Consider the following 72,089-nt stretch of genomic DNA (forward strand, 5'->3'; position numbering starts at 1 on the left):
AATGCTGATCATTTGCATTACAGACTATGTGGGATGAGTTATTTGTGCTTGCAGCCAAATGTGCAGGTCGATCTTCCACGAAAAGGACACCAGTACCCTGTGCATGCATAATAATTAGCCATGTGCATGATGCGGTGAGAATGAAAACAAACCTTGAAGGAGTCAGACCCCCACAAATACAGGAGAATCTATTAAATAAAAATAATAACAACGAAAGATGTATTACTATTTACAAGCCATTTCTATCTTTTTGAAAGAATATGAAGTGCAAAGCTTCAGCACAGACAGTTTAGAGAACTTTCAGTGCTACTTCAAAAATAGAACGAGCCATTAGCTTCAATCATGACATGCCACTCTGAATTTTCTGCCTTTAAAAGACCTACATATATTTTTTGAGTTTTGACTACGATTTTGGCATTTCTACGTTGTTTTGAAATTTATATGATTGCACGTCTCTGACTGCATTCTTTCTTTTTCGATTTCATGGAGGCATGGTGGTACAGTGGTTGGCACTGCTGCTGCCCAGCACAGGTTGCCTTTTTAGCCACAATAATGAAACATATACAGCATAAATAATGAGTTATCTCTGCTTGTGAAGTTGTAATGTATTATAATAAACAGTTATGATTTTAAAATGTTAATTGTGTCAATTTCAAGTATCCAAAAGTGATTGGCTAGACCGCTGCATAGAGTAGGTCCACCTGCTTTTTTTAGTTGCAGCTGACGTCTTTGAATTGCCAGCCATCGACGGGGTTTGTGAGCAGCAGTGAAGATGGTTTTATTTACATTATCAAATACTAGACAGTAAAACAGTTAAATGCCATTACACAAATGCAAGTTGTTACCAGAACCAAGATGCTAAAACCATAACTCAAGTTGATACAAGTAAATGGAATGCTAGGAGTCGTTAACCAGAAAGTTTGTCCAAGGTTTTTCAACAATGACCAGGTCGATCTTCGAGTGCCATGTCAGCATAACAGAAGGAGATGCGTGGCCTATGAATGCATAATAATTAGCCACATGCAGATAAAAAACAAACCTTGAAGCAGCCTGACATCTACCCCCAAAATACAGGAGACCTCACCCTCAGGGACACTTTAAAGATGACTGCGCCATTATAATCCTGTCAAACCAAGTTCACTTAGTCCTTCCCCGTTGACTTTAATGCAGTTTGCCAAGTTCAGCAAATATCTCAAACATTTCTGTGATTTCGGTGAACTCAGCAACGTTCATTTAAGAACAATGGCGACTGGAAGGATGAAGTGTAAAAATGGGATCCGATAGTTGTATTTGTCATCTTTAGATTTCTTTATTTTCATAGGTGTACAAGTAATTTTTATAGGTAAAGTTTGCAAGTCTGTTTTATACAGTTGCATAGTCTGGGTGAATGGAAACTGTTAGATGTCAATTCAGCCTGAAATTAATTAGATGTTTCAATGTGACTTCCCAAATGTATCAGGTGTCCCTGCTCCTTCAGTTTAATTCACAATTTCAGTTTCATTTATTATTTATTTTATATTAATATAAACCCCCATTAGTTGAATTGAATTAGTAGATTCTAACTATTTCTAGCTTCTCTAACTAAACATTATATTACATTGTATTACGGATTTTTCAAATGTTTGCTTTTGGTTCGTAGCGTGAATTGTTGCAATGTTACTTTTCTTGGTTGTTTATTAAATTATGGATTTTTCAAATGTTCATTTTTTTCCCTGTGCTTAAAACACATTAAAAAAAGTGTTTACAGTGAGCGGTTCGCAAGGCTGTAGTGTGAACTCCGGCAAGGTTAGTTTTCTCTGTTCAAGGTTTTCTCAGTGTTATTTAATGTTTTTACATTTGGTTTACTATTACACTGTGCATTCTATGGTATAATTAACTATTTTTGTGCTTAAAAATCTTTCAAAAAATATATGTACATGTAAGAGCCATTTTCCTAGTTCTATAAAATGTATGAATATTTATTAGATGATATTGCATAGAATATGGGAGGTTCCTATAACCCCCGTGAATAGAATTGAGTTGGTATTTTCCTGTCATTTCTTAACTGTTACGAGTTAACAATGTTCTCCAGTTAGTGATTAGCCTCGCCTTGTGTAAGGTATAGAGGCATACGGTTTTTTAACCGTGTCTTTGTTCTTGCTCGCGTTCGTGCTTATGCACGCGACTTTGCTTAAGCGCATGTCTAAGCGGCAACGGCCTACGGACCTTTTGAGTGTGAAGTAACTCGTAAAATAAAAGATTTAAATGTTGAACCGTATGTTAAGGCATACAGAAGAAGAAGTTAAGAACCTTTAAGTATAGAAATAACCAAAGCTTATTAAGAAAAGCCAAGTTTTTAGAAGATACATTTTTCCCTTTTTTTTGGCCTTTATTCTATGTGTGTAACTATTTTTCTTTTTATTCTTGTATGGATTATTTGCTTTTAACTTTCACTAAATATTTTAAAAACGAACTTTTGGACTGTGAGATTTCTTTGTCACGCGTCTTACCCGTGCCTGACTTCGCCTTATGCAAAGGCGGCTACAGTACATACAGCTTGTATGGTCTGGAACGGATTAATTGTATTTACATACAATCCTATGGGGGAAATTACTTTGGGTCACGACCAAATCGGGTTGCAACCAGAGCTTTGGAACGAATTACGGTTGTGACCCGAGGTTCCACTGTAAGATGAAAGACAAAGCACTTAATTGAATGTGCTGCACCATACATTTAAAGCGTACAGAAGAAGAAGTAAAGCATCTTTAAGTTTAGAAACAGCTAATGTTTTACAAGAAAAGCTAAGTTTAGTGAAGAGACATTTTTGCCTTTCATTCTATGTGTGTAACAAAATTTCTTCTTTATTCTTGTGTGGATTGTTTGCTTTGAATTTTCACAAAAACGAACTTTTGGACTAAGAGATTTCTTTCGCAACACATTTTACCAGTGCTTGAACTCGCCTTACACTCCTGCGGCTACAGACAGCAAAATTAACAAGAAACACACAAAAATACTTTTAACCTAAGCCATCAGAAAACTCTACCAATACACAAGACTGTTTTAATGTGTCCAGAAATTTGGACAGATGAGTGCAGCACCGATTCAAATAGTGTTTTGGTATACTTATGCCACCTCAAGAGATTTCCAGCCAGGAGGCAATAAGCAGTGGGGCCATTGTCTTCGAATGTAATTTAAATATCAGCACTGGGGAAATGCAACAAAAATAATAAAAATTATAAATGCAGTTTTGCATGTCATGCCTAATGCAGAATGCAATGCAAAATAAAAGTGAAAATACTCCAAAAGTAACAAAAAATGCTAACACAGCAGCCGACTTCTCCTTGCCGTCAGTGGTCTTTTGGTAGACGTGTGTCTCCCAAATGTGTCAATGCAGTTTTACAAGTATTTATAGAGCTAAATAAATATGTGTCATTAATGCATTATTATTAAGATGCAGATTTTTCTTCAGGATCAAGAGTAACTGGTGCACAAACCTGTTTTTTAATGGGAGCACCACACCAGCCCGCCGGGGTTGAGGGACTGTGCCCACCTTTCATGCCATCCTAAAAGTAAGAACATAAAACAATTGACAAATGAGAGGAGACCACTCATCCCATAAGCTCATCTGTTTAGCTCATAGCTAATCTGTCCAAGTATCTCCAAGACAACACCACTAATTTCAACCTTTCCAAACAGATTTCAACTAGGACTCTTTCCTTAGCCAACCTCAAATAATGTGGCATGGCCTCCACCAAGAAAGTCAAACCTACCAGGTTGTGGAGCTCTTGAATTTGCTCCTTCTACTCCTCGAAGCTCTGTCTGGTATTTTATCACAGCCTCTTGGCCCCTTCTTTACATCATCAATGTCTTTCTGTCTGTCTAACAATATGAAGTGCTTTAAACATTTCCTACTTGATTTCCTTCAGATATTCAAACTGACCAATGTGACCCCAATCCCCCAGAGGCTTTTGCTGCTGTCTCATCTACAGTGGATATTTTTTTAATTAATGAAGCTCCTTGAATTGTTTCATCCACTTCATCAGGACACTTGCTGAGCCCAATTTTACTGATTACTAAGATTTCAGCAGTTCATGTCTCAGTGGTCTCCTTGTTTTAAGTTACCAGCAGATAACAAGAAGATCTGAATGCTTCTAGCAGATTTCTGACAAGGACCAAATTTCAGGAGCACTTTGTACTTCAACTAGCTTGGGCTACACCGGTTGCCTACTGAACACTTGATGATGTTGAAAACTCTATTACTTACTTACAAATCTATTTTTAAAGAGTCTGTTGTAAGACTTATATTAATATGCCATAGTCTGGAGATATGGTAACACCACACTGCATAGCCACATTAATTAATCGGTGACTTATGAATGTCATGTTATGTAAGGACAATGTCCTAGTACTCCATGCTTGCATGTTACCAAATATACAATTCACGGCGCCGCATCCGAGTGGCAGCCTTTCCAGCAGCTCCGTATATGACTTTATCTTTTTACCTTTTTATCTCTATTTTTCTCTATTTCACTGATCACTTCTACCACTTTCTTTTATGTGGAATTGCTCCCTGGACACTTTTTACTACATGACATGGATTTTTACACTCCGAGAATCGCCTATTCAAGTAGTCAGCTTAAAGCACTGAGAAGAAATGCTTATGCCAGTGTGGTTCCTTATTTACCTGACGAGGTAAGAAGACGATATCGGGCAGCGAGCGGTGCAAAGATAAAAGATAAGATTAAATTGAGACAACTTGAGAGAAAATGGCGTTATAAACCTTCGGTGCCTTCTGTGATCCTGGGAAATGTGAACTCACTACCAAATAAGATCTACGAACTGGCTGTGCTGGTGAAAAATGTCAGAACCTACAGAGAATGCAGCTTGCTGTGTTTTAGTGAAACGTGGCTAACGGCTGCCATCCCAGATGTTAACGTGGAGCTACCACGGATTAGCACAGTTAGAGCGGACAGAGACGCAAGTACCTGCGGAAAGAAGAAAGGAGGAGGACTCGCTCTCTATGTCAATACAAAGTGGTGCAACTCAGGACATGTAAACGTTAAAATCTCCAATTGCTGCAGGGACATCAACTGTTGGCCGTAAGTCTGCGCCCTATTACTTGCCCAGAGAGTTTGGACACGTGATTGCTGTTATTGTTTACATCCCCCCTCAAGCGAACGCGGAGATGGCAAGTGACATCATCCATTCCGCAGTTGCTAAGTTACAAACGCAGCACCCTGAGGCACTTGTGCTAATCGCTGGAGACTTTAACCATGTAACGCTGGACAAAACATTACCTGCCTTCTCCCAGTATGTGGATTGTAACACTCGGGAAACAGGACTATCGACCTACTGTATGCAACGTTAAAGACACATACAGCGCCACCCGCTGCCTGCGCTTGGGAAAGCAGATCATAACCTGGTTCTGCTTCAGCCTCAATACAAACCAAGAGTGAGGGCGCTACCTACAACTATACGCTCATTCAGGAAGTGGTCCCCTGAGGCAGAGCAGGCTCTGAGAGACTGCTTTGGAACTACAGACTGGGATATATTGCTGGATCACATAGTGAGAACATTGAAGAGGCTGTTGAATGCACAACTGATTACATCAACTTCTGTATGGACATTGTAGTTCCAGTAAGAACAGTATGCTGCTATGCTAACAACAAGCCATGGGTTACAAGTGACATCAAGGGCCTTTTGAACCAGAAGAAAAGGGCTTTTAAAGGTGGTGATCAGCATGAGCTCAAGCGTGCAGAAGGAACTCGAGTCCAGCTCAGGGCGAAAGAGCAGTACAGGAGAAAGCTGGAGCAGAAGTTGCAGAACAACAGCATGAAGGAAGTGTGGGATGGGATGAAGATTATCACTGGCTGCAGCTCAAGCGGGTGCCGCCATCGAGACAGACGTGGAGAGAGCAAACCAAATGAACAACTTCTTTAATAGGTTTGATCACAGTAACCCACTCTCACCTCGGAGTACTGCATCCTCCAACATCCTTCTGCTGATACCAGCATAGGTGAGACATCCCCACCCACAATTACAGCAGCCCAGGTGAGCAGAGAGCTGAAAAGACTTTGTGCCAGCAAAGCAGTGGGTCCAGATGGTGTATCACCACGACTGCTGAAGGCCTGTGTGTTGGAACTGGGGAGTCCTCTACAGCATCTTCAACCTGAGCCTGGAACAGGGAGAGTCCCAAGGCTTTGGAAAACATCTTGTATCACCCTGTCCCAAAGGTATCACGTCCTAGTGAGCTGAATGACTTCCGGCCTGTTGCTCTGACGTCACATCTGATGAAGACCATGGAGCGGCTGCTGCTTCACCACCTGAGGCCACAGGTCCGCCACGCCCTCGACCCTCTGCAGTTTGCATACCAGGAGAAGGTGGGAGCGAGGATGCCATCATCTATATGCTACACGATCCCTCTCCCACCTGGACAGAGGCAGTGGTGCTGTAAGAATTATGTTTCTGGACTTCTCTAGCGCCTTCAACACCATCCAACCTCTGCTCCTTTGGGACAAGCTGACAGAGATGGGAGTAGACTCACACCTGGTGGTATGGAACGTAGACTATCTTACAGACAGATCTCAATATATGCGTCTTGGGAACTGCAGGTCTGACATTGTGTTCAGCAATACAGGGCGCCGCAGGGGACTGTACTTTCTCCGGTCCTGTTCAATCTATATACATCAGACTTCCAATATGACTCGAGTCCTGCCACGTGCAAAAGTTGCTGATGACACTGCTATTGTGGGCTGCATCAGGAGTGGGCAGGAGGAGGAGTACAGAAAGTTAATCAAAGACTTTGTTAAATGGTGCGACTCAAACCACTTACACCTTAACACCAGCAAGACCAAGGAGCTGGTGGTGGATTTTAGGAGGCCTAGGCCCCTCATGGACCCTGTGATCATCAGAGGTGACTGTGTGCAGAGGGTGCAGACCTATAAATATCTGGGAGTGCAGCTGGATGACAAATTGGACTGGACTGCCAATACTGATGCTCTATGTAAGAAAGGTCAGAGCAGACTATACTTTCTGAGAAGGTTGGCATCCTTCAACATCTGCAGTAAGATGCTGCAGATGTTCTACCAGACAGTTGTGGCGAGTGCCCTCTTCTACGCGGTGGTGTGCTGGGGTGGCAGCATAAAGATGAAAGATGCCTTACGCCTGGACAAACTTGTTAAGAAGGCAGGCTCTATTGTAGGATTAAAGTTGGACAGTTTAACATCTGTGGCAGAGTGACGGGCATTAAGCAAACTCCTGTCAATCATGAAGAATCCACTGCATCCACTTAACAGGATCATCTCCAGGCAGAGGAGTAGCTTCAGTGACAGACTTTTGTCACTGTCCTGCTCCACTGACAGACTGAGGAGATCGTTCCTCCCCCACACTATGCGACTTTTCAGTTCCACCCGGGGGAGTAAATGCTAACATTAATTTTATTTTATTTTTTTTTCATTTTTATTACTATTTAATTTAATATTGTTTCTTTGTATCAGTATACTGCTGCTGGATTATGTGAATTTCCCCTTGGGATTAATAAAGTATCTATCTATCTATCTATCTATCTATCTATCTATCTATCTATCTATCTATCTATCTATCTATCTATCTATCTATCTATCTATCTATCTATCTATCTATCTATCTATCTATCTATCTATCTATCTATCTATCTATCTATCTATCTATCTATCTATCTATCTATCTACATGCATCTGAAGCCACCGAAGGTTATCAACAGAAGACACAGTCATTGAATTCACATGTCCCAAAGGTGCCTCATCTCCACGTTTAATTCTGGGGCTTTGGTCCAGTGGAAGTTAACCCCCTCAGAGGTTCACATTGATTTCTTTAGTTAAGGTACTGAGACTATTGTAAAGTGTTTAGAGGTCTGGTGGTTTGTGGACTCTTGCAAGAAGATCAGGATGTTCAGTGTGTTGTGTCCAAATGAATGAAGACTTCTCTACTGTTCTCCTGCTCTGCTTATTTATTTATTTATTTATTTATTACTGTCCATTCTGTGTTGTTTCCACAGTCTCTGTCCACTGAGAGTTCATATTAACTTTGGTGAGAAGCAGCCTTCAAAGGAGACACCCTGACATTCATCTCAGAAAATCTAAAAATGAGTGACCACGGCTTGAGTAAGAGGTTTGTTAAACTGTTCTCCAGGAAAAGAAGATCTGATCAAGAGATTGCTGCTCTGTCTGGTGAGAAAAACCTGTAAATTTTCTTTTTTGAATTTAAAAACCTTTTTTCAAAACTGCTCTGAAGCCACACACTTCACATAAAAACAACACTTTGTCTGCTTTTTGTTTGTTTAAATTGTTTTTTGTATGATTTGCTTTGTGGATGTCTAGTGGATGGACTGCTTGCTCATATCACACACTATATATGAATCTTATTTCTATTGTTTAATTTTTGTGACTTCACATTTGCTCCTAGAATTTGGATTTTGATTGCCACTTTTCCAGTTGTTTCCTGTTAGAAGGTAGTGTTTGCTGAGTGCTGACTTAGAGGAGTTAGTGTGGACATTGACTGGTGAAATACATTTTTCATGTTTGTTGAATTAAAATTACTGTATCCATTCAAGTTTAAAGGGGAGAAGTAATAAATAAAATAAGTGCTTGGACAGGAGCGGTGCAGAGAAACAGCACAGTAAGTAGGAGATGGCAGAAGCACACAACCAAACTGATAAATGAACACAAAATCAGTGGTAAATACTAGCAGTCAGCAGATGGGAGTTGAGAGTGTTTGAGGTGATGTAAATGTTTCTGTTTCTGCTGGCAAACTCGGAATACTAAGAACCATCTAAAAACTTAAGGTGAAATAAACTCAGCTGATAAGTGAAATAAACATAGCAGGAGGTGAAATATTGATTTCTTTACTTACTTACAGTATTTACTTATCTACCTATCTATACATTTATTTAAAAGAAATTATGTAAAAAGACAAATTTCTCATTGGGGATAAATAAAGTTCTATCTATCTATCCACTGTTTTTGCTTTTTAATACTAGCCGGTCTTTGACAGTTTCTCCTTCTAGTGAGCTTTTTACTTTTTTGAGATTTTGTGCTTGGGAACTCAATCCTGGTTATTTTCACTTACCCAAATGGCATGTTATTCCTTTCTGGTCTGCTCACTCTTGGAGAGGTCTCTCTTCAGCTTCAAACTTGGTGAGCCAAGTGCCCTGTATCTACTTTAGTCCCTTCAAAAGTACAAAGTTTATACATTTAAAGGCAAAGCAAAATTTAATAAAATATACTAATAACAGTAAAAAGTCTTGTTTCAAAGTCAGAAAGCTTAAACAATACTTTTCAAAAAAGATATGTAAGCTAAACAGGAGGAGCACCAAAGAAAATATCTAAGCAGGACAGCAAGAGAAGAAAAGAGGGAGAAAGAGAGACAGACAGCTCATCTTCTCACTCACACACCCTCGGACAGTCCATTCTTTATGCCAAATAGCCCACGTAGGGTTCCACACATAGGATTGGCTAACTAATTTGATGATGGACAGCTTGTTCCAGAGACTTTGATCAAAGAAGACAGTTGATCTTGTCAAAGGTGTCCATGTATACCACATCCAGTAACTTTGGTAGTATGTATTCCCATCCGCCATGTGTGTTATAGACTTGTAATTGTAACTGGAGATTGTAATCCCAGTTATACACTAAAATAACATAAAAGGTAAAATCAATAAAATACACAAAATGGACACAATGTCTCACAGCTTTGCTTAATATAAAAAACTGTGGGTAAATGCAGTTCACCATTCACCTGAAGCTAAGCTTGCTTGGGCTCAGCCAGGACTTGGATGGTAGACCATCTGGGAAAAGCTTGGGTTACTTATAGAAGAGGTGTTGGTGGCGCACACAGGGGTTGCTTACCCTGTAGTCTGTGTGTGGATCCCAATGCCTCACTGCACTGATGGACACACTGCGTTGTAAATCGTCACTATCCTTTGGATGAGACGTAAAATCCAAGTTCTGACTCTGTGGTCATTAAAGAACCTTTGGCATCTTTTGTAAAGAGTAGAGTGTTTTCTAATGTCCTCACTAAAAGGCATATTATGGTGAGGTCATTCTGACCCCCTAATCATCCATATCTATCTTTTGCTAGCTGTCTTTTGCACCCCTTTACCACCGAAGACCTAATGTGTTGTAAGTATATCGGTGCAAAATGGCTGCGGTTAATCATCCAGGTGGATGCTGCACACTGGTGTTGGTTAAAGTTACCCCCATGTAAAGCACTTTGATTTACTTGAAAAGAGCTAAATAAATACAATGTCTTCTTCTTTCCTTCTACCATTAGTTGCCTGAGCAAAACATGCAACATAAAGCAGTCTACAATAGTTTTTAAGTAAAACTTCTGCAGTCTCAAAATTGTGATTTTGTTTCTCCAGGACAGGAGACGAAACCCTTGTTGAACCAGTAGAAGGAGACAGTAAAGTGAAGGGTCATATGTGGGTAGAGTTTGTTGGGGTCGTTGACAATGGCTTTCAACCCATGTATAAAGATGTTCTGTCAAATCATTTTATGTTTCATTCATTTTAGTTAAAATGTCAGTCAGCCTGACCTCAAGTGGGGATAACATGTAGAAGTGAAGAAGCATTTTGAGAAGGAAACAGAGAAAGAAGCATTAGTAAGGGCTGGTCCAGGTCTGTGGCTGAGGTCAAACTGGTGCTCGATAATTCTAGAATAACAGAGTCATGAGTTTGGATTAAATCTGATTGGAAATGCTAGAAGCACCGGGTATGTTGATAGTGCTTTAGTTACTATGTGTCATCACTACTGCATTGAAAAAAGGGATAGTGACTCAGGAGTTCCAGAAGTGACTCTACTCTGTTAGCCCCTGAGCAGATCCTTTAACCTGTCATTGCTCTGTCTTGGGTATGACGTTAATCTGCATTCAGCCCTGTAAGTAAGCCCTCCAATCTGCAGAGAAAAACCTGGTGGTTGGTGGCAGAATTGGCACTCCAGCCACCATAAAAAACCTCACACTGTTTCTCTCCGTCTGAACTAGTGTGGTGCTGAGGTGTTACCCGTTGCATGGCTACACTCGGGTCCTAATCTGGGATCCTGAGTTGGTTTGCCATGTGGTGGGTGCGGCAATGCGCTGTATCAGCCCGTGCCCCTAACCTCTCTCTCTCTCTCTCATGTTCTACTTAAAGACAGAAGGTGGTGTCACACCAGAGAAAAGAGTCAGAAAACCAGAAGAAATGCAATCTCTTGCTACAGAGCTTAATTAAAAAGATATAAAACATTAGTTCTTGTACAATCAACAAATGGTTGATCACAATAAACTTTGATGGCTGCTGTTCATGCATACTTACTAAGTGAATTGAGGCCAGCTAGCGATCATGTCAGACTGACCTGTGACCCCCCCGAGCTTCCACTATTCCTGCAGTTCTTCATTTTTGTCTTTTCTAATTCCAATTCAGGTTTGACGCAGAACTTTCCTAAAGTTATAACAACATTCTCTTATGAGGATCTCCTCAAGATCACAGAATACTACAAGCCCTACCTGACCTACGTGATTGAATACGACATCACAAGTATCCTGCAGAACCTGGTCACCAAGAACATGCTCACCAACGATGAGGCCAAGGTAGTCAGGTCTCCCTTTTAGGATGTGAAACAGAAAACTGAGCAGAGATGGTGAGCTCAAGAGGATTGTCCAAAATGGCCTGTCCATCCATAAGAGAGCTTACTGTTGTTATGTGGTCATCAAACCAGATTGACTGAACTGAGTCTTCTCCTCTAGTGGTCATCTCTAAACTGACCCTCTGGTCACTCACTTGTCTTTCAGACATTCAAAGCCAAAGAAAAATGTGAGGGTCAAGCAGGTGTGGAGACCTTCATCAGTGACATAATGAAGAAGGACAAAGCATTACTGGTGAGCCTGTGGGAGGCACTGGCTGAAGAACTTGTGAGATTTCCATCACCAAATATGACAAATATACTGAAGGAGGTGACAGAATGGGGTGAGTTAATGGAGCCTTACCTGAAAGAGAACCATTGAATGTGTGGACACAGGGAAGGGAAATGGACTGAGGGTCACAAAAACACAAAACACAATGGGCCTATTGACACACTGCTGTCAGGTCCACCACTGACATGGAGATGCCTACTTGATAACTGTTAACACCAAAACTCCCTTTAGTTCCTCTGATTTAACCTTTATGTAACTATGTAAATTTGTTTTTTGTATACACAGTCAAATTTCAGAAAATTAAGAACACTTGTCACAGTTTTACACAAACACTTCCCAAATAACTTGTACACAAATTCAAAAACGCTTATTATGATTTTCTTATGCACAAACTGCCACAACATGTCTTATAAAAGCAGCAGCCTCTAGCAACGACTCCAAACAACATGTGTTACAATACAAACAACTCTTTATACTTCATGTAACATCACTTACACAAAACACAACACATAATACAAACTCCTACCACAACAACCTTCTGTATTACATCAAACTCCAGTTCCAGAATGTGCAGTGGATCAAACAAGAAGAACAATCAGCAAAGACATCCAGATGCTAAATGCACAATCAAATGGCAGATGAATCCAAATGAGGAAAAAAAAACCTGACCATTCTTGTGAGCTCCCACTGGCAGATCATTTTGATCCGTGAGGTCAATAAGGCTCCAAACACTTTCCCACAGATGTGTATTCCTTTGACCAACTGCTGGTATATTCACTCTACTTAGTCAGTTCCTAATATTCAGCTATGGCTATTGACACATAACTTGGCTTACTTGTTGTGCTGGAAGCCTCCCTTCTCTTGTCTTCCTCCTCACTGTGTAGCAGCGTTCCTTTTTAAACACAATATCTAATCACAGCATCCTCTACCAAGGTCCTGAGGTGCCATAAGGACGGAGTGCAGTCTTGCAGCATATATACATAGAACCTCTCAGGGTGCTAGTAGTCTAAACATATATTACAGCAAGTGGAGCTGATAAAGAAAGGTATACACAATACACTGGACTAATTAGATTTGTTAAATCTATTAAAAAATTTCAAAGGGGTAAGTTGATCCATCATACTTATATATAAACTAGGATGCCACTTAATTGTCATCTATCATGTTCACCCCTTTGACATGGCTATCGCTCCTCCCTTATTCACTTCATAAACTGACAGCTTACATGGATGTTCAGTAATAATATTTTTGTTCTTCTTTAGCAGGAAGTCACAGATTCCATTGTTTCTGCCATATCTGATCTTAGCACCCCCTTCAGGTCCATGTGTGTAAACACTAGGATTGCATCTTCATTTTCACTTTCCTAAATCTTTCTGGGATTAACATGTTTATTTCCCCCTCTGGTTTTCAGCCATCTTGTTTTATAGAGGTTTCACCATCAAATTCACATGAAGCTTATCATTCCGATGTGGCCTCAGTAAACAGTTCTTGTGTTCTCTAATATCACACCTTGTTCTTTCTTCAGCACAATAGAAACAAAATGTCTGCTGTGCCTAATGCTCTCTAGTCAGTCACCTCCCGTGCCTTCTTTCTTGAACAATTAATTTCAGGCATTACAACATGGACACACATTACTGGTCCGCTCCAAACAAAGTCCACATTAGCAGCAGTCTTTTAGTTTTTTATGTTGTTTTTTTGGTGGATACCTCGCAGTACAATTACTTATACTTGTTTTGTGTTAATCTACTCCATCAAATGCTGTGATTGTCTTCTCTGTTTCTTGTTGTCTCTGCAGGACCAGACCTCTTGAAGGTCATTCAGGCCAGTCTCCAGCCTTTTCCAATTCATACTCATATTGAAGGTAACTCACTGGTCTCCTGTTTCTAGTTATTAGTTTGGCTATTGTTCTACTCTTCAATTTCCTCACTTGTTCTCATTTTGACTTTCAGGCCTACATAGGACACACAGAGATAGTGTGTATGAATCCACAAGAACTCTTGAGGATCAGGTTTCTCTTGGAGATCCACGGACCAGGGGTGTGGTCTTTGAGACTCGATACACAGAGCTGATAGTCATTGGTCAGTACAAAAAGACCTACAGTGAGACTCACCATGAACTTGTGAAGATGGGGAAGACTCATGCAGAGCTGGTGGAAGGGAGAACAAAGGCAAAATGTGAACGAATCTGGACTGAGCAGATTTTTAGGAGGAGTCCAGGAAGTGAGACTGCCCCACAAATTGTAGTGGTCAGTGGAGTGGCTGGAATTGGGAAGACCACTATGGTGCAGAAGATCATGTTTGATTGGGCCAGAGGCACTCAGTACCAGAGGTTTTCATTTGTATTCTTGTTTAAATTCAGGGAGCTCAACCTACTAGACACGGAAACAGAGCCCCAGATGCCTCTGACTAGGCTGATTGTAAGACACTATAAATATCTCAGTGACCCAAAAGTAAGAGAAATCCTGCAGAAACCTGAGTCTCTCCTCTTTATTCTTGATGGTCTTGATGAGTACAAACACAAATTGGACTTCACACAGAGGCAGGTCTGCTCAAACCCAGATGACTACTTTCCTGTCCACATCCTGGTCACAAGCCTTGTCAAAAGGACATTACTGAAGGGCTGTTCAGTCCTTATAACAACCAGACCAACAGCCTTGGAGGCCCTGGAGATGGAAAAAATTGATCGGTTTGCAGAGATCCTGGGGTTCTTCCCTGAACAAAGGCTGATGTACTTTAAGAAGTTCTTTGGTGATACTGATCAGGGCTCTGAGGCTTTTCAGTATGTTGAGGAGAACGCCATCCTGTACACCATGTGCTTCAACCCCTCATACTGCTGGATTATCTGTTCTGTACTGAAAAACCACTTTATGACACCTGAAGATGAGCGAGGAGCTGCCCCCAGAACTGTCACTGATCTTTTTGTGATGTTCCTCCACAACATCCTCACCAATCACAGGCGAGAAGCCAAAGACCAGCGGGGGATTCTGATCAAACTAGGAAACATGGCTTATTATGGGGTCTCCAACAAGACTCTTTTGTTTTATGACAAGTTTGAGATGTCCACCTTTGGTCTACAGTCAGTCTTATCTTCTCAGTTCCTCTCAGGTTTCCTCAAAGAAATCCTACAAAGAGAGAGCACTCTGGAGCACACAACATACACATTCTACCACCTCACCCTGCAGGAGTTCATAGCCGCCTGCTCCTTCTACCTTGATCCATCAGGGGGCATCGGGGAGCTGCTTGTGAAGCTGGACTCATGTAAAGATGGTCGGTTTGAGATTCTCACTCGATTCCTGGCAGGACTGGCCAGGCCTTCTGTGTTTAAAACACTGGGGGGAATCCTGGGAGAGTTTGAGAGGAAGACGGCAAAGTGTATGCTGCAGTGGGTTAAGCAGAAAGCTGAATTGGTGCTACAGGGTAAAGATAAAAGTGAAGCTCTGCGAGTGTGTCAGTGGCTGTATGAGACTCAGAATAACAGATTAATCAGAGACTGCATTGGGAAGGATTTAATGATGGACTTCAGTGACACGACTTTATCTCCTCTGGACTGTGCTGTGCTGGGCTCTGTCATCAGCTGCTGTGGAGAACTTGAGGAGCTTGACTTGTCAGACACAGTGCTCACCCGAGAGTGTATCAGTAGACTGGCATCAGGACTCATCTGCTGTAGGCATATCAAGTGAGTAATAAATTAATTTAGGTTAATTGTTTGTAAACAGAGCAGAGTTTAATTCAAGTCTTTAAATCTGCCTTGCTCTGAACTCATTAGATCTTCTAAGGCCTGCCCCCACCTTACAGAAAGTGATGTCACTGCTGTGATGTGTCACATGGGCGTGTCGCTCTATCAGCTGTTCCTCACTTCACAGTGGCACAGTAAGACTTCACTCAGTCTGAGCCGAAAGTTTGTCTGAGTTTGAGTCCTACAGTAATTGCTTACATCATTCTTTAAAATTTACAAATGTATAGAGTTCTTCAGAAAGATTGATACAAAGTTTGTTTCATTTTTCTTAACACTAGAATTACCAGAGCCTACGAAAAAACTCGTAGATCCGTCCCACCTTAAATCGCTACTTAAATCCGTCCGCACCTCTCCCAGCGTCTTTTGTCCTGTTAATGTGCAGATTAAGAGCAGCAAGCAGCTGGTGTTCTGACGATTTGTCCTACTTTGTCGAAGTATCCTACCTACATTAAACATATAACGTTATACCATGTCATCATTTAACATGTTGTATTTAGAAGTCGTCTATCAAATTTATGGTAATGTTAACATTTCTCAATTTATTCTATATGCATCATTTAATGCCCGAAAGAGACACAGCCTGATGCAAAGATTTCACAAGACGGTCATTACTCGTGCATTGATACAATGGCCTGTACAAGATTAAAAGTCACACATGCAAAATATACAACTTATAAAATGTTGACAGTAAATACCTATGCAGTAAACTGTAATAAATGCATTAATGTAGTAAGGCTAAGAGAAACATACATAAAGTTGCGGAATTTTGGTCTGCGCATGCGTAGTATCAATGAGTAGATCATTTCAATGGGTAGGATGTTTCGTTAGAACACCGGCTATTCCATCCCCCACCGTCGCAGAACATGCACGAACTTCTCCCAGCTCATGCCTTGATTGATTATCTGGGAGTGAAATGGAGTTTTAGAGTGGAAATAATAGATTGTTTTTTGGAACACATGCATTTCATGTGTGTTCCATTTCTACAGTAATCTGTGTAAACACATTGTTAAAATAGAAACTTTTTCATATTTTAGTAATAAATGTTACAAAATGTAGGCATAAACTATAGAATATATAAAGCCTGATTTCCAAAGATCAAATAAACACTTTTACAAAAGGTTCAAGAATGATACAACATCTCCCGTGAGTAGCCTTCCTGCCGTGCCTCAGAGACCTGAATTCAATTCCCAGCTGAGGAGAAAGAGTTGTTTCGTTTTTTTTTAACCCTTGTAATAAGTATAGACGAGAGGCGTGGAAAGGTTTGGGGCAGCCACCCGTTTAATGCGGTTTCCTGGCTGCAAAAGTATTTGAGGCATTGTAAATCAAGTTTATACAACAGAGTCCAAAACAGAACTGCCTGCCAGAGCAAAGGCAGTGGGCTTTATAGTACAGAGGGTGGAAGTGATGTCGTCCTCTGGGCCGGAACTGGAAGTGACATCATCCTTGGGGCCGGAAGTGACCTCCTCCTTGGGGCCGGAACCGGAAGTGATGTGTCCTTCCTGGAAATAGCGGCTCCTGGTGGGATTTCCCGGGTAAGAACTCAGAAAGAGTGTCAGTGTACCCCGCTCCCCCCTGGGCAGATGTATAATCAGTATTTTCTAAGCCCTTCAGCTGCCCCCCATGCACACGTGTGTGACACCCTCAAACGGACATAAAATCTCCTCAGCTGGGAATCGAACTCAGGTCTCTGAGACACGGCAGGAAGGCTACTCACGGGAGATGTTGTATCATTATTGAACCTTTTGTGAAAGTGTTTATTTGATCTTTGGAAATCAGGCTTTATATATTCTATAGTTTATGCCTACATTTTGTAACATTTATTACTAAAATATGAAAAAGTCACTCCCAGATAATCAATCAAGGCATGAGCTGATAGAAGTTTGTGCATGTTTTGCGACTTGGGTTGGGGGTTTGGGGGTTTGGAGGGGGAGGGGGAATAGCCGGCTGCTTACTGCTCTTAATCTGCACATTAACAGGACAAAAGACGCTGGTAGAGTGGTGAGGACGGATTTAAGAAGCAATTTAAGGTGGGACGGATCTACGAGTGTTTTCGTAGGCTCTGGTAATTCTAATGTTAAGGGTGATCCTAGTGGTTATTGTCAGGATCAGGGTGTGACCATGAGGACTTTGGCCTTTGTGATGACTCAGATAATGCTTTGTATGACCTTCTTGAGCAAACAGAAGATTTAATAAAGAAATAAATTGTTCTGCTGAGAGGTCAGCACCATTGATAACCGTAATGTGATTAGAAGATAAGGTGAACAATAAAATGGACACTGGTCAGAGTCATGGTGGACAAACAGACATGAATGCTATTAAAAACAAAGCAATAAAACAATAGTAATGGGTAAATATGGTTAATACAACTTAACTTTTAATCAGCCATATAATCAGACCAATGAAAACACTTTAGTAGTCAGAGGCTGTGAAATAAGAAAATCATTAATTAAAAGAACATATGCTAATATTTAGACCAATTAACAACTGCACAGTCAGCGATGCCTTCTTTAACAAAATAAAATTCACAAACACCTCTTATAGAAGATATTAAAGATGATAAAAAAAGCAGAGTGACGCCATGTCTTATAAGCACAGAACCTCTCAGTGAGGTCACAGAGCAGCCTCAACATGTCACCTGCGTGTCCATCAGAATAGACAATCAGAGCTGGACAAGTCACCGGTGCTCCAGACCATGGCTGATCCTTCTTCATGGGCAGAGTGGCCTCTCTAAATCCCCCTATATTTACATGACTGACACAATGGCTCTCTGCCCTCATGACAGTGTGTAAGTCATTGATTCAGTACCTAAACTAAAGTTTTCCTGGATTGATATAATAGAGTGTAGCACCTTTACATTTTACGTTTACATTCATTCAGCAGATGCTTTAATCCAAAGCAACTTCCAAAAGAGCCTTTACTGAGGAAAAACTGTAAGGAGCCACTCCTGCAGGAAGTCCGAGAATCTTCTCCATAACTGAGACTTTTTGATGAGATCTAGACCTGGAGATACTAATGATTTACATGGAGGAGCCCTCTGCCTGTCTTTCTGCCTGTCAATCCTTATGTACTTACTTATCTATCTTCATGTTTACAATCTATACTCCTGTCTTGTCACCTCTGGATTTTGTTCAGCTGTGTCCTCAGCTCTCTCTGCTCTACAATCCTCCCTAACTGGTCTGTGGCTGAGTGATAACATGGAGGACTGAGGAGTGGATCAACTGTGTGAGAGGCTGTGAAGTGACAATTATCAATTTGAGACACTTGACAGGAATCCCTGAGGTTCTCAGTGATCAAACATTCACAGATATTTGTATGTTTTTACTTCTACAGTTCTATCCAATACTCAGCTTATATCAGACACAGGAGGACTATGTAAGTGCAATCTGATTACATTTATGTGGACAAGAAGAAAATCTCAAAAGCCTCTAATGCTCAAGCTCCTCCCAGTTTACATAATTAGCATATAGTCACACCCCCACATACCTTTTAAGGACAGAACCACAACAAACCAGAAAACAATGAAAAAAATATAAATAGCAAAATAATGAAAAAAGACAGAAACAGAAGTTAAACCTGGTAACACCAATTAGGTGTTGTGACGGATGGCCAGGGCCCTTTCACCTCCATAACAGAAGGACCAGAGTTTCCCTCAGATCATTAGATGTCAGCCCCCCTGGGTTGCAGCAGTGCCTTGGATTTACACAGGGCTCCATGGTAGATGTAGTATGTCACTGTTGTCCTTGGGTGCCACCAGGGGGTGCTGTAGGGACTGTGGAGCCCCACTATATCAGGCTTCCACCACACGCTGGAGTACTTCTGGATTATGCTATTGGGCCACCTGAAGTGCTCTCAGGTGTGAGATAAAAGGGACCACCTTACTTCACTCAGAGTCAGAAGGAACAGGGACAAAGCTTGCTGGAGGAGGAGAGGAAGTGGAAGGAGAGTGAGAGAAAGAGAGAGACATGGAGAAGAAAAGGCAAAGAAGAGCTGTGTGCTTTATTTGTGCTTAGTGTTTTTTGTACTGTGCATTGGTGGGAAACGGTTGGAACGGTTGGAAACGATTTTAGTCTTCAGCAGAGAAGACTGCACAGGAACCTCACTAAAATCTTTAGAGTTCTCAAAGGCATAGATAAAGATGATTCAGCAGATTCTTTCATTTAAACAGAGAATGATAACTTATTACTTTGTTTGATGGTTCAAATTAATTTTGGAAACAGGTTGAATCTGATATAATTGTGTACTAGTATCTACCCTGAATCTTCAAAATTAAAATCGATTAATTCATTAGACAGATGCATCCAAACAGTCAGCCATGCATGAACTCAGCTACGTGCAAACTGCTGACTTGAAAATGTTTACAATGCCGGACGTCTGTGAATTAATCAGCTCATGATGGCAGGTGATTGGAGTCATCACCAGTGAATCTGTCTGCAAGACTCTCATAAAAATATACACTTGAGGTGTGACATCACAGAAAACGATTAGCAAATTGGTAGGCATTTTACATTGCTCTGAAAAGATTGAATGTGCAACAAATACATTATAAAAGTGGTCATTGTATTGCAGTAAGTATACAGTTTTATTACGGTAGCTCTTTATTTAATCTTCCAGCCAACTATTTTATAGTTATTGACGGGAACAGCAGAATTGTAATTGTATCACATATTCCCATAAAATGTAAATGTATAAATTAGATTGAGGTCCATGAATGAAACTGAGTAGCCTAATGTAATCACTAAATTCAGTGAAATTGATGTATAATGATTATCTTTAAACATTTACCCATGATTCCTGTTTGCTATATCCTTGCTAATATATTGTAGTAGTTCCTTCAAAACAGGTTCAGAAAAAAGTATGCGAGACAAAGAAGTGATTGTGGAACAATTTACTCAAAGAGTGTAGGAAGAATCCACAAATATAAAATAACAACAAAGAAAACTGAACAGGAACTATTTACAATGACCTATAAACCTCATCGAATGTGAACCTGAGAGATGCTTTAAAATAAAACTCCTGTTCTGTACACAGAATACCCCCTCCCACACTCGTAGTCCACAATTATATGACACTCCTTCCCTCGTCCACCATACTGCCCAGAAACCTCTGCCTCCATTTCCAGCTCCTTTGTTCAGAGTACAACCCCTTTTGTTCCTTCTAGTGTCAATGATTTCCCTCCCCACAGGACTCAGCAGTCTCTCAGTCGTCAGGCTTCACCCCTGTCAGGATGCTACAATATACAAAGAGCACAATATCATCATCCAATTAATGCACTTTTGTAACTTTTTTTGTAAAATATCAGGGATAAATGTAAAGAATGCAATTTTCAAGTCATAAATAGTGGTGAACAATCGAGGACGATATTTGTAAAGTTTAATCGAAGTTTTAAAGTGAGCCTGTTTGAGAGATGCTTATACATTGAATGAAATGAGACTTTGTAATGCATTCACAGTCTAAATTTGCAGTCCTCTTGCTATGTTGATTGCTTAATTGTATTTTTCCATGTACACCTCTGTTTTATCTTGGTAGAGTAATATATATATTGCTCTACTGTCCCCTATTGTATTATTAATATGTAGCCTTAGAATACCTAATCTCACAGACTTACCACTGTATATAACTTATCCCCACCTTCCCTTCTATATCTATAACCTCAGGCAATTAGATGTAGTAAAAAGACAAGCAGGAGTTAAGTTATCTAAAAGTCTTCATCCTCACAGGTTAGCAAGAGAGATGCTTCTTCATCATATGTGAGTCAGTCAGAGAAATGCTTCTTCATATGTGGGTCAGAGAGAGAATGTGGTTGAGCAAGTACATTTATAGATGTTCTCTCCAATTCCTAGAACCAATAGGACATCATGGTACTTAAAGGCCTCTGAGACAAGCCAATTCCAAACAGCCATATCTCAGACCAATGGGAGAAATAGTACATTTAACACCTCAACCCCCCCCCAAGACCATATGTTAAGCTAACCTGGCTTTGTGTGGGAGATCAAACTGGTTTAAGACACATCCCCCCAAATCCTGTCATAAAATTACAAAGAGACAGTCGTAAAAAGGGTTGGGGGAAGGCAAACATGAATACCTCTCACCACTTGGTTTGCCTAAATTATAAATAAAGACATACAAAACATTTATCAAGTTATATGTAAAATCTCACATCACAACACCTCTCCTATACTTCAACAGTTTGAGGATTAATATTATTTTGTTTTTGTTATTAGTGTTGTAATTGTTATATATATATTAGCCTGTACAAAAGTCTGAGTTTGCTGTCTGTTGCACTATCATGCACTCAGCATGTGTTAGTTTTGAGCCTTAAATCCTGTACTTCCAGAGTCTGCATGTTGCCTCATGTGTTTCATTCTTTGTTGACCTTGCTGTAAATTACATACTTTGTTTTTCGTTCCTTTAGAAATTTAACACAGTGAGGCTGGAACTTGATTGCAATGTTCACATGTTGGATGTTGCCCTGGAAACATTTTGGACAATTTTAAGCGAGACAGATGTGCTCGATATATAACTTTGAGTTGAATAATTGTATGCTTTATGCATTTAGAGCTCAAGTGAATTTTCTGCATTGCTACCTTCCACTCCTTTTCTGAGATGTTGAGTGAGAGATCCTTTTCCCACTGTTCTCTTGGATCTTTAAAAGGAAGGGACTTTAAAATGTTTATTATATTACAGAAATGTTGTCTGAGTCTTCAAGACTGATCAATATCTCTAGAAATAGGTGGGAGACAAGGAAAATTGGGCAGATTTTGTTTAGCAAAGTTTCTAATTTGGAGATAGTGGAAAAATTTTGTTGATGGGAGACCAAATTTGGAGTGTAATTGTTCATAGGATGCAAAGACATTATTTTTATACAAAACATTAAAGACTGTGTAGTTTGAGAGGGTGGAAAAAGGTGGTTATCATGTAGAGGTGCCACAGATAAAATATTCTCTAACTTAAAGCTCTTCCTACATTGTTTCCATATTCTGAAAGGATGAAGGACATTGGGTTGTTAGTATACTGACGATACTTTGTATTTACTGGGTGGTTTCCCTTTTTTAGTTTCACATCTCTTACGCAACTTTATTGAATACACTGACATTAGCTGCATATTGTTTTTTTAGTTTAAGGCATCTGATTGTAATCAACCTGTAACCATATAATGGTGCACGGAATGACCAAACTATTCCAAATACCATAGCTGCTTTAGCATTGTTACTGTCAGTGCACCAGTGAGTATTTTAATCCACTGTATCTGAGTGTGGAAACACAGCTGTTAGGAAAGAGAATTATCGGGATACAGCATCAAGCATATGCTGCCTCAGCGATGCGCACAGTCTATTTGGTCTTCTCCCATTTGGCAAATGGTTCAGAGCCTTTCTTGCATGAACCTCACGGTTCAGAAACAGTTTCATCCGAAGAGCTATAAGCACACTCAATCATTCCATCAAGTGCTCCTTGTAGAACAATTCCTCATTGTAAACTTGCATTACAGTTATAATACTGCACAACCTCAGCCACCTATGCTTTCATACTTTATATTTTCCATTGATTTTTTAATTGTATTATTATTATTATTATTATTATTATTATTATTATTATTATTAATGTTTTTGTTTTTATTATTTTACCATTTAATAGGAAAATAAATTATAGGGGATTTGCATAAGAAATCTCATTTTACCATACAATAACAGTAAAGGAATTCAATTCAATTCAGTGTACTACACAGGTCATAAAATGAATTATTACAAATAGCATATATACTTATGTCTTTGTTTTTTTGTCAGTGTGGCTTTGACATTGTGGACCGTAAGGTGCATACTAATTCAGTGCGAGCAGGAACACTCAATAAAACTGAATAAAAAAAATTCAAATGACAATGAGATACGAAGAAAGCAGATTCACCAGCGTTTGTTTGTCAGCTTTTATCCCTCCAGATCAGAGATCACATCTATAGTTATTCCCAGTTTCAGATAAAAACTAATAGCATCAGATCTGGAGTGCAGGGTGGGTGTTGTATTGTGATCGTGACTGAGAGAATAAAAGTGAAAAAAAAAGCTAACTTTTACAAGTACTCTAAATTTACACTGGCTGTTACAGACTCAAATTAAATGCATGTTTTTATTGTATATTATTAATAAGAGCAGTTCACTACTCTAAACGGAAAATTAGCGAAGGAGAGGTTGCAAATACAGCTGCACCACGAAAACTGTCCTTGCACTTTTTATGACAGTGTTTAATTGATATTTGGACTTCAGCCTTCACACATTATACAGTTCATGACTACATTTTGCCATTTATTACTAAAACATGAAAAATGCTTCTGTTTTAACAATGTGTTATTACATAGATTGTCGTAGACACGGAACACACATCCAATTATTTACACTATACAAATCTAGGTAGCTCACTCCCAGATAGTCAAGTCTGGAACTGGGAGAACTTCTTGTCCTTTCTGCGGTGGTAGGGGGGATGTTATAGCAGGCTGCTTGCTGCTTGTGCTTCTTGACACATTTACAAGACAAAGATGCTGACGGAGAGGTGCAAAGGGATTTAAGGTTTGCTAGGTTTACGAGTTTTTTCATAGGCTTTGGTAATTGTAGTGTTATAATGGAGTAACGGGGTTTAATAGGTTCAGTCTGGGTGAGATGTGCTATATTATTTCTAATCATTAATTTTGTGTTTAAAAAATATAGCAAAAGCCTCACAAGTTTCACTTGAAGTTTTTTAGAGGCATTCCATTGAATGACCTGGGTTTAGAAGATTGATCAATTGTGGAGAATACAACTCTGGGATTACTGGCATTGTTATTCATAATTTTAGAGAAATAGCACCACTTCTCAAAATGGACTATGTTGCTGTATTCTGTTATTTTAGCCTTCAATATCTCATAGTGGACAATCAGTTTAGTTTTTCTCCATTTATGCTCAGCTCTCCAGAATGTTTTCTTTAGATCAGGCACTCTTTGGGTCTTCCATGGTGTAACAGTGCTTCAAAATTTTTTAACTGTCTTTTCAGGAGCAACTAAGTCAGCGGCAGCTTTCACTTTAGTATTAAAATTTTCCACCTTACTATTTACATTATCCTCAGTATTGTAGTAAGCACTACAAACAGACTGGTTGCTTAAAATGTTTGTAAACTTTGAGGCTGCAGATGAATCAAAGAAGCGTTTAACAATATGCTTCTCATTAATTTTTTCTGTCATTATTTCTATATTAAATAATAAGAGAAAATGGTCCGATAAACTAATATCTATGATCTGTCTCACATCAACTTTTATTCCTTTAGTAATCACTAAGTCCAAAGTGTGCCCTGCTTTGTGTGTTGGCTGACTAATGGCTGGCTGAAATCAAAACGAGTACAGGAGATTAAGTGAGTCTCCTGTAATAATACTATCTAGGCATTTAGGCCTGTTAGGTGAGAGAATACTTTCTTCCTCTTTAGTTCATGATTAAGACCTTTGACATTTCAGCTCACAAATTTTAATGTTTGGTCATAGAGGCATTGCTTCTGATCTTTTGTTGTAATTTTACAGTCTTAAATTAAGGTTGTACATTATTACAAATGACAGCTTTAACCTTATTTTCCAATACTGCAAGGGGGTTATGGCCTCCCCCAAATCCCCAGCTTCCCACATGATTGACACAAAACCGTTACTAGAAATTCTGAGTGCCAACAGTGAAACATACTGTAAATGGAGACATATTTACCAAACTGGCTTTATCTGGCCTTGTATTTCCTCCAATAAATTAGAGCACCTTCTTGTCAGTGGTGTGGCATCCACTCTCACCTCCACATCTGATCATCTTTAAAGCCAGGAAAGACTTTATCAGGCAGACATTTGTAGAAGACCTTAAGTAGCAGGCCTTTGTGATTCATACATTTTTGCTCACTTGCTCAGATGTTCTGCCATCTTTTTAACAAGGAGACAAAGTCACTCTTTTCTTGGACCAAAGGCACAAATAACTTTATTAATATTGTCCCAGTAGACCCAATATGGAAGATAAAGTGCTGATTTTTGAAATTGACAAAGCTGTTCTTTCTAACAGACCTAAACTTGTATCTTTGGTCATTTGTCCTCCATTCAATCTGCTTGTGACCATACCTCTCTACTCCACTATCTTGGTACCTGACTGTATGTGTCTCTCCCCCTCACATATTAACAGTCCTGTCTCTTTAAAATTTTAAGCAGAGGTCTCTAAACACCCTGTAATGTCACACATTATCCCTACATGGTGGGATTTAAAGATGCTGCTTGATTCTTTCTCTTAATTACACAAATAATCGTTTCATCTTTAATTATTATCCCTTGTTGTGAGGTCTGATTGGAAAATATAAACCCTGTTGACATTTTTAATCCGTCTGGACTGAGTTTATTCTAAGATTTTTCACATAACCTCCTTTTATTTCCACTTTCAAATCCATTCTGTCTATAAATCAATTGGCATCTTCACTTCTCCTCTGACATCTTCATCCCCCTTCTCTCCCTTTCTTCTCCTCCTTCTCTCCTTCACAATTCCTTATCAGTCTCTCTCCATTTTTCATATTTAATTGCATTGGTTTCTCCTCCATTGTGATTCTAGATTGTCTTGTGTTAAATTACCCTTCAAAAACAAAGCAGTCACTACACTCATCCCCAAACTGTCCACAGATTGCACCTTACCAGATCTTTCTAGACACTCTGACAGCTTTCTGACCTATAGCCACTTTTGTGATCCTTGAGCTCTTCTCCTACTGTCCTACATTACACCCCGCTCTTCTGTCTATCCGACCCTTTTCTCCTTATAAAATTTATCCTCTCACATTTTTATTTTGTTTGATGTGTCCAGTTGGCCATTGAACTGGCATTAGCTAAAGTGCTTCTGTTTGATTACAATCACCGCCAAATCTCCTTAATCTTCATGGTTAGCCAAACCTCAGTGAGTGAACACCTTCTGCTTCTCCTCCATTATTCAGTTTATCAAATTTTTGAGGTGTTAAGTTTGCACCATCAGAATATCTATAGTAAAAAAAGTTTATTTGTTAAAAGGCATATTAGTGACATCCATATAGAAACACAAATGGACTGTGTGAGACAATTGAGTTTCATGTAGATTCACATCTGCGAAATTCAAAATTATTTGCATGAAAATCTAAACAAAGGCACAGCAGCCTCACTGACTTAAGCATATAATTCTGACTGCACATTTCTAGCACAAGGAGCCCTTCATCAATGGCCGTGCACATTGTACTCCACCTGGGGACATCACAATATTTTACGATACTCAATACCAGCTCAATACCACAGTTTTTTTTTTTTAATTAAAAGTACTTCCATTATTCAAGTGAAAAATATTGTTCCTTTTTATGTACTAAAATATAAAATATACAAATACAAACTATAACAACAATGCTACAATACTGGTATAGCCTTTAAGTAGTTACTTAGCTATCCTTTCAGTAAATTAGTATTGGAGTTTGTTAATATAAAAATACAACACAGTTCTTGAACATTAATGTGTGCTGCCATAAGGATTCAACCATGTGCGTGTTATAATCTGAAAGGATTTCAGAACCGGGTTTATAAAGAATGACATCAGCAGGAGTTATCTTGACATCTGTGCACTTTTATGTTTATTCTGATATTTTCTCTACAGTATGTGAAGACTACTGCTTAAAATCAATACTAATACAAAACCAATAAAATCAATAGAAATTCAAACATTATTATATCTGAACTGTTGAATCAGGTATTGCCAAAATAATTTTAATTTTTTTCATTTAAAAACTCTTTAAAGCATGTGCCTTTAATATCTCGTTTGATAGATAGATAGATAGATAGATAGATAGATAGATAGATAGATAGATAGATAGATAGATAGATAGATAGATAGATAGATAGATAGATAGATGTGTATTTGTCCCCATAGGTAAATTATAGCAAATTTTCAATAGAATCCCTCAGTTAGATTTGTAACATTTCCAGTTGTATGTTTTATATTTGCATTATTTGCTGGTTAAAAACTTATGAAGGAGTAACTATTATCAAATGAGGCCAATACATTCAAATTTCAAATGTCACAGACTCCGGGTGCTTTAGTTTTCCAAATCTCTTTCTCCGTTTTTCACATTTGTCCAAACTTCAAGGCTTCCTGTGTGACATCATACCTGTCAGTTCTCCACGACTCCATTATTCAAGAACTCCTGTCAGTCAGGCTTTCTTGTGCTCTTTTCAGAGTGTCTTACTTTAGATGAGTGATCAGACGTTGTTATTGTTTAGCCTGTGTTCAAATCCAGAAACAGAACATGAACTGGACTGATGCTGTCTTGTAGTCAATTCATCTAATAAACTGTTCAAATATGCCAGCTGACAATCAAATATCCAAGCAGATATGTGAATATTCTGACATACACTATATGGCCATTAAGGAAACCTGTCACACTATCCCTGTGCTCTCATGGTCACTCTTGTCACTCCATGATTCTCTTTTGTTTTTAAATACAAACGTCAACTGAAATCTGCAAAGCTGAACAAGAGAAGGTGGAGCAGAAAAGCTACAGGATGCCTTTGAACGTCTTTAAAACTGACACAGCAATACCCACAAGCACACTGAGATGGTCACTTCATGTATTAGTGTGTGGTCAAGCAGGAATTAGCACAAGGGCAAGCCCGGGTTCAAACCTAAACTTACACAACTGGGCCAAGACAAAGAACTGGAAGTGAATAGAAGAACGCTGAGCATGGCCTGAAGAAAAGAAGGAAGTAAGGAAGAGGAAGAGCTGAGAGAAATTTGAGGGACTTGTGTGCTGGTGACTACCCAGTTTTTGGCATGTCGACTTTCCATCACATTATAAAGGTGATTAGCCTAATGTCCCTGAGGCTGACCGGCTCTTCTAAATGTGACAGTGACACACAGTAAGGTCTCTTTGTTATAAAGTGTGTCACTGAGTCTTCCATTGCGTAGACATCTTAACATTCAGCACAAATACAACGTCACTGAAGACAAGAAAAAAGATGATAACTTTCACAGTGCCCACTCAGTTCTCGGCCAGCACACTGGACACTTACACCAGTTACAGAGGTGGAGTGATCTGCATGGCCCTTGTGTCAAAGACCTTGACCTGCAGCCCCCCAAAATATTATAGTTGCATTTAAAAGGCATCTCTGAACACTGGATTGAGAGCACAGACAATCAATTGTAGTTTAAAACAACTTGCCATTAAATGTCAAAAAGTACAATCATTACTAAATAATATACTTTATAAAGACTAAAAGTATTAGCATTTAAAAATCCTTTAAAAGTACAATTCTAATCATAATCTCCTCAAATGCAGTAACGACAGTAAATGTCATTTGTTAGTTCACACCACTGTGAAGGAATGAAAGTCTGATGCTCCCTGTGTCCTGCGGTCTTCTCCATTTAATCCCAGTGTTCTTTTATTAAAATTCTTCTCTAAATATGTCTCACTCTGGGAGGAATACCAGTAGCTCATATCTATTTTGTTTTTATTCTCTGCTTGCTTCTCTCTGATTATTTATTTCATTCACAAGTGCTTCAGTATGGACGGATGCCATGATCAGCAGAGTCAGTGAGGTTTTAGTCTTTGTCACAGCAGGCGTGAAGTTTTTTTTGCTTATTTTTTTCTCTATCTGTCTGCTCACATGCCCTCACTTCTCTCTCTTCTTCTCCACAGCCTGTCCTCATGTCGTCTCACCTCCACATGCTGCTCAGCTCTCTCCTCAGCTCTTTCTTCTCCACACTCACGACTGAGTGAACTGAACCTGAGCAGCAACAACATAGAGTATTCAGGAGTGGATCAGCTGTGTGAGGGTCTGAGGAGTGAAAACTGTAAATTAGAGAAACTGAAGTAAGTGAACAACAAGTGTACGAGTGTGTGTGTGTGTGTTTGTGTGTGAGAGAGAGAGTGTGTGAAAGTGTGAGTGTTTATTTGTTGAATTTTATTTCTGTTCCAGACCCACAATACAAATGCTGTGTTTAATCAGAACAGACTGCACACATAGAAACCTAACTACAAAAGAATGAAAAATTACACACATTACAAAATAAATAAAATGATCATATAGGAAATACTTGAAATTGAACAAAGAAGACATAAAATAGGAGCTTGAACAAAGAATACAGAACATAAACAAGCCAGACCATGACATGTGTTCCTCAACAGATCACTGATGTGATTAGAGGTCCAAATCCCAGGCCTCACAAATCCTTCTTTTGCCATTTCAACCCCACACTTCTCAGTCAGGATCTTCCTAACTGCCAGCATTCAATCAAATATCCAAGCAGAGATGTGAATATTGTGACACACACTATACGGCTATTAAAGAAACCTGCTGCACTACCCCTGTACTCCCCTGGTCACTCCTCACATATCTCTCTTTTTTTTAAATACAAATATAAACTGAAATCTGCAAAGTTGATCAAGAGAAGGTTAACCAGAGGAGCAACAGGATGGCTTTGAATGTCTTTAAAACTGACACAGCAATACCCACAAGCACACTGAGATGGTCATTTCATATATTAGTGTGAGGTCAGGCAGGAATTAGCACAAAGACAAACCTGGTTTAAAACCTAAATGTACACAGCTGGGCCAAGACAAAGAACTGGAAGCGAATACAGCAAGGCTGATCACAGCCTGGAGAAAAGAAGGAAGTGAGGACAAGGGGAAGAGCTGAGACAAAGTTGAGGAATAAGTTTGTGAAAATGGCTTTGTGGACAAGTGACCTTCAACTTACCAAATAAAAGACAAAATGTTCGCTTGTTCAGCAAGCCACGGCCTGACAGACCATTTGGACCAGTTCAGTTGCCATGGAGCAAGATAGCATTGCTTTCATGAAGCTGCTCATTTGACTTCTGCTACTTCATACCCACCTTCATCTGCTTAGGTTCAAGTGTCCATCACTACTAGGGTGGTCTGCAGCATTTTCAGGCACAAAATCCTAAAAGGCCGTAAGTCCAGAGCTCATCTCCTCTGTGAAGCCAGATGTCTCCTGTATTTTTGGACATTTTTAATCAGTCTCTGGACTAGCTCTGTTCCTGCCTGCTTCAAAATCTCTACCAACTTCCAAAATTCCCAGATCTTAATAAGCACAGACGAGTAGACTTGATGCCTGTAGTAATGAGGACCTTTCGAGCACCTCAGCCTGTCTGACTTACAAAAAATGTCGCACAAGGTGTCCTTGACTATTGAGATAATAGGTCTATGAATGATATGGTGGATTGGGACTGGAACTTTACAGATTGACATCATGACCACCCTGGACATTCATGGAGATGTGGGGGTTTAAGCTCAGCCCTTAATGCCATCAAACCAGAAAGTGACCAGCTTCATCTGTCCTACTCAGAAAGGGAATGGATGTCAGACTTTATGCAGGTCAGAAACAAATGTGAGCATATGGACAAACACACGTCTGATCCCTGACCCTCAGCACTGGTGCACCACAAGGCCTTAGGCTCTCTACATGTGTGAAATGCCAAAAAGTAATCAGGGGTTTCCATTAGCTGAACACTGAATTACACTGTGGAGTAGATAAGGAATGAACAATTGAGGAGGAAATCTTGTCTGATATGCATATTATGTAGACAAACAAGTTGACACATGGATATGCACACTGAAAACCCAAAGCCACACCACCTTGTACTTCTGACCAGAATCACACAGATGGACACTTGTCATGACACGTACACACTTAGACACTGTGCGTGCCAGACCAAAGAAATCCCTCTAAAGTCCATCCATATCCTGTAGAGGTCTGCATTTCAAGTCCCTCCCAAGGTATGATGCTCTCAGCATGTCACCCATCAATTTGATCAAATCACTTAAATTGAATGAGTAGACAAAAAGTCTGACAGGAGATGGGAATGCACAGCAGTGGTCAGCAGTCATAGGGTCACTGTTAAGTTCAATCAAACAAAATGACCTCAGACCACCTCTATGTCCAATGGACATGACTTTGGGATAGTGATCATTCATTAAAACAGCGTTTCTCAACCTTTAAGTATTTGCAACCCGAGTTTTCATAACAGTTTTAATCGCCCTACGTTTTTTAAAGGAACCCACTAATACCAATTTGTTCTTTTTTAATTAATGATATATCATAGATACATAGTTTATTATACCTACTTAACTTTTATCGACATTTATCTAACTCTATATTTCTTTTTTTAGTATCAGAATGTAGTTTAAGTTAATTTGTTTTGGTTTCAATAGATGTATTTTTCATATTTTTGATTCTTGTTTTTTTTTTTTGACATCTTCGCACCCTGCTTTTTATTACTTCGTGCCCCCCTAGGGGAGTCTGACCCACAGGTTGAGAACCACTGCATTACAAGCTCATTCTCCTGCATAGAGAAGTCACAGAGAACCTGACAGAGTGTCCTCATCATCTCGTGCGTCTGACATTAGGAGAGTCTATAGGACAAGAAGTTGAGTATCGTGACCAGTAGTAACCCGCATATGTAACAGGTGTCTTTGGATGTTGTCCTACAAATTACACAACGTGTCAGCATGTCCTGAGTCCAGAATGACAAACAGAAATTCAAATTTGTCACCTCCTCTCCATTATCATCTTTGACAAGTCTATTTGGACACTCGAGTGCAGGATGCTGTGATTCTTGTTTCTTTGATGTTCTTGTCCAATATTAACTTCCACATGTCAGTTTAAACTATACCTTACTAGTCAATATAGAATGCAAGCAGGAGAAACGGTCAGGTATATAGCACCTTACTTCAAGAGACTTGCAGTGGTTTCAGGTTCAAACTGCATTTCAGTGAAAAAGTCAAAATGTGTAAAGCTGTTGAACCTTTGTATTGTCTGTCTGTCCCCTTCATGCCCTCACTTCTCTCTTTTAATCTCCACAGCCTGTCTCATTGTGGTCTCACCTCGAGATGTTGCTCAGCTCTCTCCTCAGTTCTTTCTTCTCCACACTCACAACTGACTGAATTGAACCTGAGTAACAACAAGATGGAGGATTCAAGAGTGGATGAACTGTGTGAGGGGCTGAGGAGTGAAAACTGCAAATTACAGACACTGAAGTAAGTGAACAGCAAGAGAATGAGTGTGAGCGTGAGTGTGTGTGTGTGTAATTATTGAATTTTATTTCTTGTCACTTTATGACTCTGACTGTTCCACATCCACAATGCAAACGCTGTTTTTCAACAGGACAGACTGCAGTGTTGCAGGTGGACGGACAGATGGGTGTGAGGTGGACACAGCTGAGATTGCTCATTAATAGTTAAAATCTTAAAGACAGCATTGTAATCCTGAGCCCAAACCCCACATTGTCCACTCTCATCATCCTTTCATGTCCAGTCTTTTGTTTTACTTCCTGTCCAATAATCCCACACCGTCCATTTTTTATTTCAATCTCATTCTTGTCCTTGTCCTCTGTTGTCTCTTCTCTCCATCACACACCTCTGATCTCCTCACTAAATTGCGTTTAAAGTCACTTAACGTGAATAAGAAGGAGAGACATGGTCAGTGGCAGTAGAAGAGATGACCAGATGTAAAGAGGAGTAGATAACTGGAGCTGGACTGAGATGACAGACAGGAATAAGGAGAGTAGGAAAGCAAAGTTAAGGAAAAACAAAATAAGGAGAGAAAAGAGAAGAGAAAAAAAGAAAAAGGAGACATGAATGAGAAAACAAAGAGTAAAATGTGGATAGACAAAAAGAGGAAGAGGAGAAAAAGTGGACAACAGGAGTAAGAATAAGCAGCGAAACAATAATAGCGAGAAAGATGACAGGTGCAGAGTGGAGAGGATTAGGGATGAAAACAGTCTGGATAGTAAGTTGTGAGAGACAAGAATTGGCCTCAGTCAGACATCTTTAAAAATGACACAGTGACACCCACAAGCACACAGAAATGGTCAAATCGTGTATTAGTTTAAGCAGGCAAATAGGCAATAGCACAAAGACAATTGTGAAAGATAAAGACAAACCCGGGTTTAAGCCTGACCTCTGACAACTGGGCCAACCCAGCCCCCACAATGTGACTGTCATCTGTTTATGAAGCATTTGAAGATTCTCTTGTTCTCTGAAGTTCTTTCTAACTAATCTGTTGGGTTTTGTCATTTTAGAATTGTAACTTGCTTGCATTTTGTTCTGAGCTCACCACTTTTGATGATCAATTTTGTTATCTGGTCCTGTCACAGTTGTTCCCAAACCATCCCAAAGACTGATGTTTACTCAATTTTGTTGACCTCTTTTGTAAGTCGCATTGGATAAAAACTTCTGTTAAGCAAATATATGAAAATATAAATATCAGGACATTCACAAGTCATCAACTCCTATCCATCTGTGACTTTTCCTAATAGCTGCACTGCAAATGCCAGTTCTTTTAACACAAAAACAGCCATCTACCAACACAAACAACACCATTGAATATGGGTTCCCAGGTGTCAATCGCCATCTGTCTCCTAAGGCACAACCTTTTTTCTTTTCACATTTAAAAGTCCACTCTGGCTGCCGTGATCGAGGGAAGTGTATGTTGTCTACCAGAATCTCTCCTCCAGATGACTATACAATAATCACAGAAAAAAAATATCATGGGTGGCATGCTGTGGATGGTGACATCTGAGAATGAAGAGGCTTGCATTCCATTGACACTGCATGTGTGCAAATGAATGGTGGACTTTCTTTGTGCGAGTGGCAGGGTCAATGTGGTGTGGTGATTAGCTATGAGTATAATGACTTTTCAAAGCAAAAGGTACCTAATTTGAGTGCTGCTAGTTGTTCTTGTATTTGTGTGCATTGTGGTGTTTGTGCAGGTGATGCTGGTGAGCCTTTATCTGTTCCCACTTCACACGCAGGTCGCTCCATGCATGTGTGCTCCTCTTCCACCTTGGATTGATGCTGGCCATGTGTTTTGTGTTTCTGGGTGTGTGAGGGCATTGTGGTGCCATTTCAGGTAAGTTTAGATCTGTTTGTGAGCCCACTGAAAATATTGATAAGCTTACTTTCCACAAGCCTGTCCTACCTGATTTTCAATAAAAAATATTTAAATAAGCTCACAAACCACCACTGTGCCCAGTGGACTGGACTTTGGGATGCTGATCATCCATTTGAACCTTGTCCTCCAGTTCTGTAACAAATTAGTAGAAGGAATAAGAAAACTGAGCTGAACACTAGTGAGGCATTTAGTGGACGGATGTCAGTTGGTCAATGGCACCGGTCAGTATGTAAGATCTTAATGGATGAGGGCAGAAGTGCCACATGTCAGTCTTGTCCTCCATTCTCATTGATCCCAAAGTCAGGTCAAGTCTTTGTCCTTGAAGTTGTCACAATAAACACAAAAAGTGTCCTCATCATTTGGTTAATCCAACATCCGAAGAGTCTGTCAGGACAAACAGTCAATGTGATTTTTTTTTTTGAAGTTTTATTAATTTTATTACAATCATTCCATACAAATCAATCAATTTTCACAAAAAGTAAAATTGAGTTATAAACAAGTCAACCCCCACCCCTGAGAGAGAGAGCAAGGCAAACGGCGTAAAATTTAAGGCTTGTACATATACCTGAATTAATAAATTTGATAAGCTAATAGAGATGAATGTAGAAGACAAAGAAATACAAAAATAATTGATTTCTCTGTGCTTTAAGAACTTATTTTAAAATATTACTGATTAGATCCTGCCATGTTTTGAAAAAAGTCTGTACAGATCCTCTAACTGAGTATTTCATTTTTCCAATTTTAAATAATATAACACATCAGTTTCCCACTGACTTAAAAGAGGAGAGTTTGGGTTCTTCCAGTTTATCAGAATAAGTCTGCGTGCCAAAAGTGTAGTGAATGCAATCACAATTTGTTTGTCTTTCTCCACTTTAAACCAATCTGGAAGAACCCCAAACACAGCTGTTAATGGGTTAGGAGGGATTGTGACCAAGGCTGTCTGAAGGTAATTAAAATTTTGGTCCAGAATAATGTTAATTTGGTGCAGGCCCAGAACATGTGACCCAGTGAGGCTGGGACTTGATTGCAGCGTTCACAGGTTGGATCATGTCCTGGAAACATTTTGGAGAGTTTTAGACAAGACAGATATGCTCGATATATAATTTTGAGTTGTATAATTGTATGCTTTGCGCATATGGAGCTTGAGTGAATTCTCTGCATTGCTACTTTCCACTCCTTTTCTGATATATTAATTGAGAGATCTTTTTCCCAGTGTCATCTTGGATCTTTGAAAGGGAGGGACTGTGAAATGATTTTATATATTGTAGAGATGGTGTCTGAGTCCTTGAGATTGAGCAATATTTTACCAGCATGGATGAGGGTGCAAGATGAGGAAAATCTGGAAGGTTCTGTTTAACAAAGTTCCTGATTTGAAGATAGTGAAAGAAATGTGTAGCTGGAATGTTAAATTTGGAATGTAATTGTTCATAGGATGCAAAGACGTTGTCTATATAAAGATCTCTAAGCAAGTTAATTCCAAATTTTTCCAGATATTAAAACTGCATATGTTTTGAAGGTTGAAAGAGGTGGTTCTCTTGCAGAGGTGCCACAGATAAAAGCTTCTCCATCTTAAAATGCTGTCTACATTGGTTCCATATTCTAAGTGAGTGAAGCACAATTGGGTTATTAGTATATTGCCGATAACTTGTTTATTGGGCACAGAGCAGGAATATAAAGAAGTACTGCAGGATTTTACTTCTATTGTGGACCAAGCCTGTGTATGTTCTTCTATTTGTGTCCAGGTTTTTAAAACTTGTATATTTGCTGCCTAGTAATAAAACTGGAAGTTAGGTAGAGCCATGCCGCCTTCTGCCTTTTGTCTTTGTAGGGTCGCTCTTTGGATATGTGGATGTTTTGAGTTCCAAATAAATGAGGTTATTGTTGAATCTAATTGCTTAAAAATGATTTATTAATGCATATTGGATGTTTTGAAATAAAAAAAGGAGCTTAGGAAGAATATTCATCTTAACAGTGTTAATTCTTCCAGCTAGAGTGAGATGAAGGGTTGACCATCTATGCAAGTCTTGTTTAATTTTTTCCATGCAGACGGAAATTTTGTTGATAAAGAGCTTTATGTTTACTTGTGATGTTTACCCTAGGTATTTAAACTGTTCTGCAATGATAAAAGGTAGGGTATCTAATCTAATATTATATGCTTGAGAATTCACTGGAAAGAGTACACTTTTATTCAGATTAATTCTGAGACCAGAGATCTTTTGAAATTCTGTGAGTGCTGTTAAGACTGCAGGCACAGAATTTTCTGGGTCTGATATATACAGTACCATATCATCTGCATATAATGAAATTTTCTGTTCCAGTCCTTCTCTGATAATCCCCTTTATCTGATCAGTATTTTGACAATGTATTGCCAGTGGTTCAATGGCAATTGCAAACAGTAGCGGTGACAAGGGCATCCTTGTCTAGTACCACGTTCTAGTTTAAAGTAGTCTGAGCAAATGTTGTTGATGCAAACTGAAGCTTCTGGGTTGGTATACAGTAATTTGATCCATGCACAAATGTTCGGGCCAAACCCAAATTTCTCCAATGTAGTAAAAAGGTATTTCCATTCAATCATGTCAAATGCTTTTTCTGCATCCAATGATAATAATATTTCTGGGGTGTTTGATTTAGTTGGTGAGTATATTACATTAAACAGGCGTCGAAGATTTGAAGATAAGTGTCGGCCCTAATAAATCCAGTTTGGTCTTGTGATATTACGAGGGAGCACTTTCTCCATCCTTCTAGCTATGATTTTGAGAGTATTTTAACGTCATTATTCAGAAGTGAAATTGGTCTGTATGATGCACATTGTAATAAGTCCTTATTTTGTTTTGGAAAAACTGTGATTAGTGCTTGGCGAAAAGTTTGAAGAAGAGTTTGGTTATCTCTGGCTTCTGTAAATGTTGCTAATAGGAGGGGAGCTAGCTGAGCGGAGAATTTCTTATAAAATTCTGCAGGGTAGCCATCAGGGCCTGCTGCTTTCCCCCTTGGAGTGACTTTATAGCATCTAGTAATTCTGATAACGCCAGAGGTTTATCAAGTTCCTCCACACTAAAAGTGTCTATTTGTGGTATCTGTAATGTATCCAGAAATGCATTAGATTGTGTATTGTCTTCTTTAAACTCAGTAGTATATAAGGATTTATAGTAGTCTCTGAAAGTGTGCATTATATTTTTGTGGTCGATGATTTTATCTCCGTCAGTGTTGGTGATTACTGAAATTGCGTTGCGCACTTCTTGCTTGTGAATTTGTTGAGCTAAAAGCTTATTAGCTTTCTCTCCATGTTCATAGTAATGATGTCTGGATTTATAAATTAGTTGTTCAGTTTCTTTAGTTGTCAAGAGGTTTAGTTCTGAATGCAGAGCCTGCCTTTTCCTATGTAGAGCTTTGCTTGGTAGTTTGGCATGTTCTTCATCTATTCTAGTAATTTCGCTTTTTATCTCTGCTACTTTCTTGGTTTCTTATTTATTTCTGTGGGAAAGATATGAGATAATCTGTCCTCTTAAGAAGGCCTTAAGATTTTCCCAGAGTATTCCTGCAGAAATCTCTGAGGATGTATTTGTCTCTAGGAAGAAACTGATTTGTTTGGATATAAATTCTGTACAATTCTCGTCTGCTAATAGAAGCGGGTTGAGACACCATCTGCGAGGTGAGTGTGTGGGGCATAGTAACTTTAGCTCCAAGATCAGAGGTGCATGGTCAGAAATAACAATAGTATTGTATTTGCAAGACGTAATCATAGGCAAGAAGTAATTATCTATAAAGAAATGATCAATCCTTGAGTAGCAATGATGGACTGGTGAGTAGAAAGAATATATTCTTGAGTTTGGGTTTAAAAACCTCCAGGGGTCTGATAAGTTGTGATCAGTTATAAACTTTGTAATTATCATTGCGGTGTTAGATGTCGTTCCCCCTGTGGTAGAAGTCCTATCTAAGAGTGGACTGCATGGTATTCTAAAATCACACAAAGTTTCCACATGTTCTGAATCCTGAATGACAGGCACAAATTCCAGTTTTTCACCCTCCCCACTCTGTCTCCCTTGACAAAGCCATCTGGTCACTTGAATGCATGAAGATGTCAATCTCATTTCTGTGATGTTCGCATTCAGTGTTAATGTCCATGTGTCAATTTGAATGACAGTACAGCATGAACGTAGGAGACATAGTCAGGCATATAGCGCCTTACTTTATAAGACTTACTGTGGTTTCAGGTTCAAAGTGCATTTCAGTGAAAAATCAAAATGCTAGCAGACGTTGAACCTTTGTGGTGTGCGTCCATCTGTCTCTCTGTCTGACCCTCCCACACGTCCTCACTTCTCTCTCTTCATCTCCCCAGGCTGTCCTCATGTCATCTCCCCTCCACATGCTGTGCAGCTTTCTCCTCAACTCTTTCGTCTTCACACTCACAACTGGTTGAACTGGACCTGAGCGACAACAACATGGAGGATTCAGGAGTGGCTCAACTGTGTGAGGGACTGAGAAGTGAAAACTGTAAATTAAGGAGACTGAGGTGAGTCAACAACAAGTATGTGTGTTGTATTTTTTTCTTGTCAAATTATTGCGCTGACTATTCCACACCCTCAATACTAATGCTGTGTTTAATCAGAACAGACTGCAGTGTCCAATGTGTACAGAAAGATGGACGTGAGGCGCACACAGAGGCAGATTTTCCTTTAATAATTAAAGTCATAAAAACAGCATTGTGAGCCTGAGCCCCTCCTTCACAATGATCACTCTCATTGTCCTCTTTGTTCTGTCTGTTGTTTTATTTCTCATCCCACAATCCCATGCTGTCCATTCCTTATTTAGTCACATCCTTGTCTCTTTGCTCCATTGTCACTTTCTTCCCTCACAATCCCCTATTCTCCTCACTAAAAGTCACCAAAACAGAAAAAAAAAGAAAAACATGGTCAATGGGAGTAGAGGAGCTGACCAGAGTATCCGTGGACAAAGAGCAGGTCTGATGTGACAGATTGGAATAAGCAGAGTAAGACAGAACAGATAATGAGATGAAAGAGAAGAAGATGAGTAAATAGAAGAAAATAAGTAAAACAAGAGAACAGGGCAGACATTAAAGAAAAGGGGGACAGAGAAAAGAAGACAAAAGGTGGAAAACAGCAGTACAAATGGCCAGCCAACCATAGAGTGAAGGTCACTGTGATAAGAGGACTAGGACTGAGGGCAGTGTGGACAGTAAGGTGTGAGATACAGGGAGTGGCCATCATTACAGCCAAGTGGACTGAACAGGCCAACATGTCTATAACAGGACATCACAAGAAGACAAAACTCACAGGTCTACCCAGGACATCAACACATATCAGTCAGTGACCAACATGCTGAAACATTAGAACAATCTAGATGAGAACAGGCCATTCAGCCCAACAAAGCTCGCCAGTCCTATCCACTTATTTCTTCTTTGTGTAAAGAAAAACCTCCTAGTGTTTGTGTGAAATTTCCCCTTAACAAGTTTCCAACTGTGTCCCTGTGTTCTTGATGAACTCATTTTAAAATACAAGTCTCGATCCACTGGACTAATTCCCTTCATAATTTTAAACACTTCAATCATGTCACCTCTTAATCTTATTTTGTTTAAACTGTAAAGGTTCAGCTCTTTTAATCTTCCCTCATAATTCAACCCCTGTAGCCCTGGAATCAGCCTAGTCGCTCTTCTCTGGACCTTTTCTAGTGCTGCTATGTCCTTTTTGTAGCCTGGAGATCAAAATTGCACACAGCACTCCAGATGAGGCCTCTGGCATATTTATAAAGCCTCTGCATAACCTCCTGTGACTTGTACTCCACACATCGTGCTATATAACAACATTCTGTTAGCCTTTTTAATGGCTCCTGAACACTGTCTGGCAGTCGATAGCTTTGAGTCCACTATGACTCCTAAATCCTTCTCATAATGTGTATTCTCGATTTTCCGACCCCCCATTGTGTATTCAAACCTAACAATTTTACTTCCAATGTGTAATTCTTTACATTTACTTTACATTAAATTCCATCTGCCACAAATCTGCCCAAGCCTGTATGCTATCCAAGTCCTTCTGTGATGACATAATGGATTCCAAATTATCTGCTAATCCACCTATCTTGGTATCATCTGCAAACTTGACCAGCTTGTTACTTATATTCCTATCTAAATCATTTATAAATGATAAAAATAGCAGTGGCCCCCACACTGATTCCAAATGAACACCACTCTTAACGTCAGCCAGTTCTGATGAGGTTCCTCGCGTCATCACCCTCTGTTTCCTGTGTCTGAGCCAATTCTGCACCCATCTAAAAACATCACCCTGAACTCCCACAGACGTCATGTAACTAAGATGACCAGAGACACAGAGGATGTCTGGGAAGGTTACCTCAGTGGGCATGTCAGTAAGATACTCCACTTTGTGAAGTCACAGCCTGTTGTGATTGCGACTCACAATTGTGTCAATGGTGGAACATTTAGAATAAAAACCAGAGCATTTAGAAAGTATAGGCTCCAAGTGACTTTCAAATCAATCCAGTACATAGTGCCTTTTTAATATTTTGATACACATATGTTTCTCACTGATGTGATTAGAGGTCCAGGCCCCTGACCTGACAAAACCTTCTTTTCTCACTTTAGCCCTGCACATTTCAGTCAGGATCTCCATTAATGCCAACAGACAATCAAATGGCTGACTAGAGATGTGAATATTCTGACCACACCTACATGCCCATTAAACTCTGGTCTATCCATGATTCTCTTTTTTACTAAATACAAAGCTGGTCAAGATCAGCTGGACCACAGAGGCAGCAGACAAGCTACGTGATGGCTTTGACTTAATGGATATTAATATCTTTAAAACCGACAGAACCACGCACACAAGTACATGGACACAGTCACTTCATGTGTTAGTGTGTGTTTAGATAAACATAAAAACAAATGCTAAGTACAACAAGGACAAACCCAGGTTCAAGGTTGACTTAAGACAACTGGGCCAAGACAAAGACTTGGGCAGATCACAAGAAGACCAAGCACATCCTGGAGTGGGGACAAGAGGAATAGCTGAGAGAAGCTTGAGGGATAATCGTGTGCACAGGTACATGTCAACAAGTGATCAACAAGTAACTGACTATGAGAAGGAAATACCCAGCAGTTCATCCCAGCCTGACTTACCAGCTAAACAAGTTCAGTGGCTGATGAGAAAGACAACCAGACATCAGTGAAGCTGCTGGTCACCTCTACTATACCACAGTTGGAGTGACTCAAGGAAAAGTGACAATTTGACATCAGCTGTCTCCTGCCTCAGTGACCATCACCCCATGACATTTAATCTAATCATCATGAGAGGCTAATTATGAGGCACATTAGCTCTGTTCTCATAGCCTCACATCAGTTTATTGCTCCACTAATGTCATGTCCTACACCCTTTACTTGGCCCTGTACAGACTAAATAAAAAGGACCATCATGTCAGAATGTTGTTCAGTGAATTAAGTTAAGTTTTTGTTAATGAGGCACATAACCACTGGTCTCACAGCCTCAGTCCCATTCAATCTCCACTGATCTCATGTCCTACACTCACCACCTGGACATGTCCCACCTCAATTAAACAACACTTATAGTGACATGCAAAAGTCCGGGCACCCCTAGGCAAAATTTCCATTACTGCTGTTACTGTGAATAGCTGTGAGTAAGTAGAATTGCAGTATTGTAAGCAAGATTAGTGTTTTTTACAAATGTGCAATGAAAAAAATGAAAGGAGCACAATGAAAAAGTTTGGGCACGTCAGCAGCCTCATGTATAAACAGTGCATACACACAAAAATGTTCCGTGCTCCCATTTCCACACTCGGATTGCGATGTATAAAACCTAAACTTGCCATAAAGACATGCATATTTCCCCAGTACCTCATACCCTGGCATACGCAAGTTCTCTGCTTGGTTTTGCAAACTGACAGCACCCAGCATCAAAGCAGTGCTACTGTTCCGTGTGGTTTCCCTTTCTTTTTTAGATCCACATCCCTGATGCAGCTTTATGTTTCCGATGGGAGGTGTTAGCTCTGTGGAAATATGTTCTTTTATATTGCGGCGTTTTAATAAACCTGTATTTAAATAATTATAAATAATAATGGCGATATCCCTCTTTTAAGCGATAGGCGGCGACAAAAACGCAGAAAAGACAGAATACTTAGCTTTGGTTTAATAACGGCTTACGTTGCAATACAGACGGGAGAAACAGCAGACAGATTTCATTTCTCCAGGGATTTGGGGACCCCTTATGTAGAAACTGCGTTATCGTCACAACGGAGGAGGATCTTGGACCAATGTCTTCCGTCCACACGGTTTCTCAAACTTGGCAAGGCTCCAAGCTTCTTTTATATTGTTTCTACATGCCCAGGTTACACAGAAAAAGGAATGAAAAATACATTTAAAAAGATCTAAAACAGATACAGTGACACTACTCTTAATATTATAACAGACTTATTATAACACTTTATCATATACACTGAAATTAACCGCATAGTGTTTATTATTTTAAGGCATCTGATTGTAATTAACCTGTAACAATACAGTGATCCCTGCTATATCGCGGTTCAGCTATCGCGCCACCACTACATCGCAGATTTATTAATGCTATTATTATTACTAGGGGTTCTCCGTCCCCTGCTCGCTTCGCTAGCCCACCCCCGGGTTTGGTTTACTGGATATACAATTTAAAGAGATTGTTATTTTCATGGGAATTGTTACATATGCATTATTTTCATTTTTTACTTTAAAACTTTTGTAAAAACAATATTTGTCCTTTATTTCCTGCTCCTGGCGTGGTTAAATCTCTTTCTTGCGGCACTTATAACGCTGCTCATGTTGTGAAGGGGGGTCTGAATGCACGCTAAAGAGATGTGATCAGTTCAGCTGGTGTCTTGCTGCTGCTGCTGCTGGCTAGCTGTGTGTTGTGCTTGTCGCGCTTTGCGTCAATCACTTAAAAGCCTGCACAACAGCTGTCCTTTTGAGAGGAGAGCTGAACGCACGCTAAGCAGAAGTGGACTTTGCTCATACCGCATCCCACCCCCCCCATCCCCCCCTCAACCAGAGGCGCACTACGTTCCTGCCACTTCGTGTTGTGAAGGGGGGGAGCTGAATGCATGCTTAGGAGAATTGGACTTTGTGCTGGCTTTATGCTGCTTCTGCCAAGATGTTTGTTCTGCTTGTCGCTCTGTGTGTCAATCATTTAAAAGCCTGTACAGCAGCTGTCCTTCTGTCTCACTGCCTTGTCTTGCATGACGTTAAAATGTTTTGTAATAGAGAGATGTTACTCATATTTTTAGCCCGACATCCACATATCATATGTGTTTACAAAGTGTGTTTTAATAAGTTTACATGTGTTTAAAGCGTGTGGGATGGGTATTTTAAGGCTTAAACTATAAAAAATAAAATGTTTATTTATATGGTCTTTCTATATTGCGGATTTTCACCTATAGCTGATGGGTCTGGAACATAACTTCCGCGATAGGCGGGGGATCACTGTATAATGATCCACGGAATGGCCAAACTACTCCAAATACCACAGCTGCTTTAGCGTTGTTACTCTCACTGCACCTTCTTCTTCTTCTTCTTCTTCTTCTTCTTCTTCTTCTTCTATCAGCTGCTCCTGTAAAGGGTTGCCACAGCAGATCATTTTTTTCCATATTACTCTCACTGCACCACTCGGAGTATTTATATCACTGTATCTGAATGGGGAATCACAGCTCTACAGCAGCTGATTGGAAAGAGAATTACCAGTATAGAGCATCAAGCACACGCCGCCTCAGCTATGCTGTCCATTGAACTGCTGTCATACAGCAAACACTTCAAAACCTTTCCTGTATGGACCTCGCGGTCCATAAACAGTTTCATCCCAAGAACTATAAACGCACTCAAGCAGTCCATCAAGTGTTCCTGGTAAAACAGTTTGTACTAATAAGTACAACTACCTCACTGTAAACTTGCGATACAGTTATAATATTGCACAACCTGAGCCACTTTATAAAAATAGATAGATAGATAGATAGATAGATAGATAGATAGATAGATAGATAGATAGATAGATAGATAGATAGATACTTTATTAATCCCAAGGGGAAATTCACATACTCCAGCAGCATACTGATAAAGAAAATATTAAATTAAAGGACAAAAGATGCTGACGGAAACGTGAGAAGTGATTTAAGATGGGACGGATCTACGAGTTTTTTCGTAGGCTCTGGTAATGCTAGTGTTAAAGAGTGATAACAATGCAGGTATACAGACAGATAATATCTTTGTATAATGTTAACATTTACCCCTCCGAGTGGAATTGAAGAGTCGCAATGTAAAGCACGTATTTACATATGATGACAATATCATTTTTAAAATGAAATGCAGCAAGATATGTTTATTATATTATACAGATAAAACTTTAACTACATTTAAATAATCTATATTTTTATTAAACATGTGAGGACACGGTGTCTTATGCGCTAGTGACGATCTGGAGCTCCATTCAGGGATTGTTCTTGCCTCGCGCAGTATTCTTGCTGGGGCTGGTGCGACACTGGAAGGATAAATGGATAGAATAATTAAATATGTACAAGAAAGATATTAAAGTTTTGAAGAATCGGTGTTCTCAGCTTACAGATGGCTTAACGTCTATTACAGATCTGATTGTGTGGCGATTGGGTATTTGGAGAAAGAAAAGGAAGGACAGGAATTGGCGGTTAGTATGTTTGAAAGAGACAGTTCTGCTGCAATAAATTAATTCATCGAAGGTCATGCACGGCACAGCAAGCATCTTGTGGGAGGTAGGAACAATCGCTGCGCCACCGTGTTCGCATGTTTTATAACATGATTTAATTCCTATCATCATGAAAATGATATCAAGTATACATCTCAGTATTTTAATTATTCAGAGACCTGTAATATTATGAATGTAATGGATTCTGTGTCCTGTCAGAGGAAGAGAAAGCTCGTTAAAGAAGCACATAATGATTCACACACATATAGCACATAGAAGAACAAATACAAAACAAAGCATTTAACTTGCTACTTTAGTTACAATGGAATTTGAGAAACTAGTAAATTAAATGATTTTAAAATTAAATTTATGATGTTCTCCTTTAATGACAAAATAAACTATGTGATTAAAGTGGAAATTTTGAGATTAAGTCACTTTTTTCCCACTGTGTCCTTATTTTTTTCTTTTCTCTGTACACTAATAAGCTTTCATATGACACTCCGATGGTGGGTACAACTCGCCTTTGATATCTGACAACTTCTTTTTTATTTCAGGCACTGTGCAACTTGAGCTTTCGGGTTTCTCCGACACTGTCACTCGATCAACTTCCTTTTGTTGTTTATACCACTGTTTAAACCAACAAATAGAAGTTTTTCCTTGCCTCCACTTGGTATTCGCTGAAATTCTTCTGTTTCCCCATGTGCTTTTGCCATTGCCTTTTTACAGAACTCTGAGCTTACAGGCTATTTATATTGACTTGCATATTCAAAGAGACATAATTCTGGGAGGAGACGGGGCAGCAGGTGCGTGCACGTGCCTTATTTTTCACACTGACCTGAATTTATGGAGAGAAAGGACGTGGAAGTTGGCGAACGCACAGATTTATGCGTCTGGATTTTTTTGTGCATATTTCCGCTTTTGTCCAAATGCCATGTTTTAGTGTGAGTTCTACGCACAGCATTATGCATGAGGCACCAGGAGATTTGAGGTCTCAGATAACTTTTACAAAGGTCTCAGACCTTCATTACAAATGTTTCATGTTTAATGTTATACATTTTGTAAATTAAGTCATCTTTTACTCGCTTAGCAATTTATAGTAAGTGAAGTTTTGACCATTGGTGCTCAGGGGCCTCATGTATAACGCCGTGCGTAGAATTCGCACTATAACATGACGTAAGCACAAAAGCCGAAATGTGCATACGCACAGAAAAATCCAGATCCAGGAATCTGTACATACTCCAATTTCCGCGTTCTTCCGCCACATAAATCCCGGTCATCGTGAAAAGTAATGCTCGTGCCTTCTATCCCGCCCCAACTCCTCCCAGAATTATGCCTCTTTAAATATGCAAATCATTATAAATTGCCATTAAGCTCAGCCTTCTGTGAAAAGACAATGGGAAAAGCACAGGGGAAAATATAAGGAATTTCAGTGAATACCAAGTAGAGGCAAAAGAAAAACATACTATTTGTTTATTTAAACCGTGGTATAATCAACAAAAGGAAATTGATTGAGTGACATAGTGTGTTGGAGAAACTTGAAAGCTCACAAAGTCGCACAGTGCCGGAAATAAAAAAGAAGTTGTCAGATATCAAAGTCGCCATGAAAAGGCAAGTCGTAGCCCACTGTCTGAGTGTCATATGAAAGCTTATTAGGGTACAGAGAAAAAAGAAGGCACACAGTGGGAAAAAGCACGAAGTGTCAACTTCAATCTCGAAATTTCCACTTTCATCATGTAGTTTATTTTGTCATTAAAGTAGAACATCAAAAACTTCATCTTAAAATCTCTAATTAACCAGTTTCTCAAATCACATCGTAATTAAAGTAGCACGTTAAATGCTTTGTTTTGTATGTGATCTTCTATATGCTCTATGTGTGTGAATCACTACTTAAACCGGCTCTCTTCCTCCGACTGGACACAGAATCCATTACATTTGTGATATTACAGCTCTCTGAATAACTAAAATACTGAGATGTATAAGTGATATAATTTTCATGATGACAGGAGTTAAAGCATATTATTAAACATGGGTTTCACGGCGCAGTGATTGTGCGCAACCTTCAATGAAATTATTTATTGCAGCAGTACTCAGGGGCGGCTCTAGGCTTGTGGTGTCCCAGGGCAGAGACAGAATCGGTGGCCCCTTCGCCCGCCAATGTCAATATGGTATCTTATGCACGGTGGATGGCCACATCCATTGTGGACACTGCATAGCCGCCTTGTGCTCATGACACAAGCGTTTAACTTTTGTCGGAATTTGCCTCTGCGTTTTTAGCTGTGTCGTTATTTTCTCTTTCTGTTTTATATTCAATATATATTGGCGTGGCCACCCCTTCAGTCCTTTCTTTTCTTTCTCCAATTAACCAATCGCCACACAATCAGCTCTGTTTTAGAAGTTAAGCTATCTGTATGCTTAGAGTGCTGATTCTTCAAAACGTTTAAGGAACATTGAAATATCTTCATAGTATATGTTTAATTATTCTGTCCTTTACGCCAGTCCCAGTGAAGAATATAGATGAAGTTAAAGTTTTATCTGTATAATATAATAAACATATTTTGCTGCATTTCATCTTAAAAATGATATTGTCAATCATATGTAAATAAACGCTTTATAAAGTTGCTCAGGTTGTGTAATATTATAACTGTAGTGGGGTTTACAGTGGGGTAATTGTACTCATAAGTACAAACAGTTCTTCAAGGAGCAATTGATTAAGTGAGTTTAAAGTTCTTAACCGCGAGGTCCGTACAGGAAAGACTTTCAAACATTTTGCTATGGCTGAGACAGCGTGTGCTTGATACTGTATACCAATAATTCTCTTTCCGATCAGCTGCTGCTGTGATTTCCCACTCAGATACAGTGATATAAATGCTAGATTCTGTAAACTCACTTCACAGTGGTAAAGCAGCAGGCCCTGATGGCTACCCTCCTGAATTTTAAAAGAAATTGCCAACTCAGCTAGCTCCCCTTCTATTAACAACATTTACTGAAGCTAGAGAAAATAAAATTCTACCTCAAACTTTTCACCAAGCATTATTTGCTATCTTTCCTAAATAAAATAAAGACTTTTTAAAATGTGCTTCATGCAGATCAATCTAATTTCTGAATAATTATGTTAAGTCACTCTCTCGTCCAAGCTAGAAAGTGCTGCCTTGGGTAATATAACAAGACCAAACTGGATTTTGGACACTTAGCTTCCAATCTTTGACCCCTGTTTAATGTAATATATTCACCGACAAAGTCAAACACCCCAGAGATATTAATATCATTGAATGCAGAAAAATCATTTCACGTGGTTAAATGGAACTACCTTTTTACAACATTGGAGAAATTTCAGTTTGGCCCGAACATTTGTACATGGATCAAATTACTGTATACCAATCCAGAAGCTTCAGTTCGTATTAACAACTTTAATTCAGACTACTTTAAACTAGAATGTGGTACCAGAAAAGTATGCCCCTTGTCACCACTGCTTTTTGCAATCGCCATTGAGCCACTGGCAATTCACTATCAAAATGTTATTGAGATAAAGGTGATTATCAGAGAAGGACATGAACAGAAAGTTTCTCTATATGCAGATGATATGGTACTGTATGTATCAGACCCACATAATACTCTGCCTACTTTCCTAAATGTACTAGCAGAATTTCTAGATATCTGGACTCAAAATTAATTTGAACAAAAGTGTGCTTTTTCCATTGCATTGGATGTCTTCCCTTTTATAATTGCTGATCAGTTTAAATACCTAGGGGTCAACATCACAAGTGAGTATAAAGCTTTTTTTTTCAACAAACCTTTGCTGTCTGCATGGACAAAATGAAAAAAGAAGTGCATTGATGGTCTACCCTCTATCTTACTTTAGCAGGGAGAATTAACATTGTCAAGATGAATATCCTCTCTAAGCTTCTGTTCATATGTCAAAACACCCCCATATAAATTAACACTTTTTTTTAAGAAATTAGATTCAATCATAACTTAATTTATTTGGAATTTGAAAAACACACGTATTCAAAAGGTGTGGCTACAATGACCTAAATCGGAAGGCGACATGGCTCTACCTAATTTTCAGTTTTATTACTGGGCAGCAAACATAAAAGCTATAGAAACCTGAAAATTTACACACTAGCTTGGTCTGCAATAGAAATAAAATCCTGCAGTGCTTTATATTAATTGCTTTGTACACCAGTAAATACAAGTTATTGTCAATATACTAACAACCCAATTGTCAGAGAGAATTTTAAAAGATTTCTGGTCTCAGAATCAATTTGAATAAAAGTATACTCTTCCTAGTGAATTCTCAAGCATACAATATTAGATTGGACACCTTCCCTTTTATCATTGCTGATTAGTTTAAATATCTAGGTGTAAACATCACAAGTAAATATAAAGCTCTTTATCAACAAAATGTTGCTGTCTTTATGGGAAAAATTAAGCAAGGCTTGCATAGATGGTCAACCCTTCATCTCACTTTAGCTGGAAGAATTAAAACTGTCAAGATAAATATCCTTCCTAAGCTTCTCTTTTTATTTCAAAACATTCCAATATACTTCAAGATACTTAAAGATCATTTTTTAAGAAGTTAGATTCAACCATAACCTCATTTATTTGGAATTGAAAACATCCACTTATCTAAGGGGTTACCCTACAAAGACCTAAGGTGGAAGGTGGCATGGCTATACCTAACTTTCAATTTTAGTACTAGGCAGCAAACATACAAGCTATAAAAACCTGGACATTGACACAAATAGATGAACATACACAGGCTTGGTCCGCAATAGAAATAAAATCTTGCAGTACTTCTTTATATTCCTTGTTTTGCACCCCAATAAATACAAGATATCACCAATATACTAAGAACCCAATTGTGCTTCATTCAATCAGAATATGGAACCAATATAGGAAGTATTTTAAGATAGAGAAGCTTTTATCTGTGGAACCTCTGCATGAGAACCACCTTTCTCCACCCTCTGAAACATATGAAGTTTTTAATGCCGGGAAAACATTCGGGATTAAATAACTTAGAGATTTGAACATAGACAACATCTTCGCATCCTAAGAACAATTACACTCCAAATTTAACTTTCCAGCAACACATTTCTTTCACTGCCTTCAAATTCAAAACTTTGTTAACACTAGAATTACCAAAGCCTATGAAAAAACGTGTAAATCCGACCCACCTTAAATCCCTTCGCACCTCTCCTTTAGGGTCTTTTGTCTTGTAAATGTGCCGATCACGACTAGCAGCAAGCAGCCTGCTATTCAATCCATGCCAACGCCGCATAACAGGCATACAGTTCTCCCAGTTTCAGCATTCATTATCTGGAAGTGAAGTGCTGGAGTTTTAGAATGGAAATAACAGATTGTTATTTGGAACACATGCATTTCATGTGTGTTCCGTTTCTACAATAATCTTTGTAAACACATTGTTAAAACAGAAACTTTTTCATATTTTTCTAATAAATGACAAAATGTAGACATAAACTATATAATGTGTAAAGCCTGAACTGCAAAGATCTAAATAAACACTTTCACAAAAGGTTCAAGGATGATACAACAGTTTCCATGGCGCAGCTGTAAGAATAAATGACTTATAATCAAGAGTCCCCCGGTTCGATTCTAACTGCTTTGTATATTTACCGTTTTTGAGTAGTGAGCTGCTCTTATTCTTAATATTATACAATAAACTTTTTTTTTTTCACTTTTATATTCTCAGTCACGATAACAATACATACTAGCCAAACCCCACCCCCACCACCTCATGGATATTATGCTGTTAGTTTTTATTTAAAAATGTGAATAACTGTAGATGTGAGTTGTGTTTTGAGACAATCAAACTGGAAATTCTCTGATCTGAATGGATAAAAGCTGACACACAAATACTGGTGAATCTGCCTTATTAGTATCTTACCGTCACTTTAATTTTTTTTATTCAGTATTATTGAGTGTTCCTACTCACGCTGAATTAGTATACGCCTTATGGTCCATGATGTCAACGCCACACTAACAAAAAACAGAAACATAGGTATATGTGATATTTGGAATTATGTGTTTTATGACCTGTATAGTACATTTTGGAAAACATTGTGGCACAGATATTACATTATTCATATTATTCATATTCATTTGCATACCATCGTGTGGTTGAAATCAGTGACCGTGTGGTTTTTTCTTTGGTTTTTTTTGTTTTATGTTTTCCGATCTTGCCCAGTCTCCACATTTTGGTGCATGGTGGTGTTTCTTTTGTACTCCAGGACATGCAGTGGAAAGAATGTTCTTCTGCAAGGTGAGCCATGAATGCTCTTCTTTTCTCAGTGAACCCCGTACGTGCTTTGCACAGTACATGTATGTTGATTACCGCCAGGTCAAGCTTGTTATAGCACAAGCAACCGGCCACCCATGTGTTCCTGCTCGCACTGAATAAGCTCACGCCTTCTGGAGCAGGATGTCAACACAGCACCTGAAGAAAAAAAAGAAAGAGACAAATATATGTGACATTTTAAAGAAATCATTGTATGACCTGAATAGTACCAATCAGAAAACACCATCGCACTAATGCAATATTATTTGAAAACGAACAGATTGGGTGTAAATTTACATTACTTGTAAAAGTTATCGTTTTTCACTTTTATTCTCTCAGTCATGTTCACGCTCTTCCTCCCCTCCTGATCTGACCCTAACTAACAGCACCAGCATAAATTCACACCCGATCTGACGGTGTGGCCTGATCATGCATGGCTGTGAATGGAAGTTGGTCACTGGTGTTTATTGATAATAGAAGAACTGCTGACAGAAGTAGCAGGATGATTTCTGAAGTGTACAGAGCTCTATATTGTCTGCTATAAAAGTGATATCACAACACTTCACAGTACAGATGGACAATGGGCCAAACCATATTTTGATAGCAAACCGAGTGCTTTTCAAGGTATACAAATGGAATATTCTTCAATGGCCAAACCAATCAACTGACCTAAGCCCAACTGGACATGCATTTCACTTGCTGAAGGCAAAACTGATGACAGAAAGTCCAACAAACAAGCAGCACCTGAAGACAACTGCAGTAAAGGCCTGGCAAAGCATCAGTAGGGTGGACACCCAACACTTGGAGATGGTCAGGGGTTCAGACTTCAGGCAGTCTATGACTAGAAAGGATTTTCAACCAAATATTAAAAATGATCGTTATATTTATTATGTTAGTTTGTCCAAATACTTTTGAGCCTCTGGAAATAGGGGGACCATGTATAAAAGTGTCTGTCATTCCTAAACAGCTCCTACAATATTTTTGGTAAACGCCTTAAATTAAACCTGAAAGTCTACACTTAATCACATCTTGATTGCTTTATTTCCAAATCCATTGTGATGGTGTACAGAGCCAAATTTATTAATTCAATTCTGCAAGGTCTCATAGTCCAAAGACATGCAAGTTGGGTGGACTGACGATGCTTAATGTGTGTATGGGTTTAGGGGTCTTGTTCACCTGGTGCCTGTCCGGCTGTTGTTCCTGCCTTGTGCCTGGTGCTTGCTGGGAGAGGCTCCAGCTGCCTTGAGATCCTAATCAGGATAAGTGGTGGTAGAAAACCGATGGATGGAGGGTGAATGTTGTGGAACCTGAGTCTCCAGTTAGTGATTGAGTGGAGGAAACATCAGAAACTTCAGTAAATTGAATGAACAAATTACTGACACACAGCATTATGGGAAACAATAGGAGTGGGAGAAGAAAAAGAAGATGGGAATGGTGGAGTCAGGAAAAGAGAAGAACAAAGGATAAGAATTGAAAGCTGAAAATAAATACGAGGAGAGCAGTGACAGAGCTTCACCACTAGAGGGCAAATCAGAGGACTTGGGGACCTGCAGGTTTGGTGGATGGCATCTAATCAGACACTCAGATGTCTTATAACAAAAGTGACTGTGAGATGAAGATGTTTGATCTGTTATCTTGGAAAGAACATTCACCATTACAAGGCAAGCATTAATCCATCCATTCACTCATTATCCAACCCAATATCTCCCAACTACAGGGACACGGGGGTCTGCTGGAGCCAATCCCAGCCAACACAGGGTGCAAGGCAGGAAACACACACACACACACACACACACACAGGACAATTTAGATTCACCAATGCACCTAACCTGCATGTCTTTGGACTGTGGGAAGAAACCCACGCAGACACTGGGAGAACATGCAAACTCCATGCAGAGAGGACCCGGGAAGTGAACCCAGGTCTCCTAACTGTTGAGGCAGCTGCGTTACCCACCGTACCCACCGCGCCAGCGGCAAGCATTAATAACACTGTTAATATTATTATTGTTATTGCTGTTGTTATTGTTATTAAAAATGATTCCTGACATGACTGGCACCTGACATTGTGTCTGTGTTTCTCTAATTCATCATGTGTCTTCTGTCTTTGTCAAATTAGATCATGTCATTCAAATGTGTCATGTCTGTGTGACTGGTAGCCTTCATTGTACACTTGTAATTTTAATCCATGTCAAATGATGTAATATTTATATCATGTCTGAGTATTTATGGTATTTTTATTTAAATCTTGTAAAGGTTCCACCATCTTTAGTTAGTGTCCACTGGCCTCTCCTGCCTAATTTATCCAAAAAGACACAGAATGGTCCATCATGAAGTAATGAGCAGCTGTTGTAAGAAATTCAAACAGTGAGGACACAAAGTTATCAGTTATGTGACCCCCCAAATGTCCTGTGCAGTGAGTTGGTTTAATGCTGTGCATTTCCTGTAAAACCCAGCAGATGGCAATGTCAGCATGTCACCTGTTAATTTAATCAGATCACTTCAAGTGAATGAGCAGACAAGAAGTCTGACAGGAGCTGCTAGTGGACAGCAATGGCCAGCAGTCATGGGCTCTTCACAGTCTACTTAGACAAAGAGTAACTGGACTAGACATTGAGATGCTGAGCATTCATCACAAACTCATTCTCCTGCTTAGAGATGTCACAGTGAACCTGATAGAGTGTCCTCATCATCTCATTAGTCTGACACCAGAAGAGTTCATCGGAACAAACAGTTGAGAATCAAGCTCTACGGTGAACAGTAGTGACCCGCATGTCTAACTGGTGACTTTGGATGTTGTCCTACAAATTACACAAAGTCTCCATGTGTCCTGAGTCCTGAATGACAAACAGAAATCCAAATTTGTCACCTCCCTCCAGTGTCACATTTGACAAGTGTATTTGGGCACTTGAGTGCAGAATGCTGTGAGTCTCATTTTGTTGACGTTTTTCTCCAATATTAACATCCACATGTCAGTCTGAATAGCATGAAGGCAGGAGACATGGCCAGTTATATAGCAACTTACTTTAAAAGACTTGCAGTGGTTTCAGCTTCAGCATGTCCTTGTGTCTGTCTGACTGTTTCCTCTCATGTCCTCACTTCTCTCTTTTTATCTTCACAGCCTGTCTTATTGTGGTCTCAACTCTAGATGTTGCTCAGGTCTCTCCTCAGCTCTTTCTTCTCCAAATTCACAACTGACTGAACTGAGCCTGAGCAGCAACAATGTGAAGGATTCAGGAGTGGCTCAGCTGTGTGAGGGGCTGAGGAGTGAAAACTGCAAATTAGAGAAACTGAAGTAAGTGAACAACAAGTGTGTGTGCGAGAGAGAGAGAGTGTGAAGGTCCGTGTTAACCTTGTGATGGACTGGCACCTGTCCTGCTGTTGTTCCTGCCTTGCTCCTGAGACTCCAGCTGCCCTGAGCCCTGATCAGGATAAGCAAGTGTAGAAATGGATGGATGGACGGTGAAGGATATTGAACCAGGTTGTTCAATCAGTGATTTGAATTGGGGAAACATTAGAAACTTCTGTAAAGAAAATAAACAAAATGACTGACTGTTTAGCAGAGACACACAGCATTATGGAAAATAACAGGAGTGGCGAAAGAAAAGGAGATGGGAAAGGAGGAATCAGGAAAAGAGCAGAAGAAAAGGGGAAAAAACTGGGAGCTGAAAATAAAGAGAAGATGAGTGGCAGGTCTTAATTATTAGAGGGCAGAGCTGAGCAAAGCAGACGACTAGGAGACCTGCAAGTTTGGCTGATGGCTTCTCGTCAAACACTGTCACAGAATATTCTAGGCCAGAAACAGATCCAGAGTCAGAAGCCTTTCATTTCAGCGACACTTTATTTCATTGTAAGCAAATCTGTGCTGAGCTCACAAAAACAACCAGCACCCAAACACAAGGCAGTATTTTATAAGGAATTGACTTCACATTTCAAATTCTGACCATCCCTTCATATACCAATGGCCAAGCTCCTTTCAGCATTTCTCATCCTTTGCCCCCTGTCCTTTTCACTGTGCCCCCTCATTGCTCATCCTCCAGCCAGTCCTCAGGGATGATATTTCGGGATGTTAACTCCAGTGCTGCCAAACTCTAAGGGCTTCACTTTATTGGTTGCTAAATCCAGTAGCTCCCTTTCAAAAAAATAATAATTAATAGTATATAAAATTAAGTGATAAAAATATACATATACGTATGAAGATATATATATTAAGCTTCAAAAATACATGCAAGTGTATATAATCAGATGATTAAGTCTCTCATATCTCCAGTGCTATTTTCCAGTTGTAATCAGAATGTCCAGTGCTCATCTCGTCACTACTAATCAGTGTTCGTCTTAACAGTACACAATCAGATATGATCTTAGCTCACTCAGATATATGCGTAGCTTAAGTGCTTATGATGTGCTTCAAAAATCGCCAAGCTTATCCTTCCATAACAGACATGCTGAACAAAAGTGACAGGGAGATGAAGGTGTTTGATCTGTCATCTTGGATAGAACTTCCTCCATCACAAGGCACCAGTAATTAATATTATTATTGTAATTAATAATTCTTGACATGACTGGCAGCTGACATTGTGTCAGCGCTGCTCCTTGTTGTACTCATTCTTCATTCGTCTTCTGTTCTTGTCAGATGAGATCTTGCCATTCAAATTTGTGAATTTTGTATGTCTGATGGCGTTTGTTGTACATGCATCATTTGAACCTATGTCAGTGATTTAATACTTTAAACATTTGTCTGAATATTTATGTTATTATTTGTAAAACCTTGTTAATGTTCACCCATCTTTAGTCTACCCACTTACCGTCCTTTGGCCTCTGCAGAGCGATTTATTAAAAGAGAGACATCAGGGAGAAAGACGATAAACAGAAAAGCCAACCATGAAGAAATGAGCTGATGTGAGAAATTCAGAGTCTGAGGACACAAAGCTGTCACTCCTGATGTGAACCAAAATGTCCTGTGTAGTCAGTTGATGAAGTGCTGTGCATTTCCAATCCCTCCAGGAAGATGGCGGTATCAGCATGTTGACCATTCATGTTATCAAATCACTTGGACTAAATGGTCAGACAAGAAGATGGACAGGAACTGGAAATGGACAGCAGTAGTCAGCAGTGATGAGGGTTATTGCACGGTCCAGTCAGACAGCGAGGATTTTAGACCCCCTCTGTGCCCAAAGGACTGGACTTTGGGATGCTGATCAACTATTTGAAGCTTGTCCACCTGCTTTGTTACAAATTAGTAGAAAGAATAAGAAAACTGAGCTCAAGCAGCACTGAGGCCTTTAGTGGGCGGGGGTCAACAGGTCAGTGGCATCAGACAGTATGTGAGTCTGAATGGCTGAGGACAGAAATGTTATGTGTCAGGCTTGTCCTCCATGTTAAATTTGTCATTTGATTCCAAAGTCATGTCCAGTCTTTGTCCTTTCAAACAAACAGAGTGTCCTAATCCTCTTATTATTGTGACATCACAAGTGACAAGTCCATCTAATCACTCGAGTGCAAGAAGCCGTCAGCCTCATTTGTTTGTGGTTCTTGATCAATCTTAATGTCCACATCTCAATCTGAATGACTTCACACCAGAGCATACAGAATGAAGGCAGGAGACATTGGCGGGTATAGCACCTTACTTTATAAGACTAGCAGTGGTCTCGGGTTCAAACTGCATTTCAGTGAAAAGTCAACATGCCAGCAGGCACTGTGTTGTGTGTATGTCTGTCCCTCTTCATGTCCTTACCCCCCTCTCTTTATCTCCACAGCCTGTCAAATTGTGGTCTCACCTCCAGCTGTTCCTTATCTCTTTCCTCAGTCCTCTCTTCTCCACACTCACAGCTGACTGATCTGGAGCTGAACAATAACAAACTGAAAGACTCAGGAGCTCGTCAGCTGTGTGAGGGGTTGTGGAGCCCAAACTGTAAATTAAAGATACTGAGGTGAGTAAACAGGGTGAGGTGTGTGGGGTTATAAAGTCAGAGCTGATGGTGTGATGGACAGATTGATAGCCTGACTGGAAGAAGGAGAAGGACAGGCAACGGGATGAGAAGGACAAAGAGAACTGGGCAAGACGGAAAAGCTGGGCAGAGCTGGACGGAGGTTACAGACAAGGATGACAAGAAAGATAAAGAAGGATGACAGAATGAGAACAATGGAGAAAAGAGGAGGAGTGTGAGGTGGGCTGAGAAAAGAAACATCAGAAAAGGTGAACAGGAGCATGTAGAATTAACAGACAGAGGGACAAGGACACGGGGAGGAGAGGATTGACAGGGTTATAGGGGTCATATTGAACACACAAGGGACAGAAGAGTCAATGTCAATGGACAGGGTGATGAGGGGACAACAAGAGGACAATGAGAGGTCAGCACAAAATAATAAAGGGGCGAGGCCTTTAAAATAGTCTACTAAACAAATGTCACCTCAAGGTAGGTTGAACCCCAGGAAAACCAGAGGCTTCAGGCCTGACTAGGCTTCAGAGAGAATGACATGCTTTTGAATTTAAAATAAAAGCAAAACAGGTGTGTCTGACAAGAGGGAGATCCATGAAAACTCCAGCTTGGCAGAGAAAAGTCCACAAGTAATTTCCACAAAAGATGAGGTTTATTAACAAAAGAACCATAAGTGCTGCCGAAGGCAATCCAAATCTATCAGTATTGTAAAAAGCGAAATCCATTAACAGAATCTGAATTTGAGAGCAAAAGGTTCAAAGCCAATAATCAGAATTAAAAAAGGGTAAAATACTCACCAAGACCACCAAATAGTAGAGGACTTTAATTAAAATCAACAAAGCCATCAATCCTCCAGAAGATGGTGACCTTGTTGGACGCTGAACTGGGTAAGTGGCAGAGTGACACACACATTATGTGACTTAGAGTCACTGAGAGGAATTCTGGGAAGGTCAGTGGGTGTGTCATTGAGATACTCTAGTGTGTGAGGTGGCACCCTCTGGTGTTTGTAACTCACTTGTGTGTCTCTTCACAGGCTGTGTCATAATATGATCATAGAGATTGAGAAGAACAACCTGTGGTCACTAGAACAAGAGTTAAAGAGGACTGGACGGCAGGTGGATATCTACACACGAGAAGGCTGAACATCACAATCAGACCTCTCCCTCTAAATTCATCTCTTTATTCTTTTATATTCTCCTCTGCTCTCCTCCACATTTAATAAACTCTGCATGTCTTCTCAGCCAGTGTTCTTCTCCTTTTTTTTTTACTTTTATTGAATTTCCTGCCAAGTTTTTAAACAGTTTTGAGCAGATCCTTCAAGGAAGAATTTCATATAGTATATAATATCAGTTACCCACTGTTACCAGAGTTAGGATTCTTCCAGCTGAGCAAGATGAGTCTATGTGCCAGTAGTGTAGTAAAGGCAATCACAGTTTGTTTGTCCTTCCCCACTATAAGCCCATCTGTGAACCCACCAAACACAGCTGTTAGTGGGTTAGCCAGGAGTGTGACACCAAGGCTGTCTGAAAGGCATTTAAAGATTTTGGTCCAGAAGAGTGTTAATTTGGTGCAGGCCCAAAACATGTGATCCAGTGAGGCTGGAACTTGATTGTAGCGTACGCAGGTTGGATCTTACCCCGGAAACATTTTGGACAATTTTAAAAGAGAGAGATGTGCTCAAATAAAAGATTTTAAGTTGAATAATTGTATGCTTTACGCATATGGATCTCGTGTGAATTCTGTTCATTGCTGCCTTCAACTCCTTTTCTAAAATGTTGAGTGAGAGATCCTTGTCCCACTTCACTCTGGGTTCTTTAAAAGGAAGGGAATTTAAAATGTTTTTATATATTATAGAGTCCTCAAGACTGATCAATATCTCTTCTGGAATAGAAATAGGTAGGAGGTGAGGAAAACTGGGCAGATCTTGTTTAATAACCTTTCTAATTTGGAGATAGATGGAAAATTGTGTTGATTGAGAAACTAAATTTGGAGTGTAATTGATCATAGGATGCAAAGACATTATGTATGTACATGTCTCTAAGTGATTTTATCCAGTACATTTTCCAAACATTAAAAAATGTGTAAGTTTGAGAGGGTGGAGAAAGGTGATTATCATGTAGAGGTGCCACAGATAAACTATTCTCTAACTTATACTTCCTACATTGGTTCCATATTCTGAGTGAGTGAAGCACAATTGGGTTGTTAGTATATTGACGATAACTTACATTTACTGGGGCACAAAGGAAGAAATACAGTATAAAGAAGTACTGTGGGATTTTATTTCTATTGTGGACAAAGCCTGTATACGTTCATCTATTTGTGTCAATGTTCCGGTTTTCATAGCTTGTATATTTGCTGCCCAATAGTAAAATTGAAAGTTAGGTAGAGCCATGCCACCTTCTGCTTTTGGTCATTGCAGGGTCGCCCTTTGGATACGTGATGGTTTTGAATTCCAAATTAACGAGGTTATGATTGAATGTAATTTCTTAAAAAATGATTTGTTGATGTAAATGGGAAAAGAAGTTTAGGAAGAATATTCGTGTTAATTCTCCCTGCTAATGTGACCATCTATGCTAGTATTGTTTATTTTTTTCCCTGCAATCAGCAAAATTTAGTTTAAAAAGAGCTTTATATTTACTTGTGATGCTTAACCCTAGGTATTTAAACTTATCTGCAATGATAAAAGGGAAGGTTTCCAATCTAATATTGTATGCTAGAGAGTTTGCTGGAAAAAGTACTACTTGTATTCAAATTAATTTTGAGTCTGGATATCTTTTGAAATTCTACTAGTGCTATTAGGACTCTATCTAGTCTGAAATAATATTGCTAATACAAAATGAAGCTTCTGGATTGTTATATAGTAGTTTGATCCATGCACATATATTTGGGCCAAACCCAACTTTTTGCAATGTAGTGAATAGGTAGTCCCATTCAACCATATTGAATTATTTTTCTGCATCCAGAGATAATAAGATCTCCAGGGTGTTAGACTTTATGGGTGAATATATAACATTGAACATGTGTTGAAGATAGGAAGCTAAGTGTCTGTCTTTTTACGAAATCCGATTTGGTCTTGTGATATTACCAAAAGAATCATTTTCTCAATCCTTCTAGCTAGAAATTTGGAAAGTATCTTAACATCATTATTCAGAAGTGAAATTGGTCTATATGATGCACATTGTAATAAGTCATTATTTTTCTTAGGAAAGACAGTAATTAATGCTTGGCAAAAAGTTTGAGGTAGAATTTTGTCTCTGGCTTCTATAAATGTTGCTAATAAAAATCAAGCTAAGTTAATTGGGATTGGGAAATCCGGACATTGCTGCAAATTGTTCTGTGATGTTTCCCAGTTCAACCACAGTGTAAGGAAATCTTACATATCTGGATGACAAGCGGATAATATCATCCTATACAGCTGGCATGGCGCAATTCAGTGATGACAGAGAAATACCTGATCGGTCAGCAAGGTCGTGTTGAAAAAGCTCCTGTGGCTAAAAACCTGAGAGTGGATAGAACTTGAAAAGGAGCAGGTAGAGCACAATTCCTCAAAGTCTGTCTTTGTAAAGCCAGTGCCAGTTCAGCATAATGCTCCAAGAGGAGAGCTCTTGGAAACTGGAATCGACTTAGAAGCCAGTCATCATCATGGGACAAGAAATCAGTGTGATCCCTAAATACGCTCTCTTCCATTTGTGATATCTTCTATCATCTCTAAAGCAGCTATGGTAGTTTGGCCATTTCATACACAATTACATTGATTACATTCAAGAGCCTTAAATTTGTAAACGATATGCAGTTGATTTCAGTTTATTTGATAAAGTCCATGTCACGGATACAAATCTAAAAAACTGCTTTGATGCTGAGTGCCACCCATTCACATATGGTCTGAGGCTGCCCTGAAAATGTGTGGGCTTTACATCAAGTTTAGTTTTTAATATATCTCAATGTGAGCATGGAAACAGTTGGTATGCACTGTTTATATATGAAGCCCCAGATGTGAACTCCTGTTAACCACTGGCCACCCAATCATTTACCTTAATTCTCTCTGTCTAATATTGTCCACCTCAATGTCATCTCTGTCTTATTTCCACAGTCTTTAACCTTCTATAGAACAGTTGAGGTTTGGCTAAAAGGACACTGAGTGCCACTCTGATCAGATTTTTAGTCACTTTGACATCTTCAAATGGGTCACCACAGCTCTAAGACCAAAGAGAAGTCAGGGCAGGCATACTCTAAGATAGGAAGACCTGATGAAGAAGTCACTGCTCTGTCTGGTGAGGACAATTCAGAGGCACCATTCCATCATTATGAGAAATCTAACATTATGGGGAAATAGGTCAGTAATTTCACGAGGAGTTAATTTTTGACAGCGAAGCCAATTCCATAGGTCCACATCTCTGACTGTGGTCGGCCTTTCCAGAAGAATATATATCAGGCTGTGGTTTCAGTGATGGATCCTTCATTAGCGAGATGAATCACAATGAGAATACATATGTCCATCTAACGCTGGAGCTCTGAGGCTATGAGGACTGATCTCTGAGGTGGTCATTCAATAGTTTTCAAATTCATAAATGTGCGGACATTACAAGAAGCTAGAATGAAAGATTTTGAAGGTTTTCAGCTGCATGCATAGGGATGACTTACTAGGTAAAATACTAATTAGTTTTGAGATTGGGCTGGGGAACAGCCCAGATGAATAGCCACTCCGTACTCCTCTTCTGCACCGCACGTTTTTGGGGAACCCAGTGCTAAATCATTCGTAGACAACCTGATTCTTTGTGGGAATGTTGTACTTAGCAGAGCAGCTCCCTCACTGCAATCTATTGAAAGTCAGTTTTCAGTAAAACATAATTCAACATACTAAGCTTTAAATTTATAATTAATAATTTATAACTTATTCACACAAGAGAACTCCCCCACAACCCTGTAATGGTAGCTTCTATGTGATCAGTGGGAAAGAGTAGTTTTTATATTATTGGTTTTTGCAAGGTCCTTATTGGTTTTTCACTCGATGATCAAAGTGAGCAGCAACGCTAAGTTTACCAACAGAAAATTTACACAGCGACCTCACAGATAAAGTCTAAATGTCAAGATGTAAACACAACAAATAAAAAAAACTACCGTATATACTCGTGCATAAGTTGGGTCTTGAAACCCGAAAAATCGGTCATAAAATCAAATCCTGACTTATACACAACAATTTATTGTTTTTTTACATCTTCTTGCTTCCTCCAATCTCACATCAGTTTCTCAGACACATCAAATTTTGTTGCAGCAGCACAGTTACCAATTTATTTCACTATTTCAATGACTTTAAAACCAGCTTCATATTTCCTTCTGATCAAACACTCCATCGTAGATAAGGGATGCTCTTATGATAAAGGTGTATGAGATTGTTAGATACAAAAAACACAAAACAGTGCAAATGTCACTTCGGACTAGTTTGGGTATTACCGTGTGGTCACGTAGGCACAATACATAGGAATAAAAAGGCAGTGTGCTCCATAGTTACTCTCTCAGGTGGGCATTAGAATATCATAATCTCTTGGACCAATAGTGTGGGTTTTCCACATTCGACTTATACGACCGATATTATGAAATACCAAAAATTATATGGTAAAATCAAGCACCGACTTATCCAAGGGAGAACTTAAACATGAGTATATATGGTAGACTAATGTAAGCCCAACGACTCTAGACAATTGCACTAGTTTGCAAAGACATCCTTAGAGTCCTTGTAGGGGTGGATTCACTACAGCAGGGAGGCATTTTGCATGCTGTCTTGCTAAGAAGAAAATAGCATGGAGGTCAATGAGGTATTTTGGCCTGACCAGGAGTGAAGACATTTGCTGCATTTACTTTTATTTTTGTATGTTTTATATTATAACATAGTTTTATCATAATCTGTTGCTTTTTGTTTGCTTGTTTGTTTTACTTGCAAAAAAGAGAGATGTCTACTCTAAAAGCACATTTACATCTACTGAATAAAAGTGAAACTATTGATGTTTATCATCATTGTGCTCCTTCTACATCCACATTTTACTTCCACATTTGGATTTTCCCTTATGCACTTTTAATTAATTCATCCACATCTTTGTTTTGGAGTACAGAGGAGTCCATTTGGCCACAGTGTTTTCAAATTAATTGCACTCTCGTCAAGTTGACAGAAGTGGTGTCTGTATATCTGATGCACGTGTGTGCATTTGGATCACAAGATTCAATTTGAGCAGTGTTAACATTATTTTTTGTGATGAATGTTGGATTCAGACAGATAGAGATCCATTTTGGAGAACAGAGTTAGAGTTTTTAGGTTTGTGCTTAGCTCTTTGAAAAAAAGGTGAATTATTTACATAAAAATATGTTCTAGCAGTTCTAAAACAAACAAAGTTGACAAATGTAACCATTAAGAATAAAAGCTGTCATGGATTAATAAAAGAACTTTTCATGGGTGACACCACCCTCATAAGCGGATCACAAAGACAAGGTCTACTTGCTGGCCAATAAAGGTCAGCAGCTTAAAATGTCTTTAAAGTCCCCTCACTGATGTGGGAACATTCCCACTGATTTCAGCTACCATCACAAAGGATGTCAAAGTGTAGCTGTGGTGAAATAAAAGGATTTCCAAATGAACAAAGAGTTGGGGAATGTCCCTGTAGCCGCTGAAGTAGAAGGCGAGATCGTGCACGGGTAAAACGCATGCCGAAAGAAATCTCTCAGTCCAAAAGTTCATTTTAAAAATATTTAATGAAAGTTAAAAGCAAATAATCCACACAAGAATAAAGAAAACAGTAGTTACACACGTAGAATAAAAGGCAAAAAGAAAAAAGAAAAATGTATCTTCTCTAAATTTAGCTTTTCTTGAAAAACTTTAGTTATAAAAGTTCTTTACTTCTTCTTCTATACTTAAAGATTCTTAGCTTCTTCTTCTGTACACTATAAGCATACAGTTCTGCACTTAAATAAGTACTGTTTTCTGACAAGTTACTTCACACACTCAAAAGGCACGTAGACCCGTAGGCACGGTTTAAAAGCATGTGTCCTCTACACCTTACACATGACAAGGCTGGTCACTAACTGAGAATAAACTGAGAATAATGTTCAGTCAGAGCTGTTAGAAATGGCAGGAATATGCCAATTCAGTTCTACTTATGGGGGTTATAGGAATCTCCCATAGATTATGCATTGTCATTTAGTAAAACATTTATGAATCTTATGTAACTATGAAAGGGCTCTTACAGTCCCTGTATATTGTTTAGCCGACAATAGCAGAAAAACGCTCAAATGACTCAAAAAAAAAAGCAACTGACAAAGTGAAACAGTGATATGGCGTTTTTATAGAGAAAAAAGATGGCTGGCGGAAAAGATGTGGCAGGAGATGACGTTATAATGGGTGGATGGAAGTGACGTCATCATTGGGAGACCGGACGTGATGTTATTGTTGATGTGACAGAAGTGACGCTATCTTCAGGAGACCAGCAGTGACGTTATCCTCAGGAGTTGGAAGTGACATCATCAACGAGAGGCCAGAAGTGATGTTTTAATCTGGATTTAGATGTGGAAGTGATGTTGTGTGGTCATCTTGGAAATCCAGAAGTTTATGTGGTGAGTATTTTGGATTATTTCTCTTCTTTTGGTCTGATGAAAATCACCCCTTCATCTTGCGATGTTTCACTGACCTCAGGGCTTGTTGACTGCCTCCTAAGTGCACGTGTGTGACAGAAGCCTATATGTTTCTTTTTGTGTTCAGCTTTTAAAACCTAGAGAGGAGTCCATTGGGACTAACTGTATTAAAGAACATCATGGTACAAAAACTACTCAGCTCAGGAACGCACAGTTCTTCAAAATATGGTGACAATGGCTCTGAATTCAACGGCACATGGCTCCCTGTGGTTCTGGTCATGTACTGTGTAAGAAAAAAAAAAATTAATCCTGGTTTGGTGTGCACCTAGGAAGAGACGAAGGTGCAAAGCCTAAAGATTGAGCAGTGTTTTACTTCCTGGGTTAGTGCTGAGACTTTTGTCCTTCTAAACATATAGTAATGAATAAAAATGAAATATAATCCTTTAATGTTATATAAGAACTAGGGGGCTTTATCCCCTGCTCGCTTTGCTCGCCAACCCACCAGCTCTACGCGCCGTTGTGAAGTGTGGGGCTCAAAGTACCTCAAGAAGACGCGGCCGCTCCTCCAAAACCCCTCCTAAACGGTGATACCATGGGAAACAAATGCGTTTTTGTTTAACTCCTCTTTGCTCGATCAGCTGCTGGCATTGATGCTGTTGCCATGCCGTGTGATCTGAACTTTGCTTGCATAACCCTCCTTCCCCCCCAACCACCACCAGCGCTACTCTCCGTTGTGAAGAGGGAGGCTGAACGCACACCACGGAGACATTTTCACTCCTCCGAAACCCCTCTTAAATGGTGATACATTTTCCTACTTCAATTATCTCTAACCTGCTCTGCATGTGAATCACGGGACTTGCTTCCAAAGGTTGTAAGTATGACGTGACTTGTCAGTCTCGAGGGAAGTGAAAGAGTCTCTCTGACTCTCTTCAAAAGATCTCTCTGCAAAAGATCAGGTCTCGTCGGTGGAAGTGTCTCGTCACAAGATTTTTTTTATATAATAGAGAGATATAGTATTGTAATTGAGCTTAAGCATTAAAGAATTAAGATTAGCAAAATAACATTTCATTTGGCTGCAGGAAATATGTACAACTGTTATGTTTTAAGGATTTAAAAACTAGTAGAAGTGTTTAACATTTTGGTAGGAGTAAGCATGCCTTCTAAATATATACCAATTATAGTGTAAAATCATTTTTCTTTAGCACACTTGCTGTGTCACTTGTGGTTTAGCAAAGTTTCCTGCTGAAAGCCCCTGCTTAACTGACAAATTACCAACAGCAGAAACTCCACAAATACAGTACATCGGTTGTGCAACAACTGAGAAGCCAGTTTGTAACAAAAGTGCTTAGTATGAGCTGTAGGTCACATGTACATGGGTCAGTGGAGCTGATGGACTGCCAGTAAACATAGTGGACTTGGTCAATTAGGACCATACTAGGTAATTCCATTTTGTGTATCATGTTAGCAACAAAATGATAAAGTTCTTTGCGAATACAATTAATTTTTAGAACTGTTGTAAAATTGATAAAATGTATATAGCAGCATGGCAGTAGTTCCTCTCCTTCCTTCCTCTCAGCTTTGTACACGTGTTTCTGTGAGTGCTACCTCTTGAATGCAAGTCTTAGAAAACTAAAAGAAGACTGTTTGACACTTCCTTCTGCCTGTGTTCATTACCTTCAAATTACATGAAGGGAAAGGGGTTCACCCAATGGGGTTGATGGTCATTTCTTGCACAACTGTCTTAGAAAGGTGTACCTACTTATTAAAAACTTCAGCCATTCTGTCCAGTCACTTTTTTTCTTCCTCTGTGCAGGACCTTTACATTGATGTTGGTTTTAACCTTCAGAACATAAGACAACCCAAAAGCTGCTCATACTGAAAACAGTGTCTCTTATATTTATAGTCTGATCCAAAGAAACTTTCAAATGTCAGTGTTATAAATGTAAGCCTGTGTTTCCGATAGGAGGTTTTAGCTCCTTGGAAATATGATCTTTTGTATTGCGGCGTTTTAATGAACCTGTATTTAAATAATTATAAATTAAAAAGGCGACAAACTCACAGAAAAGAAAGGATAAACTTAGCTATGTTTAATATCGGCTTACGCTGCATAGCAGACGGGAGAAATAATTAGCATTTCTCAGTCCGAGGGTGGGTGCCCGACGTGTAGAATATGCAGTCTTTGTCACAGCGTAGGAAGGATTTTTGGTCCAATTTGACGTAGTCTTCTCTGTCCAAACAGTTTCTCTTGGTTTGGCAACTCTCCAAGCTGTTTTTATACTGCTTTCTACGTGTGCAGGCCCCCAGATGCTAACATCAGACAGTAGGTTCAAATAACACTCAGTTTTCTCCAGGCTGACAACACATTCCTCTAGCTGTCCCTGTCTGTCTAATCCTATGCTTGGCCCAGCAAATCTGACACTCTATGCTAAATCTGGCTCAACTCTGCATGTTACACAGACAAGGAATGAAAAATATATTTTAAAAGGGTCTGAACAGAGAAAGTGACATAAATCTTAATATTATAAAAAACTTATTATAACAGACTATAAAAGAGGAGCACTAGGTGGTAAAGTGGCCCCTGGGGGACTAACAAAGACTCACCGGACATTAATCTTGTTCATTTTTTTTTAATAACACAAAGCTGAACTTCCCTTCTTCTGTTTTTTTTTTTTTTTTTGTAATGTAGATGAGCTGCCAGAGAGCTGACAGACTGGCCAAGTCCTGCCAGGGGTCTTGGGTTCTGCTTCACAGCTAGAAACACCTGCTGGAGTGGAGGTGCCTGCTGCTCTTCCACTGCCGTAAGTCAAGTTCTTCAAATCTTTCTCTTGGGTTTGAGAGGCTGAATGTTTCTTAATAACAGTGAGGGTTGCACAGATAAGCCAGTGGGACTGGGGATGAGGTCTGTGCTGAAGGGGATGTAAGCAAATGTTAGAAAAAAGAGACTTTGGACTGAGCATGCCCTATTGTGTCAGGCTCAGTTACATGTAAAGTGACGCATTTCATGGCTCATAGCTTTATTTATAAGTAGCCAGTCATGGATCTTTACCTCACTCTGCTTTAAAACAAATTGTGTAATAAGAATGTGAAGCAAATTCACAAACAATGGCTGAGGTTGAAATGAGGGTTTAAATGTGACATTAAAACATGGACACTCCACCCTACAGTAGAATCATCATCATTGTGACCTGAAGATAAAGTACCAAATACAGTGATACCTTGTGTTATGTCCAGAATTTAACCCTGTGTTTCTTTAAAAGTTTGTACATAGTTTTTTACTAAAAGACAAGGCAGGATGGGAATAAAAAGGGTGTGGTGAACTGATGGTTTGTTGGAAAAAGGAGGTTGAAATAAAAACAATAAGAAAAAATTTGGGCAAAACCCGTGTGTGACGAGTTTTTGTGTCTGGATACAAAACCTTGGAATACAAACTTAATCCGTTCCAGAACCCTGTTCGAGTTCCAAATCATTTGAGTTCCAAGACAATTTTTCTCCTTTAAATTAATAGAAACTGGATTAATCCGTTCCTGCGTCCCACAAACTCGAACTTTCTAACAGTAAATACACTGGATTTTGGGCAGCACAGTAAAGAGACCTGGGTTCGCTTCCCGGGTCCTCCCTGTGTGGAGTTTGCATGTTCTCCCCGTGTCTACGGGGGTTTCTTTTCACAGTCCAAAGACATGCAGGTTAGATGTATTGGCGATCCTAAATTGTCCCTAGTATGTGCTTGATGTGTGTGTGTGTGTGTGTGTGTCCTGCGGTGGGCTAGCACTTTGCTTGGGATTTGTTCCTGCCTTGCACCCTGTGCTGGGTGGGATTAGCTTCAGCTGACCCCCATGACCCTGTGTTAGGATATAGCGGGTTGGACAATGACTGACTACACTAGATTTTAAGGTAAAATATTAACAAATAATAATAATATTTGAATAAAACTGTAAATTGATAAAATTAAAAATATAAAAACCTGTATTTACCTGAAAAAGGAATGATGATGACGCATGTGGAAGCTGGAGGAAGAGGAGGAGGAGAGAGATTATTGCTTGGAATGCTTTCCTCTTACTCTTATTGTGCTCACTACACTTTTTACACACTACACAGATTTTATTATATAAAAAAAATAAAACAAACAGGCACAAAAGCATAAAATTAGCCACGGAAATAGACGCAAAAATCACACAAGAAGCTTTCACTACAGCTTCCGACAACAAACTGAATGACAACGTGTATGGGTGGCCCGAGCTCTGGGGAAACATACGCACAAACACACACGCATTACGTGCTGGGCACTCAGATTCCAAAGCAGCGTTCAGATTCTGGGGCAAAATTTGCTCAAATTTTTTGGGTCTGAAGAACTTGGCCAGAGTAACTTTTTAATATTTCTGGACATGCTGTGCTTTTAACTTTCACAATTTTCAAAATTTATCAAGCTGTTCAGAACAAAAAAAGCTAAATTTTAAAGAGCCGATGGAGCATAACAGATTTACTGCTCAAGAGATCTTAAAAAGAAACATTTCTTTCTATAGCACACTCTCACAAATGGGAACTCAAAGTAAAATAAGAATTCAAAATATTAAAATGGCAGTATCCCTAGTTACTTTAGTTTATGTTTATTGTCGTATGTGGTGAGTACAGTGAAATTCTATCCTGCGTGCCTAATTCCTGCTCTCTGACCCAAGATTAGTGTTCCGCCAAGCTTATGCAGAGAGTAATTATTAGGGCTCTTGAATTCAGCTCCGTCATGCGGTAAAGAGAAGATGTTTAGCGCTGCACTCCTGTGAGGTGATCTGTTAATTATAAGGGAGCAGGCAAACCCTCTTGTTTGGAGCTGCACTCGCCATTAATAGGTGTGCCTGTCTGAAAACCTTTGCCATTCTGTAAACTTTATAGATTAGAAATAGTAAAATGACCCTAACCCTAACCATCTCAAGTATTCTACACCAACAAATTCCCTAAAGATTCCACCTCTTCCAATCATGCCACAAACTACCTAGTGGACCACATTATAGCACTCTGTCAAGAGGAGACAAATAGGAAAACATCAAAAAGTAGGGGCCCTCACCTCATTTTGTGTAGGATGGTTGTTTTGTTGTGGACAGAGAGTCGGGGTCCCACGAGTCATCAGCTGAGGGTAGTACCTGTCAATGTTAACTGTAGAATCTCAGTAAATAAGGATTCATTCAAATACTTTAAAAAAAGAGATTGCTCGTGCACTTGGATCAAGTAATCACTTTAATCAGAATGTTCTGGTAGCAGCGAGTACAGTGCTCTGGTCCACCATCATGCCAGACTCAAAACAGCATTACACAAATAGAGTATTTATAACCAAGACAAGCATTCTGACAAGATAAGCCGGTTGTTCTTCAGATGTGTAAATCAAAGAGTTGAAATTACTTTGCTTTCCTACTCCTGAATTTGTGAGAGACAGGAAGAGGGAGAGACTCTTTCAATTGATATCCTAACAGACAATTTTCTTACATCAAAGGGTTAAACTGTTTCACAGATTGTTGAGGTGGCTCAAAAAAAAGTATGGTAGATGATAAATTCCTTTTTGCAACTTGAGATGCGGCCTTCTTTTTACAATAACCGTGCCTTTGCCTGTAAATCCAGTTTTTCTATTCTCATTTGCATGCAGCTCCAACAGTTTACGTAATTTCACCTGAAATTTGCATGGCTGTTATAGACCCTGCACAGTTCTTCTTTCATTGTATTTCAAGGCAGACAGTTTCCAGCTTTTATTGGTCTTATGTATCTTGGCAAAATAACTACTATTACACCACAAACGTACTGTAATCTTCAGAACAGGTCGTCCACCTGAAGCTAAGCATCTTTGGCCCTGGCTAGTACTTGAATGGGAGACCAAATAGGAAAATCTTGGGCTGCTGCTGCTGGAAGAAGTGTTGGTGAGGTCAGCAGGGGATGCTTACCTTGAGGATTGAATGTGGATCCCATTTCCCCAATACGGTGATGGAGACACTGCACTGTAAAACTGGCACCGTTTTTTGGATGAGATGTAAAATCAAGATCCTGACTCTCTATGGTCAATAAAAATTAACAGAATCCTTTATAAACAGTAGGGTGCATACCGAATGTCCTGCCTAAATTGCCCACCATGGCCTGGTCATTCTGGCCCCTTAATCATACCCTGTGCCTAATTGGCTAAATATCCCTCACCCCCTCTCACCACCTAACAGCTAATGTGTTGTGAACATAATGGTGCAAAATGGCTGCCATTGCTTCATGAATGTGGATGCTGCACATTAGTAATGGTTGAGGTGGCTCCCTACTCACTGTGTAAAGTGTTTTGAGTAGTGAGAAAAATAATAATAATAATAATAATAATAATAATAATAATAATAATAATACTGGTTGTAATAATCTCACTACCATCCTATAGACCTTCCCTTCCACTCTTGCTGATACCTGTCTGTCACAAATCACTCCTGACACTCTTCTCCACCCATTCCACCCTGCCTGCACTCTCTTTTTCACCTCTCTTCCACAATTTCCATTATGCTGTACTGTTCATCCCAAGTATTTAAACTCATCCAGCTCCCTAAGAGACAATAATACTGCAGTAGTTTGATTTTGTTGTAGTGAGTTTCAGAGTCCAATGACTGAGCTGCTAGATGTGTCGCACTACACAACAAGCAGTGAGGGGTGCATGCTGTGACTGTCTTAAATTTGCTTTGATTTTCTTAACAATATGTAAATGAAGGTTACAAGAGAAAATTATTATTAACTACTCGGAATGTCATGTGAGATTCTGGAACATAAAAACCACAAAAAACGATGAGCTTCCTCTATTCCAGTGTTTCACTGTCCTTTTGGCCTTATGTCTCCATACAGCCTTTCAATAGAACCAAAATACCCTAACACACACACACAACTCAAACTTGCATTATTTTTAATTTGTCTATTTAAATTGCTTTTAAACTGGA

At 39.4% G+C, this 72,089-nt stretch overlaps 1 protein-coding gene across 3 annotated transcripts; it reads left to right on the forward strand.

The window, feature by feature from the left end:
- Positions 1-8,018: 8,018 nt before the first annotated feature.
- Positions 8,019-58,777, forward strand: LOC120533386 (NACHT, LRR and PYD domains-containing protein 3-like). Of its 3 annotated transcripts, XM_039760228.1 has the most exons (11): positions 8,019-8,186; positions 11,417-11,583; positions 11,785-11,959; positions 13,703-13,768; positions 13,857-15,582; positions 29,311-29,484; positions 32,497-32,670; positions 38,922-39,095; positions 54,720-54,893; positions 57,355-57,528; positions 58,571-58,777. In XM_039760228.1, the coding sequence occupies exons 1-11, from the start codon at positions 8,102-8,104 to the stop codon at positions 58,677-58,679; spliced, it is 3,198 nt and encodes a 1,065-aa protein (XP_039616162.1). In that variant the 5' UTR covers positions 8,019-8,101; the 3' UTR covers positions 58,680-58,777. The 3 variants fall into 3 exon arrangements, with proteins under 3 accessions (XP_039616162.1, XP_039616164.1, XP_039616163.1); XM_039760230.1 differs by lacking the exon at positions 32,497-32,670 and having other exon boundaries at positions 29,311-29,413; positions 39,022-39,095; XM_039760229.1 differs by lacking the exon at positions 8,019-8,186 and having other exon boundaries at positions 11,497-11,633.
- The last annotated feature ends 13,312 nt before the right edge of the window (positions 58,778-72,089 follow it).

Source organism: Polypterus senegalus, chromosome 8 (assembly GCF_016835505.1).
Source record: "Polypterus senegalus isolate Bchr_013 chromosome 8, ASM1683550v1, whole genome shotgun sequence".
In the NCBI taxonomy this organism is placed as follows: domain Eukaryota; kingdom Metazoa; phylum Chordata; class Cladistia; order Polypteriformes; family Polypteridae; genus Polypterus; species Polypterus senegalus.

Bases quoted from the DNA above. Each gene is read 5' to 3' on its own strand.
- LOC120533386 (XM_039760228.1), top strand. From the start codon at position 8,102: ATGAGTGACCACGGCTTGAGTAAGAGGTTTGTTAAACTGTTCTCCAGG. The intron at 11,960-13,702 runs GTGAGTTAATGG...TTGTCTCTGCAG, and splicing joins GAAGGAGGTGACAGAATGGG to GACCAGACCTCTTGAAGGTC. The intron at 13,769-13,856 runs GTAACTCACTGG...TTTGACTTTCAG, and splicing joins AATTCATACTCATATTGAAG to GCCTACATAGGACACACAGA.